Source organism: Solea senegalensis, linkage group LG7 (genome assembly GCF_019176455.1).
Source record: "Solea senegalensis isolate Sse05_10M linkage group LG7, IFAPA_SoseM_1, whole genome shotgun sequence".
Classification (NCBI taxonomy): Eukaryota; Metazoa; Chordata; class Actinopteri; order Pleuronectiformes; family Soleidae; genus Solea; species Solea senegalensis.
This window is the reverse complement of record NC_058027.1, coordinates 1-59691: the sequence shown is the minus strand read 5'-3', so window position 1 is coordinate 59691 and position 59691 is coordinate 1. Positions and strand designations below refer to the sequence as shown.

Sequence of the window (59691 nt, the reverse complement as noted above, 5' to 3'; positions counted from 1 at the left end):
AAATATATACATATATACATATAAATACACAAAAAAGATATGTATATATATACACATATATACATATGTGTGTATATATGTACACACATATATACATACATATACACACATATATACACAAATATATACATATGAATATATACATATAAATACACAAAAAAGATATGTATATATATACACACACATAAAAATATACACATATACACACATATATATAAATATATTATAGCAGTTAAAACTGTTGGTGATAAAAGTCATGCTGTAGCCTCTTCATTTGAAATGCTCCCATCTGTTTATCTGTTATTCAAATTATTAATCACTGTAGGGTTCAGTACCCAAAGATGGCAGTCGCACAGAATAAAATGATCTAAAACACAGCGTTAAAGGCCAAAGATTTGCAGGTCACAGACTGTTGCGGGGAGTGAATGGTGTGCAGAGCCCCCGATACTGAGAGGTACCAATGAGGAACAGGTGGAACTGATCAGGGAGCGTTTCTGCAATCACTGTGGAGGGAGTGGAGTTGGAGGGGAAACAAATGGAACACAGGTGATACTAGTTAGACAATTAGGAAACACCAGGAAAAACAAACACGAGCGTGAATACAAAATACACGGGGACGAGAATAAAGTAATACAATACTATAAATGCAGAAAACAGACTAGTCGAGGCTACATTGTGGCCATATAGGTTTGTGATTTATATATTTCATGGTTACATTGTTTAACAGAAGTTTTTTTTTGTGTGTGTGTGCACGCTTCCTTCTTTATCTTATCTTCAGTTTCTCACAAGCGCCCTGTTGAGTTGTCTGCCGTTCAACTTATTCAAATGGTTTCACTGATGATTGAGACACACACAGATGGGAAGTAATCATATATTTTACTTACCAAAATAAAGATCCGAGGAAACCAAAAGCTTAATATAGATTTGTGTTGCAGAGCATGTTTTCTGTCCCTTCCTGCCCCGCGAATAATTACAATAAGTCCCATCAAAGTGAAGGGGGTCCACTTATTCATCATCATTATTTCTCTCATCTACTCTACACTATATTTTTAGCTAAGACCAGCTACAATAGTAAAATGCTACTTACATGTTAAAGTAAATCAAGAGTAATTGTTACGGAAGCGCATTGCATTCATTTGATGAAAAAAAAAAAACTCCGGTTTTCTGGGTCATTAATTTTTTGGTTTGTTTTTTTCCTGTTTTTCTAACTAATTTTTTGGTTTGTTTTTTTTCCTGTTTTTCTGAGTAATTTTTGGTTTGTTTTTTTCCTGTTTTTCTGAGTAATTTTTTTCTGAGTAATTTTTCCCCCTCCTGTTTTTCTGAGTATTTTTTTTCTGTTTTTCTGAGTATTTTTTTTTCTCTTTTTCTGAGTCATTTTTTTTTCTGTTTTTCGTGCTAATTTTTTCCCCTTCTGTTTCTCAGAGTATTTTCTTCCCGAATTATGGAGAACTCTTGCGAGAAAACTCCAACCTTGCAAGTGACTCCCATATTCTCAGCAGTCTCCTGATCGTCTCTTCTCGTCCACATAGCCAGCCTGAATGCATTTCAAATGCATTGTAGGAGCCACATTGGCAGTATAGGGCTCTCTTTATAGTTACAGGTGTAGGCAATCACGGGTCACTGATCATGGAGAAACATGGCTATGTCTAACAGATTTGAATGGGCTTTCCTTCGGAACGAGTTCTCAGGTACCTGCTCAAAGTCGACAAACTAATGGTACTACCATCAAAATACCATCAGATCAAAGTAAAACTTGATTAAACTAAACAAGCCGTCCATGTTGTTATAAATCGAATGTTTATTGCGTTTATTGTTTCAAATGCGCTCTAAACTAGCACAAAAAAACGGAAAAAAAGTACTCCGAAAAACCAACCGTGAGAAAAAAAATTACTCCGAAAAAACATTCAGAATTTTTTTCAAGTGAATGCAATGCGCTTCCATAAATTGTAATTCCTTACTGTGTGTTGCTGATTAATTGCAAGAGAAGCACATTCTGCAGGAAATAACATGATGGATTCTTAAGAGCGCTGTTTTGCCTTCTATTTTAGGATTAATGCATTTGCAGTTTTAAAACTTTTAAAACAGCTTTCATATGCAATTATGAGGAGGTATTGGGCTTCCAGTTGGATCACTCAACGTCTGACTCTCCACCAAACTGTAAAGCAAAATGTCCCAAATAAACTGACCACAAGGTGGTGTATGTGACAGCCTACCTCAGCTATATACCATGACGTTTCTGAAAGCAGGCAAGAAAAAAAACCCACAGCATTTTATTCACTGTCTCAGTGTCATCTGCTTTTTACTGTGTTGATCATAAGTCAGCAGGTGAGGTAGACCTCCTCCTTCACCTGTACAACTCATCCACTTTGACTCTGAAAGTGAAGTTTGAAAGGGTTTTAAAAGAATGAAACATTGGTCTACATTTTAGAAAATGGCTCTACCACCATAATGATGCACAATGATAATAAAACAATCATGTCAAATGCACATCTTTGGAGTCAAACGGACTAACTATATGTGGAATAGAGATTGTTTTTTAACATTTAACATTTAAGTCCGACCAGTCGTTAAGTTCTCACATTCTTAAAAATAGACGGCCTTAACTCGGACAGGCTTTCTTTGCAGAGTGAGATGTGAAGATAACAAAAAAAACATGATTAATATCCGCACTGAGTCATCCTTGTCTGGCTTGAGCAACATATAAAAAAGAGGAACTATGGTTGTTTGGTGGGATCGAGGCTCACGGCCTTATAAGGTCGTCGATGTGTTATTGTTACACTTATGTGGCACCGAAACAGTGTCGACTTGCTGCTGCACAGCTTTACCTTTTACTAAAATGCCCCCTGGCCCCTGTGTTTTTGCCTTGTGATTCACCTTTGTCTAATAATACCCACAGCCCAGTCAGTATTGTTGAATCTTGTCCAGGAAAATGAGGAATCGGGAATAAGAAGTGAGAGGGCTGGATGTCCCCTCACACGCTTGTCAAGCGACCGTTCCATGTCATTGTGAAACACATGACGGCCACTGAAACCCCTGGTGACTGTCAGCCAGGAAACATGGACTGTCCACCAACAGAACTGAAATATTCTATGAAGGATTTTCTTTTACTTTTGCAGATTTCATATGAGTCACGAAATACAAAAAAAAAGAAAAAGTCATAGGATTAACCATAGTTTTGTCAGTCAATGACAAAGATTTACCTGTTGATGTCTTAGATTAGCCGCTCAAAAGTAACTTTCATTTCAATTTGCATTTAATGTATTGTTTGAATTTCTATTCTATACAGTGACTACGGCCGGCTTTATCTGTCACATGCACTGGGAGAAATATCACTGAGATGCAGAGAATTAAAAGTCCAGTTCAAAAGTCCGACACTTAAATCCAGAGGGCAGGCAGAGTCATACACAATAAGACCAGACCATAAAACCAGGCAAACAAATCAGTGAGCAAGTCCCAAAAAAAACAAAAAAGCAAACACAAGGATAGGGAAAAAGATTTTTTTACTTGTTATATGGCCTCACCCGGTCATCTTGACCCTAACCCTAACCTCACTTCTTCTCCATGCCTAACCCTAAACCCCTGGGTGCTCTTTACCCAGAAATGGAGTTGTTTCTTGTACGTGATATACTTAGACGCCATCTCTTCTTCCACTTTTCTGAGATTTCTCACAATTGTAGTGAACACATCGGGACTTCTAGCTTGGGGAATAGTCACAGCGCAGTGCAGTCCTCAGAATCAGAACACACCTTGTGTACCTAATAAAGTGGCTGGTGAGTGTATGGAGGTGTATAATAACTTGAGATAAAGAGGCAATATCTTGTTTTAATTTGTAAATAATGACTAGCAAGTACATGGTGCTATTTAACAGTAAAAAAACAAACAAGATATTTTGTATAAACATTGAACCTTTCTCACTCAGCAAACTGGTAAAACGATTGTGTGCTGAAACCTTGCAAATGACAGAAAAGGGAAAAAGACATTGAGGCAGATGTGACCTAATGAGCTGAGCTCATCAGCAGAAACACTTCATGTTGAATTTACAACATTAATAGTAGGAGGTTTGCCACCTTCTTGTTTTAATAAGGAAGAACAAGAAGGAGAAGAAGAAGAAGAAGAAGAAGAAGCCTTATGGTACCAACCTAAATTGGTAGAATTAAGGAAGTTTTTAGTTCCTCTGCTAATTCAGAGATATATAGAAAGCCTGCATTTTTCAACCACCTTTGGCAATTTGCTTCCAGCAGTTCAGCAACTCCCTCGTGGACACCTTTACAAGTCAACGCTGCGCGCTGTACTGTGGGCGACGGTAAGACTGGAGTAGATTTGTTCTCGGAGTGAAACTGTGGGCGTTTCCTGACTCTCCTTTCCTTACACGAGCAGCACGCTGATATGAGATGGAGTTAAGATAGACATTGTGTTTGTGTTTGTCTGTGTTTACTTTAATATTTCCAGAGCTGTGTTTTCAGATAGATAGATAGATTCATTCAGTTTTGTAACTCACATTTTTGAATTGTATATTTTTGACTAACAACCAGTTTGTTTTAACATAAAATACACAATGAGAAGAGAAGTTTAAGTTAATACAGGTGTTTATTCATTCACTAAACTTTTCTATAAAGTGCCTTTTTTATAAAAAATGTGTTTAGTTCATTGCCATACACATTTAAAGCAAGTTATATTTAGACTAATAGTCCACCTTGTTTCAAAAAATATAATTTTTTTTTTAAGCTTTTTTACTGAATTACTCAACTCCCTCAGAAGAAAATGGTGACAATTACGAAATTTGAATACTGCCACAGCAGGAGTTACAGAGTGTGGACATCAACCTGCAGTCATTCTGGCCAAACTGATGTTCTGCAGAGGAGGAGTGCAACACTTCCTGTTGCGACGTACCCTGTATCCTGTTTTCCACAGTCAGTGGTCATGCGTGTCATTCCCCTCTGCATGCTAGGCTGATGTGTGGGCACAATCTTGTGACCCTGCAAACGCAAAAAAAAACCCCTTAAACTTCATCAAGTTCTGTTGACAAAGGACGACATATTTAGTCTACTTTGCTTAAGTTGATGTGGACAAACGCCATAATTACAGCGTACACAGTTTTAGCACCTTAGCACAGCCGCTTAAAATAAGTGCATGCTACGATGGTGACGAGAACATTAACACCTCCAAACAGCAGGGCCAAAGTTCTCAGGGCCAAGCTCTGTGACTGTGGTGAGACCGTACATGAGCTTAAACCAGCAGAGATCCTGTGACTGTGTTCAGACGTGTTCAGTTACACCCTGTGGTGGGAGCAAACCATGCAGAGGAACTTTGCAGCGTGTCGTTTACACTCGAAAACAAATATATAGATGGTGTTTTAGAGAGTAAAAGTAGCTTGGTCTGTAAATACTGGATTCAAGTTCATGTAATGAGGGGAGAAAAAAATCCAGATCCTTTAAAGTAAGGGTCTTCAACATTTTTCAGGCTAATGCTAAGCTATTCAAACACTACACAGGTTCATATATTCATGTTTTTATGAGCAATATAATTTTAATTAAAACATTTTGTGACCCGCCCCCGCAGTACCTCTATGGACCCTAGCTTAGCTAGCAGTATTTAGCTTAGCTCAAATACTGTGGGCTCTGTCTTCCATGTCACACAGCGCAGTGCAATTGTCGCTAATGTCCAACCGGACAGAGGATCAGTAGAAGACCACGTACAGACCATGTGTGAGGCAGTATCTGGTGCTGTAGTTCGGTTTGTTCGGCCTTGTTCAGACTGCAGCACAAATCAGATTTTTAAGCAAATCCAGATTGTAGCTGAACAGCTAAAAAAACCCACATAAGACCCAATCTATCCAAAGCTGATTCAAACCACATACGGAGGTGGTTTTTGTAATAACTGTTTCACTGCTGATTTCAGCAGAAATTCGAAATAATCAGCAAAGTCAGTGCCAACTATAGATATATATGAATGTAGCATAGCATAGCAATGATTTGTATCTCAGCTGCAGATCACGTGCGACTGTTTGCTCCTGTCTGGTGCACTGGGCTTTTAAAGGGAATGACAAGTAAAGTTCTGATTGGTTTGATTGATGTTACCCCGGAAACACACCTATAAATACCAAAAACAACCCCTTTGAAGATGGAAACACCCTTAGACCTTATAGGGTGCTGGATCTTAAAGGTCAGTAAAACATTGCAACTCATTTGAATGTCTATTTCAAATGTGTGAGCTGTGGAAGTGGGTGAATATCTGACATTCAAGTTATATGATTAAGAGTTTAAAAGTCCCTTAAAAATCCGGAGTTGAAAAAATGGCCAACGACGCATCACATTTCAAAAGTGTTTGCCTTACTTGTCAGACAATCAGCAGTGTTGTAGGGTTACCGATTAGGTAAATGGAACTTATTTCTAAAAGTGATTGTTTAATGTGTACTTTAAAGAGTCATTAAATATTGCACTGTCATGGATAATAACCCTAATCCAAATTCTCTGGCGCTTACAAAACATACTAACCTCCATTGTTATCCTTTAAACCGTTACAGTAGTGCAGTTGGCAGTAATTCTTATTCTAAATTATAATGAAAAGTTCAAAGCCTGGTGTTTCCCTGATGGAAGAAACAAGGTATTTCCCAAAAAGTAATACAATTGCCCTGGAAATTATGCAAAAGCCCCCCAAATATATTACACAGAGATAAAAAACAAACAAAACAGTGTCACTGATGCTCTGACCAAAATGTCAAATGAATCCCATAATTAGCTGTGCTACACTGTGAAATAAATAAATAAATAACACACTGGACTATAAATAGGGATGGCACAATACCACACACTAGTACAGTCCGATACAGTCATTTTAAACCGTTTAAACTACGAAGAGTCATTTCAAGCTATTTCAAAAACATGACTTTGTGAACTGTGTGACAAATTTTTGAACAAATAAATAAACAACATGACTTGGCTAAAGCGCTGTTCCTGAATTTTATTTATATTTTTGCAGTCTTTGCATAGTGAAACATGCGACATACAGGACCTTTGGATTGTATCACATCCAATCCAGTGATTTTAAACAGTATCGGACTGCTACTAATTGTTTATTTGTTATGTTGTTATAGCTATCACTGTTTAGCAAAAGTAGCATAGGACTGCTTAAAGTAATTCTGTAAGTATTATTGGCTGAATGCACCTAAAACAATTTATAGGTGCTAAATAATATCTCAGTAACCTTCAATTGTAATTTGCCAATTGGGTAAATTTAACTGTGTGACAACTAGATAGATATTCCATTAAATACATAATGGAATTTTTGTTCCTTCAGTCAAATTCTGAGTTGTCTGCTGTTGTTTGCCACTGGACGCATGCATAAATGAGTCAGTACATCTCTGACTCGTACTTCACTAAAACTTGAGCGTGGTCAGCGTCACATGCTCTGCGTGGCAGTCGTGTTGGATTTCTCGTGCTATTGTTTCCACCGCTGTCATAAAAGTCAAATCCTTCATTATATGGTTAAAACACCATTAAAACCATTAAAACATTAAATGCAACCCTTAATCTGTTTCAGTGAAGATAGTGGTGTTTGGTGTTTAATATTAATTAATATTATATAATTATAATTATTATATAATATTAATATAATTAATTTAATATAATTAATAATTGTCAGATAGGGACTAAGGAAAATGGAGTTTTCCCCCCCTGTATTTTTTATTTACTTTAGAATGTGATCAGAGCGCCACAACACGTGGAAAAACACTGGAAAAAACAAGACACGGCACGTGATCTATCATGGGTAATGTTTTGGGTTTTTTGTAATGTTGCAATCAGTTACAGTCTGTTACACTTTTAGCCATCTCTTCTTAAAGCAACACAATGTGTAACATATTAAGTAAAGTCAAATTTTCTCATTCTTTGAGCGGTGTTATGGTGCTGACCCCAAATGCTCCATAGTGCCGGTGCAGGTGATGTAGACCTGCACAGGCTTTGCCACTCACCCTGATATTGGAGTTATTTGTTTATCTATTTATTTATTTATTTATGAACACTGTTCTTTGCTTAAAATGATACATTTATGCCTTGGTAATGTCTCATTTCTGTTGTTTTGTGCATTTTGATGCCAGATAAGATGTGATGTGACCAAAAAAAACCCAACAAAAACCTTCTGTGGACATTATTTTTGGTGCACAGACAGCAAAAGTCTTATCTGCATCTGCATCTCCATGTGCTAACTGTAGTTTCTAATGTCTTACACAACAGTAACCATTATTATATTTTGGTTGCACTTTCCCACACAGGATGATGCGTGTGCAGCTTCAACTGCATGTGCGCGTCGGCACCTGGAACCGGTGGATCCAGGAAATTTCAACAGGCCAGACTGCATCATGTAGGAAAGCAACAGTGGTTGCACAAAGATTTAAGGTTAAACAGTTACGGTGGAAATCAACCATTAGGCCATAACGTCTCACAAAAACAGTGCAAAAACAAGCAGCTCTTGTCAAGGCCTGGATTATCCTGACCATATGACACGAAATGGATTCATTTAAAGGCAACCTTCAAGGAACTGAATCTGAAAGACAAGTAACTAGTTCCTCATTTGACGATATGTCACTCTTTGGTGTGCATGATGCACGTACTTCATGCTTTAGGTCACAAGGAAGACGGAAATACGGAGACAAGGGTTCTGTGAATTATAAGCAGACTTTAGGTCACAAACAAAAGCAGAGAGACGTGGATCTGATAAGCAGTAGAAACCTGTATTTCTGGTGATTTAAGTGACAGCCGATGTGAACGCAGTTTGGTTTAAATGCACTTTTCAAATAAGGTTGGAATGCATCTTGTGGTGGTTTTACTGGATTTCCAAAAATAGTTGGCAGAAATAGGGACAGTACACACTAATGCACAAATGCGGCAATATATGTAAATATGTCAGATTATAGCTCAAGGCTAGTTTCTACCTGCAGTCTCTTGGCAGGTTGGTGGAACATTAAAAAAAAGACACTTAACACAGAGATAACAAACAAAGACAGAGCAACTGTAGAAAGATAAAAATCACATGGCCCTGCGATGGACTGGCAATCTGTCCAGGATGTGCCGACTATCGTCCTATGTCAGCACCCCCCAGCGACCCCGCCGTGGAGGATAAAGCGGTAGAAAATGGATGGGTGGATGGAGGTGGAGCCAGTCCATGCAGGATTTTATACATCAGGCAGGCAGTTTTATTTTAGGAGGTTATATCTATAAGTAGAATATTACAGAATATTGTGTAAAGGTTTTCTTTTTTATCTAATGTTTTCAGTGCTTTTTTAGAAAGTGATTTGATTGGTTTGAGGGTCGCCACTCCTGCCAATGACCAGCTTGTAAAACAATAGCTCAACAATAGCTTTCATTTAAGATTAAATGAATGGCTAACAACAGGCATTTCCTGTCCTTTGCAATGTATGTACTTGTCTGCAGCTTCATGGAGAGAACACCTCCAGTCTCACTTTCATCATGTTAGTAAAATAATATTCAAAATAATAATAAGACAAAATTACGAGTTAAATGATGTTAATTTGTGTAATTAATTAGGGTTATCATGGGATGAAAATAGCACAGAAAAGTTTGGGCGGTCTACTGCTTTTAGGCATTCTTTGCACTCATCTCTTCATGATTATTATTATTATCATTACCTCTGTATGAATGTTCTGTCTGTTTGTCGATGATCACCTGTATCAATAAAAATGTATACAATCACCAGTGTTGATGCGGTTGACCCGCATCATTTCAACTAATTTGAAAGGTTTGGTTTTCATTTAGTTCTCTCAGATAACACTTTTACACCACCTTTAAGGTTGGAACCGTGCTGTAGCGTTGCTGCTGTGAAAAGGGCCAACAAACCAGTTTGCAACCAAAGTAATGTGCAAAAACTTATATTATAATAATTATTCTCATTCAGTTCAACTCTATTTAAAGTCAACTGTATGGAATTGGATAAAATAACTAGTAGTTGTGCACATTTTATTAATTAATTTAAGTTACAACATAAACTTTGACCTGCATGCACTGTATTTCTATGTATTTCTATTAATATTCAACACAGCCACTGGTTATATGTAACCCACCACGGCAAAAGTAGCAACAAGTACTTCAAAATGTTTTCAAAATCATGCTCGTTGAAGTTTCGAAGAAGCCACTGCACTTTTGTTGTTTTTTCGGCCCATCAGCTGCTCTTCACAGGGGAAACACATGGCTAATTAATATGCAGCTGCTGCTGCCGGAGGCTCATCACTGCTACTGCTGCTGCTAATTACTGCTACTGCTGCTAATTACTGCTACTGCTGCTTCCAGAAGCTTCTGTGTGTGTTTTCACCTTTGAATGAAGATGGACAAGGAAACACACAGAAGAACTAGATCGTGGCTGTACTTCTTAACGACGACAGAGGCTTCTGGTCATGCCGACGCCGATCTCACTTCTGCTATGCCAGTGGACTTTATGCTAGCGCGTTAGCGTTTAAGCTAGCGGACGTTATGCTAACGCGTTAGCATAAACGCTAGCAGACTTCGTCGTTGCAAACTTTCTTCAGAGTATAACAAACGGATGGATTATTTACCTGCCGAAAGAGATGACGACATGAGGCCAACACCAAAAACCTCTTATTAACCTCCTATCTTCTTATGGGGTGAGTTTTCATTAAAGTCCTTTATCTACATCACGTTCATGTTCATTTGAAGTCGCACACAGGGAATTGCTAAGGATTTATTAAAATACGTCTAGTATGAAAAAAACAAAAAAAATTTAATGTTTTTTTTTCATACTAGACATATTTTAATAATCCATTGTGAGTTTCAGGACATTATGTGGCTACATTGTTATTGACTAGCTCCAGGGCCGGCCCAAGAATGTATTGGGCCCTAAGCTGAATTTGGAAAGGGGGCCCTTCCACCATCTGAAAAGTACCTCAATAAATTGCTATATTACAGCTGTGTTATTTACTCCAAACCAGTGTCACTTTTTTTGCAGTAAGGGGGAGTAAAATCACATGGCCTACTTTTAATTTGCACTTTCATATTCAAAGTGAAACACTGTGTGTGGTGCTACTGGACTTGAGTTAAAAAATATATATAAATAAATATTTTCATTTCTTTCAAATGATAAAATATTTGTCCTCCCACACTCGTATCACTAGGGGGGCCCCAAGCAGCCTTTTAACTTGCTCATGCCTCGGACCGGCTCTGGCATTATAAGCTGTACCAGGAGCATGTGAGCATCTGCTATTAATGTGAATAACAAACCAACCTGATGTGCTTGAATAATGTGTGAATGACACAGACATCCACACTACACCACAGAGCAACTTAAATGTATTTTATTTGATCCTTCCAACTCTTAAGTATATTACCTTTCTTGTTTTTCATTTTTAGGAAATTTATATTTATGTTTCATTTTATTTTTTTCTGGGAACTCTTTATAGAACCCCTGGGGTCCCTAGACCTGTTATTGATAATTGTGTTCAAACTACTACCATAGTTTATCAAGGCTCTCAAGTTTTGAAGTCAGTTCAGAGTGAGATTTTGTTGGGAAGGGCGGGGGTAGGTGAGGGCTTAGTTATTTCAACTAAAAGTAGCCGTTTGAGGAGTGCCTACATTCAAATGGCCTCATCTTCTTCAAATATTTTCAGATTTCCATTTGTTAGAGATTGATGGAAAGCTTAGAAATCATTTCAGAACAATCAAAATGTTTATACAAATTCAGTTCAACTGCATGGAATTGAATAAAGTAACTAGTAGTTGTGCATACTTTATTAATTAATCTAAGTTACAACATAAACTTTGAGGTGCATGCACTGAATGTGAGACTTTCTATTTTATTGCAGCACTGTATTTCTATTTATTTCTATTAATGTTGAACATAGCCACTGCTTATATACTTTTAATTATGATACTCGGGGTATATGAGTATAAATGTTATTAGTATTATTTCTTTGACGATTTGAGTGCTTTTGTTAAAGCTGCAGTGGTGATTGTTGATCGCCTCAGTTTGTTCTTTGCAACAGAAATGATGTAACATCATTTTATGCTCATCTGAAAACAGGCTTTGTCAAGAAATACTATCAGACCCGACGGAGGGAGTGTTTGTGTATTAAACGACGATTCTTCTGCAACTTTTCGTTGGTGCTTCTTTGAGTTTTCACACCAACCTGTTTGACCAGCACACTGTTTCTTTTGCCTCCGTCTGTCTTGACATTCACTTCCTGTGTGCAGCGTTGGAGCGTCGCCAAGGTGACACAACGCTATAAACACTGCGATACTGAGAAACACAGAGGGAGTCATAGGGAGCTGATCGGCTGAATCAGCAATCTGTGAACTCATCGGACAAACATTGTTAAACACTACAAAATTACAGTTTTAAAAGCTGAATTGATCATTTCAAGTGATATTACAATTACAAGTTGAGTTCTGCCCAGTAACACATGAACAGACTGTGAGATTTAATATAACATGCTTTACAGTAACATTGTCAGTCATAAAAATCACCAGAAGGGGGGAAAAAAAGTATCTTTTAGCTTCACTTTAAATAGTTGTGATGGAAATAGTGCATGGCTTGCTGCAGCTGCAAATTAATACTCTTGGAAAATGTTGCTGTGTATGCCGTCAGTTTTGTTCAACCAGCTGTGATTCAGACGTGGGACTGGCCACAGCCTGTGTGGTTTCAACAGCTCCCCGAACACAAGCCCTGATGATTGTTGACGGATGACTGACTGACTGATGTCAGTTGAAATCAAACTGACACGACGTTGGAGTGAATGAGACCGTCTAGTTTGGGGTTTAGTTATTAAATGATCACGTGGGTGAGAAGATACAGCATCATGGGAGCTCTTCTGTGAAGTCACTAAGCTCTCACCCGTAATAAAAAAGAACACTAAGTTGAAGTTATTTCAGTCGTACGCACACACACAGAGCGATATTCTCACCACCTTTCCTTATCACAACGCTGCAGTCTTGCCCCTAAAACAGCAGAGCTAACTATACACGCAGATTTGTGCAACACTGTAACTGTACCATTCAGCGCTTATCTCTCTCAGCATCTGGACAATTAGCCCTAACTTCGCGTGTTTAGGTACCAGCAACACTATATTTGTTTTATTTTTGCTTTATGTAAAAACAGAAGTGGACCAAATACTGCACAAAATATCTCTCTCTCTCTCTCTCTCTCTATATATATATATACTGTATGTATATGTATATATATATATATATATGTATATATACATATATATGTATATGTATATATATATATATATGTATATGTATGTAAGATTAGAATAGTGGCGAGTACAAAAGATGAAGAGAATAAGTACGAAAATACGAGAGTGTAAGAAATGCAGCATATGAACTCAATCAGTCATAAAATAATGTAAAATAAAAAGTGAGATATTTGAATAAAATGCAGCTTGAAAAGCGTTGCAGTGGCACAGCATTATTGCAGAGATAGAAACAAATGTATGATACAGATGTAGGATAATGATTAGTGGGATGTAAGGCATAGTGCAAACAGTGTTACTGTCAATTCAGTAACACTTAAAAAAAAAAACCCTCTCTGTTGGAGTTGGTCATTGTTGTTTTTCAGCAGAGAGGAATCACTTCCCCCAGGAACTGCTTTAACAGCGTCTCCTCTCTTTGTGATAATCATAATCTGCAAAGCTGCAGTGAAGTTAAACCACAGATACTGTCCATCTTATCTTCCAGATGTGTGTGTGTGTGTGTGTTGCCTCTTTTCTGGCATGGTCACTGCTCTTCTCAGAGGCAGTAGTCCTCATGGAGACCAAAACCTGGTCCTGACGAGACAGAACCTGATTTCATTGGAGGAATTGGTAAAGCTGTAACCCAGTCCCTCAGATTCAGGACTGCAGTGAGAAACCAGGACACAGACTTACATCTATGACTGTCTTCATTGGGCATGTGAGCTTGAATGTCCAGCTGATTAACGCTGTATGTTTAATGTAAATATTCATTTCATGCTTCCCAGTGTGTTTTTGGTACTGTGTGTGTGTGTGTGTGTGGGCACATTGACACTGCCAAGAGTAATGCCATTTATTTAAAAACTTTAATAACCGTAATAAAAGCAACATTTATTGCTTGTTTTTGTGTACTTGGGGATACGTTGGGGATCACAAACAATCAAATAAACATTCTTTAAGATAAAAGGTCACTTCACATTGTGTTTTTAATGTAAATGATGTCAGTAATTAAACCACAAAGATGTAAGATGTAAAAACAAACAAACAAATACATCTGTTATATAAACTGTCATGGTTCTTTTGTGTGCTTTAAAATATTATAAAAGCACAAGACTTGAATGAGATCAACCCGACTTAAAGCACAGCAGCCAAAGTTGAGGGTGGTGAGAAAAACTCTTCTTTGTCCTGATTGGCCGCTGAAGGAGGAGACAGTAGATAGAATGTGATAAAAATTTCATGGTCTCCTCTGTCAAATCATCAATGCCCAGGAAGCTTGAGCAGACACACTCTATTGCTCCCACCCACATGAATTTTACTGAAGTCAAAAGTTCCTTTTTCATTTCACAGTTAAACAGCAATTTCACCTGACGCGGCTGAAGGCCTCGCAGAAGGTCATAACTGCGTGTAATACAATAAGAGACCGAGAGAAAGAGACACCTTTTTCTTTTTTTTCTTTCCTTTTTTCGGTTTTCGTTGAGTGAGAGGAAATTTGGAAACGTTGTGCAATGGCGCCACAAAAGTTTTGAAAGGTTGTGAGTGTTTTGCCAACAAAGCATCTTGAGTCGGTCCGAGGAGAAGAGGTCTCCATGTTGCATCCATACAGAATGGAGAGCTACCTCATTCCACCTGTAAGTATCTCTCTCTTTTTTGTTTGTTTGTTTGTTTGTTTGTTTGTTTGTTTGTTTAGTTGTTTACAAACCCATTGAAGCTCTTGTTTAAGCTCACGGATTTAAGTGGTTTCTCGGTTTTAAACAACAACTGAACAGAGAGAACATCTAATGTGCATTATTTCTCATTATGAGTGAGTGTTATGTGAGTCTACTTCAATTTGAATAGAGTCTTTTATACTATGGCCAGCATGAAAATGAAACTCAGACGTTCTTGAGAGTTTCATAACCGTAGCATCAAGACCAGAAAAAAAAAAGTCATCATTAGAACAATTACTGCCTTTATTTATTTATTTATTTTTAAAAGAAACATGTAAACAAATGTGAAAATGTTCTAAAAGTGACATTGTAGATTTAATAAAAATATCATTGTCTCATGACTTTTTTTTGTGGCTAAATAACTGCTTTTATTTGCCCTCGCAGCACTCAGAAGAAATGTATGACCCAGAGATCTACAGACATCAAATTGCGGAATATTATAATCCTTATGTCCTTGATACGGATATCCAGGCAGGTGAGTTTTACCTCACTCTTTATCCTCCGCCTCATGTGAACGCAGTTTTCTTCCAAATGTGACATTTAATCAGAAACTATTGTGGGGGCGACTGTGTGGATCAAATCTGTATTTTAGTTTTGTCTCACATTCCACAGTCATCTCTCTTTTTTATTCTACACATGAACCACCAGAGCCTGATGTGGTGACACCGGGTTTTCTGTTATGTCGTATGTATAAAGCACACAGTGTGTGTGTGTGTGTGTGTGTGTGTGTGTGTGTGTGTGTGCGTGTGCAGCTGGACTCCACCACATCAGCGTGTATGGAACACAGGAAACAGATGCCTTTTCTTTTTCGGCTGCTACAACTATAGACACAGAACAACTTTCGCCCCATGGGGTTTTATTGATACATGAGCGGTGCTTTACTTTCTCTTGTAATCAACTGTTTTAAATATTGCACCAAAACAACCTCGACGGGAAGAACTCTGGAGGGAGCTATATATAAAATGTCCGACTGAGACAGAAAGTTATTGTGACAAAAATGTAAATCATGGGCCATTTCCTCCATCATATCTAAAATAAGTCCAATAATTTGTGGCTTTTGAAACTGGCTTGTTTAAATCTTTCCGGAGGAAAATTAGTTTTTCTCCTCGTTTCATTTTAAACCTCGAGCACAATGGGTAAGCAGCCACTTCTGACAACGCACATTTCCATGGACAGACATCTCCAAATACTCATCATGTGTTTTTCAACTCGAGTTCAGGACACTGTCACAGGTCTTGTGTGCACCTTGTATTTGAATAACAATTTGCAAACCCATGAGTCAAGAAACTGGTGATCAAAGCCTGTGGCAATTATGCCGTTTCTCACTTTCTCCGTTCAGACCACTGGGAGTACCACCCTCACCCTCACGTGCATCCTGTCGAATTTGAAAACCTCCAAGAAACAAACTTCACAGAGCTGCAGAGTGTGCAGGCACTGCACCCGCCGGGCCTCATACGGCACGACGCCATACGATACGACGCGGAAAACCTGCTCGACCCGACTCTTGGGGCGCATGCACATGTGCTACAGCAACCAGTAAGTCTGATGGGTAAAAATAAAGAGTTTAACACACCGAGGTTTCCCGACAGCAGAGGGCATGTAAAAATCCTGATTGGATGGACCTTCACTGCATGTCTCTTCCCCACTCTGCTTCCTGTTTGAATACAAAAATAAAGGCAAAAAAAAAAGAGGCACTATACTGAAAATAAAATGCTGCATCAAAATATCTCCCTGATTAAGCCTCATTGATATTTAAAAATCTCTGAAATGGCCACAAAGGAAGCAACTATCATGCACAGCAAATGAACTAAATACAGTATCTAACGGATAACTTGCAGAATCAAGGATTATGATAGAGGTACATCGTCTTCTGTAGTAACTACAGACAAAGACTGACACTATGACGGAGAATTTTAGAAGCAGTCACATCCTCCAAAGGAGTTTTCCTCTCAATCCCTCAAAAAGTACTTAAACTCTCCCACAGAGATCAGTTCAGTTGTATGTTATTTCATGTTTCCTCGTTGTAGGTAGACAGATCGGGAGGAACTAAACTAGGCCAGGAGTGGTTTTATATACAAACACATCCAATAATAAAACACAAAGCACAGTGGTGCACAGTGTCTAATTCCTTTAGATCCTATTCAGGGATTCATTCATGAACAACAAGTCACCATAATCCAGCAGAGGTGAAAAAACAACAACGAAACATTCCGAGGTCAGTTGTCGTTGAGGCGAAACTTGGACTTTTTAAGCTAATGTTAGCAAATACAATTTCCCCTCCCATCTGCATTGAAAACACTAACATTGTCTTTTAGTTTTAGTTTATTTCTTATTCACTTCCCAACACGGAGTGAGAGTGAAGTATTGTTTTTAATGGCTCTGTGTGTCTGTTTGTTTGTTGGTTTGCACTTCCACACTTGCACTTGCCAATATGACCAACAGAGGCCGCCAGAGGCTTGTTGCATGAACGGGGTGAAGTCTGCCATCGCTGCCTAGTTTTTTGTTCATCTTCTACACACTAGATACAGTAGAACACATATTTCTTATTTCCCTCTCGGTACCACCAGAGGAAGCTCACGTACCACATGTGGTACACATACCACAGTTTGAGAACCATGGGTGTAGACTATATTTTTATTTTATTTTTATTTTTTGAAATGTTCTCACTATTGCACTGTATTGTTCTTTTTTAATCTTATTTTATTATATTTTTTTTTTATTCTTATTCTTATTTTTATTTTATTCTCTTTTTTCACAACTGAGCTGTGGTGAATGTGTGTTTCCCCCCTGGGGGAGGAATAAAGACAATTCAATTCAATAGCCCCAGAAATGTAATATTTAGTTATAGAGTTCTCGACACTGAAATAACATTTTTTATGTTGAATAATTTGACAGAATTGGCATCAAATGATTGTAATTCATCATCACATAATACTAATTACACCAAGTTTAATGTGTTTCAGTCAATGTTCTCATCTCTCAGTGCTGTAGTAACAAAAGATGTAATTAAGCTTCAGTTCTTGGTTAATGGAAAATGTCACACAGAGGTTTAATGAGTGAACACACCCACACTGCACGTCTGCGGTGCCCGGTAACCAGCGCCATCACCAGCCATCACATGTCTCTACTGTACATTTCTGCAAACCACAAACTCGTAATTACGTTGACAGGCGCACATACTAACAAGACGCTTTCACCACGTGTGGTGCGCTTTGGTGAAAATGAGGAAGTCGGGACGCTGATAACCATTTCCTTGTGAGTGTGGTTCAGTTTAGGCACATTGACTAACACGTGGTCAGGTTTTGGCACAAAAAGCACCTCAAAAAAACCAAAAACTGTTCTCCAAATGTTTGGTTTGGTGGACATCTTAGGAACACCACAACGAAACATGTGATGTTTGGTGTCTAAAAGTAAAAGAACACCATTGTTCTGAAGACGAGGCTGCAATAATGGTAGTAACCTTCATACTCCACATTTATCACAGTCCAGTTTCAAGTGAGAACGTGCATTTTTTTTATTAGGGTCCTGTGACCTAAAATTAGGAAGTGAATCTGTGAGTTACAAGGAAAAACTTGTTTAAGTTTTCAGTTTAAAAAATACATTCTTCGGATTCGGTCTGGGTTTCGTCGCCCGTGTGACGACTGCATTTCATTTCTCCAGTTTTTAACCCGTTCATCAAAACAGTGACGTCTGCATTTGGAATCCGTTATAATAGAATTATGTGAAACAACAATAAACCAGTTTGTTTTCCATGTACCATTACAGGGTCATCTTATGACAAGTTTTATCTATAAATGGCATCACAGTTGCTTTACATGCGTTTAAAATGAGAATTTGTCTATAACACTGCAAAAAAATCCTATATTAAAAACAAGAAATATAACCACTATTAGGGGAGTGTTGTTTCAAGCTAAATTTTCTGCCAGTGCAGCAAGAAAATGGCACTAGGGTCATACCTGAGAAACAAGAAATCTCAAAATCTAATTTTAAGCAGGGAATACTTATATTTAGTGTCAGAAACCAACTGGCTCAAAACTAGTCAGCAAGAGGATGAAAACGACATGAATTTGCTTTGTATCAAATGCATTAAAAAACCTCATAATAAGTATTTCTTAGATTAGGAAGTCTTGTTTTAAGAAATGATCTACTATACGAATACATTTATAGATTTAATGCAACACTTTTATTTTCTTGGCAAAGCACAAACCACAATCTTTCTTGCTATAATCACAAAATACAACATGTTTTATGAGTGTTTATTATTGGTGTTTAATCGAGAATTATTAATTTATTCAACATTTGGGGTCACAAGATGGTTCCTTTAATGGCTACTTATTTACATTTTGAGAGTTCAAAAGCTCCATAACATGGTGTTTGAATATTTAAATGGAGCAGAATTTTAAAAAGAACATACAGAATTAAATAAAAAAGCAGAACAATTACATCAATCATACAAATGACCACATTTAATGTTTAACATGTTTTATTAAATGTCTTAAGCTATTACTAACACTTTATGTAGAATTCTTTTCACATTTTCAAATATTGAATATTGATCCCACTTCACCCTGTGTGTTGCAGGTTGCCTTCTTCCCTCGGACGGTGTACAACACGCCGCATGTGTCCCAGCGCAGCTCGGACGACGAAGACCACGGGGGACAACTGGAGGTGTCCGACGAAGAGTGTGTGAGAGATCGGACTTACGTCACACCCGGAGAGCTGGGTAAGAAACCGCGCGCCGCTCCGTTTCGCACCGTGCGCTCAGCTGTTAACACTGACGTTTATAGACACACACACACACACGGTCATGTGATGTCATGCAAGTCATAGTACATCTGAGTGTGGATGAACTCAGTCACTGCACACACTTTACATTTTTGAGTGTCCGGAATGTAAATAAGTCTGTTTCCTTTGGAGTGTCTGTGCTGTATATAGTGAAGTGCACGGGTCTTTAATTATCCGTTCATTGATACGCTGTGTGTATTAATTTATTAGTGATTAACACCCACCATTGTAGTTACTGAGAGTAGCCCTAGAGGCTCGTCGTGGGTTATAGGCCAGTGTTGTTTGGCACGGAGTTATTTCAGCGTTGTGTTCTGCTGACTGCGATAGATGAGCTATCTGTTGTGCAACTGCTTTTAGACTCGAGTGACTCACTTTCAAAAGCGCGAGGCTGAAAAACAGACCAGTTTTTTGGTTGTGGTGTCGGCTTTTGCTAATAGTGCAGCTCAAAAAGTCAGAGACAGTTTAAATGGAATTTGCTGGGAATATAAGTTATGACTCAAGACAAAAATGATTATATTTTTGGTAGCGTAAAGTTTTGACGGTGTGGAAACTGTGATAAACATAATATACCAAACGATGCTAGGCTAATACAATCAGTTATGTTTGTATTAAAAACTACACCGTTCAAATGGAGTTCTTGGAAAAGGTATTTCTTCCGATTACTGTGTTTTTGTCGTCTGTGTTCACACCGGAGGCAACGCAAATTTATTACGCGACAAGTTTACACAGAAACTCAACTGCTGCGAAAAATCATGCTGACGCAACGAGGCAATGGCCGGTCAGTGCTGAGATTCTGCGAATGACATCACGTACTTGCCAACGTCCAGACCCCGCTCTGGGCCTCATTATGTATTACTCTTGCGTGTGGACACTCGGCCGTCTTGTGTGGTTTCACAACATCGTACAGAGCCACTGCCCGGACACAACCTGGGCGAGTTAACCTGCTAAATTTGTGAGTTAACTGCTAAATTTGCGAGTTAACCTGCTAAATTTGTGAGTTAACCGCTAAATTTGTGAGTTAACCAGCTGAATTTGTGAGTTAACTGCTAAATTTGTGAGTTAAACACTAAATTTGTGAGTTAAACGCTAAATTTGCGAGCGAACCGCTAAATTTGGGAGTTAACCTGCTAAATTTGTGAGTTAACCGCTAAATTTGTGAGTTAACCGCTAAATTTGTGAGTTAACCAGCTGAATTTGTGAGTTAACCGCTAAATTCGTGAGTTAACCGCTAAATTTGTGAGTTAACCACTAAATTCGGGAGCTTGTCACGTTGTGTTCGGCTCTGTATTGTTGTTTTGAAACCACACAAGACAACAGTTTCTTCTCTGCAGACGTTTCCTCAACAGAGAGTGCAACAATACCGGTACTTCTGTTTAAAATATCAGGTATTCCTCTGCCTTCTGGGTATTTTTGATGAGTCATTTGTTGAGAGTGTCTCCAAGTGTTGCTGAATGAATATCACAGTCAGAACAGATACTATCATTTATTTTATGTACTGTCCTTCAAGATTACCATTACAAAATGATAAATCAAACTGAGCCTCTTTTTTTACGTACAATTTTGTGTCCTAAAGGAAATAAAAAGAAGATCCGTTTGTACCAGTTCCTTTTGGACCTTTTAAGGAATGGTGAGATGAAGGACAGTATCTGGTGGGTGGACAGAGACAAAGGGACATTCCAGTTTTCCTCCAAGCACAAAGAGGTGCTTGCACACCGCTGGGGAATCCAGAAGGGCAACCGCAAAAAAATGACCTACCAGAAGATGGCACGCGCGCTGCGCAACTACGGCAAGACCGGAGAGGTGAAGAAGATAAAGAAGAAGCTCACGTACCAGTTCAGTGACGAGGTTCTGGGGAAGACTCATCTGGAGAGGAAATCATACGTGTAAACGAAGCGGATTGGGAAGATTTGAACTGAGAGCTGTAGTTTCTGGCGTTCGATGCTTAATCGATGTGTTCTGGTGAATGTTGTAGCATTTGGTGACTAGCATCTATCTACCATGTACTGCTGTACTTTGAAAACACAAGGTAATGCTGCATAGAACTGGACACAGATAACCAAATATCTGACAAAGTAATTGTCACCAATAAGAAAAGAATCATACAAAATGTCAGTTTGGTTTGGTGTCAGAGAGAAACAGTGTGGAAATACAGTCAGTATTGATTATAAAGATACATAGACTGCTAAAAAAAAGCCCTGCTCTTTCTTTTCCTTTTTGTCTTCCTCAGTTTTTGAATTAGTATTTTAAAACCCACCCACTACCAGGTGGTAAAAAAGAACTGCTGAGCCTCATATACAGTGCAGTACACACAGAAACTCTGTTTATGTCTCACAAAACAGCAAGTTATCAGTTTGAAAACTAGGATATTTTAAGATTTTGTTGTGTTAGTGTGATAGTATAATACAATAATAAGAAAAAAAACAAAAACAGTTATGAAGTCCATGAAGACAGGATTTATTGCAGTCCTCTGAATGTATATCTGTATATTTAAAATGTCGCCGACTGCAGCTGACACGAACACATGAGCCTGTACAGGCTTGCAAACAGGAAGCATAAATAGTGGCTGTTTTATTTTAGTGTACAGTATGTGCTGGGTGAGCGACTTTCTTTGAAACGATAAGGCCGTACCTTGAAATGAACCTTATCCTGTGTTTAAGATTGAATTAAGATTTTTTTTTTGCTGAATAAAAAGCATAAAATCACACTTTCGTATTTCCAAACTGGGTTATCTTATTCTCCACTTTTCCTTTTGAGGATATTTTTGCTATGTGGAAGAGAATATGTGTCACATTTGTTTATTTTGCCTTGGCCATATTGAGACTGTTCTCATGGTTAATACAGAGATGTGGCCAGCAGGGGGTGGTCACTTCAGACAGGCTCACTGGACTCTCTTATCGACTTATCGTGTCTGTGTAAAGCTTAGTAATAAATTGATGATATCTCTGGACAGTGACATTTAGTGATTATTCCTTTACAGTCAGAAACATTTGACTGGTGCTGGTTATAGACAATGTATCAGTGATGTAACTATACTAGTTGTTGTTTTGGACATGCAAAAGTTCTCTTTTAATTGTAGGTCATGGTACTGATTGTATATATATTTACATTTACACTGTCATATTTAAAACAGCAGGGGAGACGCCAATGAGTCCTTACTGTAATCATGTTTATTCTATACCATTATATACCTTTACCACGGTTATTTACATTTGTATAAATACATGGAAAATCTGACTGTTGTAATTAAAAGATTGCTTGTAAAAATGAATTATGAGTGTGTGTGTAATTTGTGTTTAACACGACAGAACTCGTCGAGGTGTCACACTCTGACAGCAGTTTTCCCCTCGTCCGCGTGCGATGATGATATTTCACACCGGATGTAAAGCACGAGAAAAGGAGAAGATGACGATGAAGAAGTAAGCGTTGAATAATATGAGGTTTAGAGATATACAGATAAGTATGTATCGAGAGAGAGAGATAAGTGATGAAAGATGAGGAAGCAGGGTGAGTTAAGTGGTCTGTACAAACTACAGTGTAAAATTATTAAAAGCTCATTTACTGTTTCCCCTATCTGATAAAATAAAACAGTTGTATTTATAACACACAGAAATTACTTCATTTTTTTGGTCAAATGAAGAATAAACTTAAAGTATTTATGGCACTATTTCATTTATATTCTATTACAGAGTCCGGTTAACCCTTTAGAGTTAAGAGAGATTCTGTTTTTTCTTTTTTATCGTCAAGCCATTTTGTTTGTGTTAATAAATATTAGAAATAATGTTTAATATTTTTACTGCAGTTTTTGGGAAGGTGACATTTTCTGCCTCTAGGAGCAAATTAGTCGGATTATTAAAGGAAGTCTCAAGGGTTAAAGGGTTAGGTAAATTAAAGGTAAATGTGCTTTTATTTTCTTTGGAGGAAGCAATTTTGATGTTGAGTTTTTGTCAATTTTGTATTTTCTTCAATCCCAACTTCCTCTGTTGCTGTGGGAACAGGACGTGTATCCCACTGTTTGATGATCGAATAACACATTTATCTCTGGAAATGATTAAAAAACTGTACTATTTTTTGGATGAATTGGCCCTTTGACTTACTTAAATGAAATGCAAAACATATATTGAGCCACACTCGGTCTGTATGTCTCTCAAATCCACATTCTGTGTCTGCACTGCACTTATAATAACAATAATAATAATGTATAAACTCAATATTATATTACATGAGGCAGGTAATGAAAAAAAACTCAACTTTTTCAAATAATGGTTTGGATTTATCAAGTTTTAAAGCTGCTTTTTATATGTAAACTTAAATAAATAAATAAATAAATAAATAATATGTATATAATAACTTCACTATGAGCTGTAAAAGGATTTTCAAACCACTTTTTCAATAAAACATATAAATAAAAGCTCTAACTAAGAAATAATAATTGAAATTCTATTTTTTTTTATATTCAAATGAGTAAGAACTTGATCAAATGTCATGTGTAAATGTATAAATGTACAGCACCTGCTGTCCCAAGAGCCAACAGCTCCCCTCAATGGTCAGAGTGTAACTGATACAATACACAACAGCTGAGAAGATGAATAGAATAGAATAGAATAGACTTTAGAGGGTGTACAAGATTTACAAAGTGACACAACAAGAATAAACAAACTTAAGTTTTCCTTTTCTTTTTTTCTTAGGACTCACCGTTTCTAAATTTACCCACTGCCGTACATCCTTCCTCTGCCCTCTCAAGGCCTATCATTCAGCTGAGGTGTTGGAGGAAAGGATGGGTGAAATATAGCTCGAGGTCAGACGCTACTGGCGGCACGGTGGGTGGGTGGTTGGGTGTGCTGGGGGTGGGGGGACAAGCTTTGATGGGGAGTATTGGTGGGAAGGTTCGTGAAAAGGAGGGGAGGCCGGCAGCTCTATTAAAGGCAGCGAGCGGAGACAGACAGCTGTTTGTTTAGGGAAAAGTGACTCCTGCTGTGGAGGAGAGGCGATCACTCACGATGCCAGAGCCGGTCAAAAAAACAAGTAAGTGTATGGATTCTGTATGTGATGTAAACATGTTTTTCTTATCAACATGCAGAGGCAGGACATTTCTTTTCTTTTTCTTTTCATTTAACCGACACTTCCCCTTAAAGCAACTCTGTGACATTACAATATCATGTGTGAAAGGAGTGGACTGTGCTGAGTAACCTCTCTCTTGGGCAACTCCGACCGCAGCAGACCACCATCACATTTCTGTGCTTAGTGGTGTTTCGCCGTGTCACCGCGTGCCCGTCGCGTCAGAGCCATTTGTCGCCAGTTGTCGCCGTAAGCTCGAAACAGATGCTGCTATAAACTTAATTGGCCTTAAACGGGGAATGTGGAGTTACGACGACAGTAAGCCAGAGAGGATACACTGACAAGAAGCCCTTGGATTAAAATAAACTGATGTCATACGCACCAATATAATTATTAACTAGTGTCCGGCCTTGAATAAAGTACTTAAAAGTGAGTAAAAGTACATTAATCTTAACAGAAAATGACTTTGGTAGATATTGAAGGCAACTAAAAGTACATCGAAGTATTAAGGAGTATTGAGGAGTTAGAATTGAGATCAGTGGTGGAGCAAATTGTCTTTCAACTGGAAGGTTGTCGGTTCAGTTCCCAACTCCACTTGTCCTTGGGCAAAGACACTTAACCCCACGCTGCTCCTGACTGCTGTGCTGACTATAGTACTAGACTAATAGTATTTTGTTGAGGTAAAAGAACGCGATTTATTCAGGAAATTTAGCCGAGTAAAAGTAGAAGTTGCTCGAAATATAAAAAACAAAGTAAAGTACAGATATCTGAATTGTAACAAAGTATTACAACACTGCAAGTGTCATAGAAAGTGAGTATTAAGTAGAGAGATTAGCTCCAACCTCTACTTAAAGCATTTATAATTCACATCTATTCAATGGCAGTAAAGAGTAGTAACAAGTGGCTTTGCACCAATCATCACGTAGCCCAAGGCTGACGTTCAAACACGCGATCATTCAAAGTTCCCCAGGAACTCACGCACACATCGCAGCGTCCCTCAGTGGAAACATGGTTTGATGTGAAATCGACACTGTGCCGCGTCCGACGTCACCGGCATTCACAAAAGGCACCAGCGGTCCAGAAATGCTGGATTCCTGCCAGACTAAATGACTTTCCACTGTTTTTCTCCTCCTCCTCCTCCTCCCTCGCTTCAGTGGCGATGGACATAGTTTGAGGAGCGAGGATGTATCAGGTGTCAGATGTCACGGAGCGGCGCACATGCTAATACCTTCAGTGTCAAGGATTTGCCGAGGACAGTGACAGTTATGTTTGTCTCGAGCCTGCGGATTAAAGACCAATTATCATTAAGACAATGGCTTTTGTTTACCATCTCTCTTTGGCTACGCTCAAAAATAATTAAAGATTCTATCGATGGTGTGAAGAAAAATCTGTTTTTCCTTCGTAAGAGACATAAAAAATGACTAAAATGACTTCATTGCAATGATTTCAGACAGAAATTCAACTGTAATTACACCAAAAAGTTTATTTTAAAGTCATTAGGTATTAATAGATCTGGTTATCAGAGTGACTGACACACAGTATTTGTGTATCTGTAATCTTTTGACCTCCAGCTAAAAATACATTTTAATTTAAAATGTTGAAGTTCGGCCTTTACAATAACCTACATTAAACAAACCCTACAGCGCAATGGCGCGTGTACTCAAATTGTCCTGAACAAATCGGTTGAGCTCGATAATCGTAGACGCGGCGTGAAGGTGTGAAAGCGGAGGAAACATGAATTATTGATAACACGAGACGACGGCTGCGGACACGCTGGGGGCGCGTCGTTCTTTCTGTGTCTCCAGAGTCACAAAAATAGAGTCGGCTTAATCCCTGGTGGCCTGTGTGTCCCACACACATACATACATGTGTCACATTTTATGTCGTATTATCAATGATGCTTTTGACAAATCCAAACACGGCACCATGCAGTGTAAACAAATCCGCGCTCGGGCACTATTTAAAGGAGCATTTCCACTGAATAGTTCCAGGAACATTTCTCTTGGGACTAAGTGGTTCCGGGAGACCGTTTGTTGTGTGTGTTTCCATTGTGGTGAAAGATTCGAGGAAGGCTGATTTATGGCCTTTTTATAGAATGAGTCCCTTGGTTTCCAGGTGTTTGTCTGTCTGAACTTCGTTGAATGAAATGGTTGTTTGTCTCTTGTTTGTTTGACCTGCAATGGACTGGACCGGTCCAGGGTGAACCACCGCCTTTCCCCCCCACTGCGTGTCAGCTGACCCTCATGTGGAGGATAAAGCGGTCGTTCTGAAAGTGAAAGAGACTCTAATAACAAAGCAAAGTCAGTCTTTTAATGTCACGTCAGGAGATTGTTTTTTAAAAATTCAGGAGCGACACAAATGTAGCTCCGCCCCCTTCCTTTACCGCTCTTTACCAGCAATCCTGATTCCTGTGGTGGAAATGCACATCGTTTCTGGGAAAGTTCCTGGTGTCACTTCCTGCCATTTTAAATTTTTTTTTTTTTTTTTCTGATGTCAAGTATTCAAAAATAACACTGCTGTGAACATTTTATAAGAAAACAAACAGCTGATGTTTTATAAGTGTGTAAATGTACTGTTATTATTATTATCTCCTGCTGTTAGTATGTGCAAAGCATTTTTGGTTGGTTCCCAAACTAAGGCTCAGGGACCTCGGAGGTCAGACGACGCAGACAGGTGGATTTTCATTCATCAAACACAATCAATTTACACAACCACATGAAACGCTGACCCTGAATAATAGAGATCCCGAAATTCTGATGCTATTATTAAATTTTGAGTTTCACAATTCAGTATCTTCAGTATGTTTAAATAAGGATAAGGAATTCTGTATAGTGGGAAAAACTGAATTCACTGCTTTTCAGTTAGCCCCACCCAGTGTCCTGCCGACTGTACAACACCGTACAACCTGTACAACCATCTGTGGTTTCATTTCTGTTTCTCTGCAGTGTCACAATGTACATTGAGTTGTTTGGGCTTTTAGATTGGAAAACACAGACACTGACGTTGTGTGTTGAACGTGCCTTCCCTCTTCAGTTTCAGCATTTGCCAAGAAACCAAAGACTAAGGAGGCAGAGGAAGGTTCCTCTGTGCTCTTTGAAGCAGAGACTGAGAAACCAGACACTAAAGTGAAATGGCAGTGCAACTCAAAGGACATTTCCAGCGGCGACAAATGCATGATCACAGCCGACGGAAACAAGCACTCTCTCACTATAAAAGCAGTAGCCCGGGACGATGCCAATATCTATGCGGTGATTGCTGGGGGGTCAAAAGTCAAGTTTGAGCTGAAGGTCCTACCAAAGCCAGGTGGGAGAACTTTGATGCCGCAGCTGCATCTGCTCGCTCACCTGTGAGAGCCAAGTAATCAACGCAGAGCACAAAGCAGAGCAAGAGCACTCAGCAGTCACAAACGCACTGAGCCAATACATATTTGATGCACTGCATGAACCTGACGTGTCCGCACATGAACTCACACTCTGCACATGCTGATCTCTGAGAGATGTTTGGTTTATTTTTTTTAAGATACCTTTATTTGCTTTCTTGCCAGAATTGAAAGAAAGAACATTGGCACCCCAAGAGTGTATGACGCAACTGCTAGCTTAGCTTAGCTTAGCATAAAGGCTAGAAATCATAGACTTTATAAAAAGTTTCAGATTTGTGATTTGACCGTGTTAATGTTCATTTTTGACAACATGGACGTCCAACATGTGTCAATCATTCTGGTGTCCAATCACATTGTGATTGTCCATTTTCCTCTTCGTAGAAACATCATTTACTAAATTATTAATGCGATGTACTATTGAGGAAATCTGAAACAAACAGTTGAGACCATTAACTCTTCGGGAAAACGTTGAATATCAGTTGAAAAATAGGCTCCTTTTCCTCGAGACTTCCATTCAAACGGGAGTCTTGATGCAACCAGAGGAGTCGCCCCCTGGTGGCTAACTTCTGCTTGCATCATACTTTGTTGGTAACATGAAGTTTTGTTATTTAACAGAACCAAACCAACTGCTCCCCCTCCCCCCCCCGTTTCTTGTGTTTACGCTAAAGCTAAGCTAAACGGGGATCTGCAATACTGTTAACCAACTACTCTTAAGAAAGCAAATAAATATATTCCAAGGCTGTGAGCACGTCTCACACATCACTCGCTCAATCAGATCTATAGAGCGCTGTGTTACCTGCGGCAACCGTGTGCTACCAGCGTCACAGAAAGACATTTATGCCACTAATGTGTCAGTGTGACTCACTGAAGTCGCTGGTTTGGATTTGACAAGGTGGAAACAAATCTCAGAGAAAGGCAGCAGAAAGACTAATGGGCCCAGTGGACAACAAACAACCGCCCACAGCTGTCTGTGGCTCGTATCATAGCCACACATGCTCGGGCTCTGGGTGTATGTTGACCTTGACCCGCGCACCAGCACATTATTTCCTCATGAGTAATCACCACTTGACTGGCACTCAAGAAAAGGCATGAGAGGGAGCTGATAACGAATGGAAAATCTGTTGGCTGGTTCAAAGATGATAAGACGTACAGAATATTTGAGTGATAGATTCTTGCCAGATGCAAAACAGTGTTTTAAAAAAAGGTTTGAATGTCCTTTTACTCTATATGTGTCTTGATATGTAAAATATTAAAGACAGACAACCAAGGGGCACTGAATCTTCGAGGCCATGTATAAGCCCCTCACTTTGTCTTTTCATCTTTGTGCTGATGTGAACTCAGAAGCTCCAGTCAAGGCCCCTGCTGAGGCCCCTGCTGAGGCCCCTGCTGAGTCCCAAAAGGCAGAAGCAGCAGAACAAGCACCACCTGGAGCCGCACCTCCAGGGGAAGACGCTGTGGCACCAGCACACAATGGTGCTCCAGCTGAGGGTGAGCTATTCTGTCCCGTCTTAGTCACTCATTTACTCACTGTTCAGTTTCTTTATGCCACCAGCTCTGTTGTGATCTTATTCCCAAAATCTCCCCAAAAATCCTTGTCATTTGGACGTGTTAGATAAATATACATTAAATCACATTAACACTAAAGCCGTTAGCCTGATCTTCCATCTTTGAAAGCTATCTTAGGCCTGCATGACTCCACATATCTCTGCTATGCAGATGACACTCAAATGTACCTGTCTCTCCTCCAAAGATGGCTTCTCAGTTTCGACATAATCAAAAAAGGTCTATCACAAATCTCTTTGGAGGGGGGGTGATGCACATGTGCGCATCATTTTAAAGACCGATGGCTGGGCCTGCCACTCAGTGCTGGTGGTGGCTATTGGAAATTAGCAGAGCAGTGTCTGTCATTGCCAACCTTATAGCTTTTTTGGTGTAGTGGTTAGCACTCTTGCCTTTGCAGCAAGGACACCTGGGGTTTGCGAGCCGGATGGAACACGGGCCTTTCTGCATGGAGTTTACATGTTCTCCTTGTGTGTACATGGCTTTTCTCCGGGTTCTCTGGTTTCCTCCCACAGTTCAAAGACGGCCCATTTGGGGATTAGGTAAATTGGACGCTCTAAATTGACCGTAGGTGTGAGAGTGAATGGTTTTTTTGTCTCTTTGTGGCCCTGTGATGGACTGGCGACCTGTCCAGGGTGTACCCCGCCTATCGCCCGATGTCAGCTGAGATTGGCACAGCACCCCGTGACTCTCATGTTGAGGATAAAGTGGTAGAAAATGGATGGATGGATGGAAAGAGGAGACTGATTTTATGCTCTGTCATCTTAGAGAATTGAATAAAGTTCATTCCCTGTTTGATCGCTCGTCCATGACTCCATTGGATTTTCAGACCTTCCAGACACCAGACAGGACCTGACTGGACTCTTCACAGAGAAACCCCAGAGCGGAGAGGTCACACAAGGTATGTGGCTTCACTTAGAAAAATTTAACCCAATTCAAAATTGAAATAATAAAAACAGTGTGAGAACCATGTGTGCAGGTGGAAACATCACCTTTGTGGCAAAAGTGAACGTCGAGTCGTTGCTGAAGAAACCGACCGTCAAGTGGTTCAAAGGGAAGTGGATGGACCTCGCCAGCAAATCTGGGAAACACCTGCAGCTGAAGGAGTCATTCGACCGCAACACTAAGGTTTGGCACCCCAAAACATCGGTATTAGCAAACATTTTCTGACTATATTACACCGATTTGATGTAATTCTTCCCTTCAATGTGCAATAGAAGCACACATCTTAACTTTGAGGCAAATGGTTGAAGCTGGGATTGGCACCAGTGGCCCCACAGCCCTCATGTGGAGGATACAGTGAATGAATGCAGCATCCATGCTAACCTAATGACAGAAATACAACGCCCTTCCATATTTAATTTTCCGAAATTTGGACTAAATGTCATATTTTGGCGGTAATGCAAATAAATGGCTCAAAGTTGCGAATCATTTGTAAGTGAATTTCAACGCCCTCTAATTATGCACATCGAGCTTGATGCAATCAGGCGCGTTAACGACCGGGGGGAGCAAGATAATCACCTCACAGGAAGAAACTGGTGGAGTCAGCAGCTACAGAGGATCTGGGAGTGCTCTGTCATTTTAATGAATTAATTAAATTAATGAGAAAAATCAAAACCTGGGTACGGTCACTGAAGGTTTTGACGGCTTTTAGACAGTTTGAAGATTTTGTAAATGATGTGAAAGGGCAACGGTTTTGAAAAATAATAATGTAGCACGAGAAAAATAAATACATCTGCTGTGCAAAGTCCTTGTGGTATGAATGCAAAACCTCGGTGTCTCATGTTTCTCGTCAGGTCCACACGTTTGAGATGCAGATCATCGATGCCAAGCCCAACTTTGCAGGAGGCTACAGATGTGAGGTTTCCTCCAAAGACAAGTTTGACAGCTGTAATTTTGATCTGAGTGTCCATGGTATGTGCTTGATCACCCATTATAATAATATTTATTACCATTATTATTATTATTGATTGTGAAACACGGTTGTCTTGTGTTTCAGAGGCTCGTGCAACTGAGGGCTTTGACATTAGAGCAGCATTCAGGCGCACGTAAGTTTTTTGTGTTTCCTTCCTTTACAGGACTCATGCAAATCATTTAACGTGAACTCAGTGATGTACAGGATTCACCGTAAATACATACAAACAGTTTCAGCAGTCAATACGACAGATTGTGAGATTGATTTTTATCAGCGTGAACCTCTGACATCGACCGTTTACGATTTAAAAGCCAGACTTCAAACATAAATGATGAATATCACTCAGTTTTAAAGACAGGAATCATCTGAGAAGGAGGAATTAGACATTGAATATTTAGATGACTTTTTTTTTAACTATTTAAACCTCAGCCTACTTTTGAAGTGAAGTTCCTTTGACCCATCATGCAAAATAATGGCATCCAAATGAAACACGACACTATATTGAATCCATGTATGAATATGGTATAGTAGATTAGGTGTATTTAGAACATATAAAAACATTAGCGGCTCTTTGCATTCTGAAATCTATAAAAAATTAGTGCTGTTCAGTATCAGTTTAATGCGTTATTTTATCGCGAGATTAACGTTCTTTTTGGCCTAGCAAACTTTGTAGGTTTTTACACACAACTAGTAACGTTAGGAAACACCACACCGGATCTAGCTAGACCGGAAACAAAACAACATTTGCTGCACACGCTTGTTTGAGCTTTCGAGCCGGCTAAAGAGTAGTAGGCTAACGCTACGTTTTGAGTGGATGGCTAGCGCTGTGCGCTTCTCCGTCTCCAAGCGGGCTCTCCGTATCCAACAGAGTCTGGATCTCGACGCACTCTCCACATCCAAGTAATGGTGTATACAACTTACCAACCAAGCTAGCAGACCCCCAAACTGTAGTAAGGAGACCTCTGAAGACCGCTAGCTCCCTTAGCTCGGATTAGCTTACACATTAAACCACGGCACTTTATTCGCTGCACTGCAGGGTGATATACAGCCTCTCTTGTTATTGTGCGGCTCTCACAATAAGAGGAACAACTCAAAATATGCAGGGTGACAGAGATATTGTCTCAATAAAAAAAACATCAGCACAGAGAAAGCAGATCCACTTTTCTATGTTGGTAAGAGTATTAAAATGAGAAAAAAGAATGGGACAAAAAGAAATCAAGGGACATTTAGAATAGATAAAAATGTGCGATTAATTGCGAGCTAACTATGACATTAATGCGATTAAATATTTTAACCGTTTGACGGCACTAATAAAAATGTATGTCAGACTCCACCAAGAGAGGAGAAAACAAAGATAAATTGTTGAAAAAAAATAGCAAAATGATCCAGTTTTCTGCTTCAGCTCAGCTGCATAATTACCTAAAAAAGACACATAAATCACCTCAATTCTGAAGGTGAAAGGATTTGAGAGTAAACTGGGGGTGACACTTGAGGTACACAAGAAAAGCAATCAAATGCCTTGAATGTGTTGATCAGTGATTACCTAATATTGACTCCTGCTCTTTCTGCTTCTGCACAAAGACGGAACGCGGATGCTCATTTGAGCATGAATGGAACTTCAGAATAGGGAGCATGAGCGGAACGAGATGCACGACTCTCAGAACTGGGGTCACGGAAAGAGTGAGGAGTTTCAGTTCAGTTTTTTTTTTTCAGAATCAGTTAAACATGAACTAAAGATTAGTTTTTTAGTGGAAAAATGCAGCAGTTGTTTACAGTGGAGTGTAACCATGTTATGATGTAAAAGAATAACTGTGGAAATGCTGACCTATCAGGAATGAGGCTGGTGGTGTGAAGAGGAATGGACCATCCACAAGGTAGTAAAAAAAAAAAAAGGGGTTTGTTGCAACAATGGAGGCTCAAATTCAAACTCTGAGTGTCAAAGAACAGAACCAGTGTTTTGGATGGTGCCGCCTCCATTCTGCTGAGTTTGAAAGAATAACCGGACCAGGGAGACCACGAGAGAGCTAATGGGTAGAGCTGCTATTTAAACTAGCCGTCGGTGTGTATTTAACCACCGACCTTGAAATCCGGATGTTGGATTTATGAAAGTGTTGCACATCGGCTCTCTCTCTGATCTCCTCCTGCGTCTCAAGTCCCAAACAGCCGAGGCAGCTGCACGAACAGACGTCGCGGAGAGCGCGCCGTGACAGTGAGAGAGAGCGGGCTGTGCTCGTCCACAGGGTTTCCACACAGAGGAAGCACAGGCAGCACAAAGTGTGATGTAACCTCACCACATGAACCAGACACTCACCTTCTAATCCTCGTGTCGGCTCAGGGACAGGAAACAGACAGCCAAAGCTGTGCCCCCCCCCCGTCTCTTTGATGCCACTGATCAGTGTTGAGCAGACACGATTTACTGTCTGCTGCGCGTTCTTTAACCTCAAGTGTTTCTGCATCCTTTCTTGCTCGGACGACTGCTGCTGCTCACGCTTTAAAGGAGTCGTTTAGCATTTTTGGGAAATATGGTGTTTCTTCACACTGTTATGTAAAAAAAAGAAAGATGTATTACATAGCGTTGGGTAAGCTGGAGTTAGTAAGATCAGAGGCAGACATATTCAGTGTGGTTACAAGAATACAGGTGTAGTCCTTTGTTGTGTGGGTATTTATCAGGAAAGGTCCTCCAACGGCACAATTTCAAGGACATTGCATCATCAGACTCTGCCACAAGACGGTTCTTAATCTCCACAGAGATTTTTACTGTTTTCCAAAATTAGCATTTTGAGGATTTTAGGTCTCCCAAAATGTGGATGAAAAGCCAAAATGATACAAAACCTTTGCAGGTTCTCAATGCATGTGGAGAATTCGGATAAGATAATCCTTTATTCGTCCCACTTGGGGAAATTTTCAATTCTCATAGTGTAAAGATATTGTAAAGACTTTTTGCAGATATCCAATATTGCCAGTGCTTGGGCCGATAACCGATGCAGAAACCGATATATATATATATATAGACATTTTTCGTTGCACCATGCTACATTTAGAGGTCCTTTAGTCTCTTCTGCAGGGAATTGAACACAATATTTTGTATACTGGAGAGAGCGCAAGCATAGAAGTCGAGGTAGCAGCTTCTTGGCGGGTTGGCCAATACATCTATTGTCAAAAAGTCTATGAAGGATCCTCCCTTCTAAGAAAAGGTCTTTGAGAAACACACATGGTCACTAGCCATTAGTCACCATTTGTCATTTTCCTTGTCTCACTCACTAGTCTGCCTCTGTATACATATGTATATATATATATGTATATATATACATATACATATACATATATATATATATATATGTATATATATATATATATATATATATATATATATATATATATATATATATATATATATATATATATATATATATATATATATATATATATATATACACATATATATATACACATATGTATATATAGCCAGAGCTCCACCACTTTATCTTTACCCTGGTGGCCACTCACTGCATAGCAACACAAGTGACAGCCTCTCTATAGACCCCCACAGCCACAAAAAAAAGGTCAACCATTAATAAATGAAGAATTAAAGGGTTCCCCTTGCACAGTAAGTAGCCGTTTACGGTTATCCTTCCTATCCTTAGAGTGGTTAAAAACAGTGTTATTCCCAAAATGTGGAACTCCTCCTTTTTTACGCATGGCAACACCTGTCTCTCCAGCAAAGCATCTGCCTGTATTCACATGTTCGGTCTCCGTCGTGAACATTTCTGTTGTACCGTTTGATATCTTCTGATACATTTGAGTAAACAGAAAAAAACAAAAAAAACTAATGTAGCAAACACAAAAAAAAACCTTCGTATGGATTTGTTTTATTCAAAACAATCCATGTCTGAAAAGGTATTAACATGTGTTTTGTCTGTGGTGAGATGGAGCGAGTGACCGTGCTGTTGATGATGATGATGTTGTTGTTGCTGCTGGCTGATGTCGTTGCAGTAGCACCGAGGGGAACGACGACTCGGGAGAGCTGGATTTCAGCACCTTGTTGAAGAAGAGGTGAAGCAAGTACAAAATAGTGAAAGTACACATTTAAATGTTTGGGTTTTTTTCAACTCTAATGCTGACTCCATTTCATTCTGTTTGGTTTGGCGCCGGCATCTCCAGAGAGTAAGGAACTTCTGCATTTGCACGCCGTTGGAGTGATTACTGCATAACACGTCTGCATGGAAATAAGCCGCGACATTAACACACAGTCGGGTGATATGACGCGTTCTTGTGTTTTAAATTGCATCCCTTGTAGTTTGCTGATTTTCATTAGAAACATTTGGTTTCTGTGCCACGGAAAATACACCCAAATATGTATATATCCTCATCTATTACCCTTATATACGATTAATTGACATGCTAAACCTTGGTTTATTATTAATAATCAACATTTTCTTTACTCATAACTCCAACACAACAAACCTCACCTCTGATCACGCCCCCACTGCCAGATAATTAACGTCACCTCTCCGCAAGCAAACTGCCCTCGATCTCAACATATGATGACATTGTTTAGGTTTTGCTGTTCATAATGTCTCAGTTCTAATATGCTGTGTTGGCATCTGCTGTGTGTTAACTTTGTTTGGTTTGTTTTTCGCCTCTTTGGGTTCTCCCTCTGAATGAGCAGCAGTTTCTTAAAACACTCCAATCGGTAAGAGACTGCTGACACGCCGTGGAGCTGTCACAGGGAAACTTCTTCCTATGTTTCATGATCCTGTTCATTCATGTTGTCAACTTACCTGAAAACAATTCACTCTTTGTCAGTGGAAGGATTGATGATAAAAAACGGGCGACAAAGATCAAGTCCCCGTAACTTAAAATTGTTAAAAAGTCTCCAGGAAATGAATGAAAATCAATGTAATGTCCTCTGAAATGATGGAAAGAGAGAGAGAGAGTGAAAGAGTGCTTATAGAATCCTGACCTAAATCAGCAGATAAGCTAAACAGCTAACAAGACGAGATAACAGATAACTGCGAGAGAAAAAGAAAGTGTAATGATAAGCTAATGAGGTCATGGGAGGAAGCTGCAGACATCTAATCACAATCTGCACAATCAGATGGAAGCACACGGCGGCTTTAGGACGGGGAGACGTCCTTAGAACACAGAGCATTTCAGCTGCTTTTTTTACCCATTACTATGTATAAATATACAGTATATACAGATATAGAGTGGCTTATATGCTTTTTTCAGCACAGCACAGCCAATCTGATGTCATTCTCACCAAACTATATCAACACGCCTGAGCAGGAAGTGCTGAATTTGGGAAATTTGGAAATACGTCACAGTTCAAAGTTCACTTGGCTCGTTTTTATGAACAAAAATTTTGCAACTTCTGCACAATTATTGCTACTTTATGTCACGACTAAAAATGTGCTATAAATTGAATCAACACAGACAGAACGTATATATCATATATAAGCATACAGACATATAAAAATCTGCAAAATCACTTCTATAAGGCAATATAATGTATGCTTTAACATTACTTCATTTATTCTTTTATTAATCAGCAATTTAACCATGTTTTTGTTCAATACCGCTTGTTTGTTAAAGGTACAGTGCGTAAGAATTAGTGACATCGACTCCCTGCTTCACACTGGATGCGTCATTTTAGTTATGATTATTTAGTTTCTGATTAAGAGGGCAATATAGGTGTCGGTGTTGTGTAATCTTGCTGGTCGAATGTCATATTTCTGTAGGGACCGGCGGCGTCACGCACACGTGAAAAGCAGACGAGATGCGGAGACTCAAAAATAGATGCATGAGACGCGCCTGCCGAGGCGCGCGCGAACGCTCTAATCTGTCAACATGGACGCTGAAAATTAAAAACACGACGGACGCGACGTGTCCGGTGTGGCCTTCACACATCTTTGCATAGTAAGCCTCTGTTTTGAAATATGAAACACAGCAGGAACAAGGTGGCTTACCTAAAGTCCTGTACCTATACAAGACCGTATACGTATATCAGGGGCCTCAAACTCAACATGACCTGGGGGCCAGTGAACTTCTAGTCTGGTCAAAAGTCCGAAAAATTAACTATTTAAATTGAATATAGTAAATATTCAAAGTAAAAGTGTTGGTTTTAAATTATATGTAGTTCACAACAATAACAACAACTTATTTTTTATGCAAAATCGATCTATAAATCATAAAAATAGACAGACAAATAAAATATACTCAAAAATAACACATAGACAATTGAAATTAAAGCTTGTGTGCAATTAAACGTTGAATTTTTACCTAATGTATTATTTTAAATACATTCAATATTTTTAAGTAAGTCTAGGGCCACAGGGCATCGACTGGGGGGCCACTTATTTGAGTTTAAGACCCCTGATATATATATATATGTACATTTACATATACATATACATATATACATATATATGTATATATATATATATCTAGATATATATATATAAATATATATATATATATATATATATACAACCTTCGTGTAGTATTAATTTTTACCAATGAATTTCTTTGGCGTTATACACAGAATATGATTCAGTAGTGAATATATTCCGATATCCAGCTCCAGTAAATGTTGCACACTGTACCTTTAACATACTGTTCATGCATCTGTGCTATAATCCACTTCCAAAAGTCTCTGTTCACAGTAGCTCTGTAAACTCACTCTAACATCATTCGTCTGAACGGCAGTGCCGTGCACGTGAGCGCCGACCCCGACGTGGACGTGTGGGACATCCTGAGCCACGCCCCCGCTTCGGAATACGAGAAGATCGCGTTCCAGCACGGCATCACCGACCTGCGAGGCATGCTGAAGCGACTGAAGAAGATGAAGAAGGAGGAGAAGAAAAGCGCAGGTGGGCGCGGGGAGTCTGTTGTCGCCGTGCGTTCCCGAGACAATGCGAAATGAACCTTGACTCATCGTGTGATGTTGTGCTCTCTGGAAACACAGCGTTCATGAAGAAGCTGGACCCTGCTTACCAAGTGACCAAGGGCCATAAAATCAAACTAGCGGTTGAGGTCGCCAATGCAGATGTGGAGGTGAAATGGCGGAAGAACGGGCAGGATATCCACCCAACTGGAAGGTTTGAACTCACCTCATCACAGTAAAGCACACTGTATCTGTACACTGTCATATGGCGTGTTTCCATTGGCTTAATTGGACCCGTTTCCACTCGTTAGAGTACCTGGTACCTGGTACACAGGAATCAAGCCGAACAATGCCGAACTGTAGATCAGATAAAAAAACTTAACAATCCTAAAAACCTTGGGTTAATCTCCAACAATTACCAGGGAAATGTCTAAAATCTCAATATTTAACAGAGGAGTCTGGCGTATTTAGCGACAGCACTGCTGATCCTAACCCTCATTGCTCCGGTCATGGAGGAAGTACTGTTAATCTTTTTAATTGAACTGATTCTAATGATTCAGTTACACTGAAAACAACAAGTCACTAGTGATGACTCCGCCCACGTTGAGTAGGTATTATTTTGTAGTGGAAAACTAACCTAAATCATAAGTGGAAAAGGGGCTTTACATCTCGTAATAATGCCGTTATTATGTCTGTATACTCCATACTAATACCATGTTGTTATTATATGTTGAGTATATTGTTCTTGCATATAATGTTATTTTATATGGAAGCTTTTTTTTAATAGAGACTGCAACTTATTGATTTCAATACGTGATACATTTATTTCTCTCTCCCCGCTTTCTTGTCATTCCTGACCCTTGCTTCACGTCATCACCAGCAAGTGAGTGTCACAACAGAAACAAACACATTTGAATTAAGCCGTTGTTAAGAATCATATGTCGTGAATTATGTCACGAGGGCTGTTTCCAGTCGATTTAAAAACTGGCGGCACACTTTTTGTCCAGGTACATTTTTGAGAGCGTCGGCAACATGCGTTACCTCACCATCAACAACTGCTCGTTGGCGGATGACGCCGCGTATTGTTGTTTGGTGGGTGAGGAGAAGTGCACCACTGAGCTCTTTGTTAAAGGTAAAACAAGGTTTATTATTAATAATAACAGTAATGATGTGCAGGATTAAGATTTGTTTTTGGTATCGGATTGTCCACAGAGCCCCCTGTTGTGATTGTGAAGAACCTGGAGGATCAGATGGTCATGAATGGAGAGCGGGTGGAGCTGGAGTGTGAAGTCTCAGAGGAAGGAGCCAATGTTAAATGGTTAGACTCTCTCCCTTACACTCACATGTCATCTGTTTTTCTTTTTAATTGATGAATTTTATGCCATTGGAAAACAAAATCCAAAAATGAAGCACCAGTCAAAACCACACATTCCTATTAGGCCAACAAAAAACATTTTATTTATGAATTTACAGTCGTATGAGTTATCTATTGGTGTGATACAGTTTTTTCCCCCATCTTTTAGCCCTTAGTGCGCACAGGCACGTATCTGTGCTGCAGGTGCAGCCATGGGAACAATATAATATAATATAATATAATATAATATAATATGATATAATATAATATGATATAATATAATATAATATAATATAATATAATATAATATAATATAATTTAATAATACTGTGCTTATGTGTCACATATTCAGGTTTTAAATTTTTTTTTTTCATCTTCTTATGTGTTTTTGAGTCAAAGTTATGAGTAATTTTATATTGCATTTTTAGTAGTAATAATTGAACAGAAGTCACAAAATTGACCGAGTGAACTTGGAACTGTGAGGTATTTCCAAATTTCACAAATTCAACCCAATTTTAAACCCGACTTTAAACATTGTATAACTAGACATAGGAACAAATACATGTAAGTGATATTTATGTTTTTTTGGATTATATCTTATATATTCCAAAAATACCCAGTTCACTAATTGTGACCAGTATCAGACTGATTCAGATACTCAGTATTGTATGCTTCATACCTAAGTTCACACATATCCTAACGTTGTTGTTTCCTCAGTCGTCCTCACTGTGTTAGTTGCGCAGAAACCCAGCAGATGGCATTTGAGTTTTGTCGTGTCCTAAAAGCACGTCCTCCTTCTGACAGACTGAAGTCTCTGAAGTCTGCAAGCTGTAAATTATCACCTCGGTGAAAAGGTCATGTCAGCATTTTTAGCACGTTGTGTGTGACCTTTGTGGGAAGGAGAAAGTTGCTGCAAGTGTGTGTGGACTTTTATTAGCGTCCAAAATCTGTTCCTCTTTGTGTTTTTTTTGGTCGTATTGGAACAGAGCAATACGTGAAAGTGTAAAATTACAAATGAAGATTAGAGATTGATTTACATTAAAGAGGTGAGGGTCAAAAGAAACTACAGAAATCCATGCATGCTACCGGCGTAATCTGAGATCTAACCGTAATAAAACTATTTAGTCTACCACTTAAAGGATTGAGATTAATTAATAATTAGCTATTTTAGCCAATCTGGCAGTAGGCCTGTGTAGGAGTCTAAAATAACATGACACTGACTTTTTCACAGCTTTCAACAACCTGTCACCGTCTTTATCCAATAAATTGAGGTGACTCAGTTGTCGGTACGTGACCTAAATGTGAAGTTTCAGTCACAAGGCTTAGAATAAGTTTAGAATAAGTACTGCATATATTCTTTAGGCAAGGGCATTAATCTAAGGCGCAATACTATCAGACCTGACTGAGGGAGCGTTTGTGTGTATGCAGCAGCAGAGCTGGGGTGGGCGGAGACAAGGTTCATGTTCATTTTTGAGCCGTAGAACTCGCTTCCGAAACGCTTGGTGGAGGCCGTTACCGTTTATTTCGGACACAAGGGCGATACTTGAGTAAAAGTACAAGTATCTTACCAGAAAATGACTTTGGTAGAAGTTAAAGTCACCTTTTAGAATATTACTTGAGCAAACGTCTTAAAGTACCTGACATTTACTGTACTGAAGTGTCAAAAGTAATTTTCTGATATAAAATGAACTTAGAATTTTGTGTCATTTTGTGGAGTCTGTGGAGCTTCTAGACACACGGTGTTTTAATTCAACTAGGAGAAGAAATCTGCGGTTTATCTGCGTGAGCTTGCTAGCTCAACGGTTAGCTAACAGCTGAGAGCTGAAACCCGGAGTGTACAACACAAATGCGGAGACAGGAGACCAGAAACCCAGAGACCAGAGCCTCGGTGTCAGATACGGCAAACAATGAGCCACTTCTGCGGCTAACAGCTGAACGGCTAACTTCTGGTGCCGCTAAAAACAACTAGCGACAACAAACAGGCATTACGTCACCAACTGAACTTTTATTTTGTAGTAACGGGTAACGAAGATTCTTAAGGGAAATGTATCGGGAGTAAAAGTACACATTTTATTTTGGAAATTTAGTGGAGTAAAAGTAAAAGTTGTCAGAAATATAAATAACGAAAATAAAGTACAGATATGTGAAAATTCGACTTAAGTATTTGTACTTTGTTACATTACAACACTGGGTAAGGCGCCACCTTGTGCCTCCATGTTTCTACACTAGCTCGGAAGGACGAACCAGAGAAACAAACATTGTGCAGTTTAATTGTGCGTCATTTTGCGAATGTTTGTGCAGGGAGCGAGACGGCGTGGAGCTGACGAGAGACGAGTCCTTCAAGTACCGCTTCAAGAAAGACGGCTGCAAACATTATCTGATCATCAACGAGGCCACGAAGGACGACTGCGGCCACTACAAGGTCAAGACAAACGGCGGGGAGTCCATGGCGGAGGTCATGGTGCAGGGTGAGTGAGGCCTGTGAGTTCAGTGAGGAATACTGTGTGTGCACATTCTCATACCATGTAGCGGCGACAGTCACGTGGACGTGGCACTCATGACACGCCGTCTATTCTTAGGATATAGTGACTTGTCATTGTCGCTGTTATCCTGCCAAGGTTACTGCGGTAATTTCCACATACATGCCGGCTAAAGTTAGGAGACCTGGGCCATGTTTCACCTGAAGGTCACAGATCTGCTTGAGTGACCCTGATTCCCCTCTTTGGTTTTTGTTTGTCTTGATTTAAAGCTGCTGTCAGTGAAACACTTAAAATTAAATCAGTGCTGTCAATCACTTTAAGAAAAACCTAATTATCACACAGCTGGATGTGACTGATCATGAATAATTGCAGCTTAATTCTGGAGCGTAATGATAGGTTTTATAAAGCGTTTAAATTCAATAGCATCTTTACATTTAAAGAGATTCTCTCCTGTGAGCTATCAAGGCCATTAAAAGTACAGTAATAATAATAATTACCATGTCTGCTTCTTGGTGCCAATGTCGTCATGTCATTAATTTTTATTTACAAGTAATATTAAGATGAAATGAACCTTTAAATCTTAGATTAGAAGTAGTATTTTGGTGGATTATACCTGTAAATCTAGGGCCCTGACACTGTGACTGACAAACCAGCTGAGAGGCTCATTACTGCCACCTACCTGACTGGAGTGTAGGTGTAGACAGAGAGAGAGAGAGTGACTGACTCACAGCGAAAAAAAGAAAACATAATAACAATAAGTTGCGTTGTGTCGCTAAGCTGGCACGCTAAAAATACTTATGAAGAAGACAATTTAATGAGTCACAATAAGAGAAAGCGAGAACACAAACAAACTAGAATAGATAGCACATTATTAAAATAATAAATTATTGTGTGTACTATTATAATTACGGTGCCACTCCTATGTTTTAAGTTTGCACTAATGACTGCAGTTTCCAGTTTGCTGTGACGCCAAAGTCACTCGTGTCACTCACAGAAATACAGCAACGACCACTGCTTGTTCAACAGCAAATGTGTATTTGTAAAGTGTATTTGCTATTTCTTTTAGTCCCGCCTCTTCTTCACTCCTCATGGGCTCTCCTTTGTTCAGCAGCCATTTTGAAGTACTGTATTTTCTGAGGAAAAACACAGGCGCCGCTGATTATGTACACGTAACGATGGCTCTGTTCAGTTTGTGGAAGTCAGAACTAAACGTAAACTCATCACCTGTCAAAATGGCTGCTGTGTGAAGCGCGGGCCGTTCTGTGGCATGTTGTCCGCTCTACAGTTAGCTAACGACGGAGTTAGCTTTTCGCTAAACATGTTACATCATTCAGCCACTTATGTGTTCACGCCGCATGAGATTTTGTCGCGTTTTGTCTGACTTTGTATGTAAAGCTGTTTGCGACACAAGTTTGAGTTGCGTCTGGTGTGAACACAGCATAAAGCCTTGTTTAGACTGGAGCCCAAATCTGATTTTTAAGCATATCCAGATTGTATCTAGCTTGATTTTTGAAGAAAAAAGTTAGCAAATACAGCCGAAATCACTGACAGCCGCTTTAACCCTTTAACACCGGACGCATCGCAGATGACAAAGCTTGCGCGAGCATAATTTTGAAGCCGACGAATCAGCATCTTTGTCACCAAAGAGCAGATATTTGGAAAAACGCCTGTACATAGTTTACATTTTTGGGGCCTGTTTTTGTACATTGAGACAAAAACAAATGTTATTTTAAGAATTTGTCTTATACTGTTCAAATCTGGTGTTCATGTAACTACAGTGTTTGTTTGTTTTTCATTTTAATGTATTAAAACACTTTTTCAACATGCAGTAAATTGCAAATAACTGCCTGGTATTGGAAAAACGAGCAAAAGCACTTACACACTGCACATTCTCTGGCCCTTTTATGCTTAAAATAAACAAAAAAGACATTTTGAGGCCTAGGTGTCAAAGGGTTAATGGGTTGTTTTGTCATATCGTCTGTAATGTTACGATTATAGCATCATATACAGGATTTGGAGCTGAATACATTTTCTTAGATTGTTTGAAAAAAAAAGAATCTAACTCATCAATTTAAAGCAAAAAATGACCATGAAATCATTAGCCCGCAGAGCAGGATTCACGATGCAACAAAAACATCAACACCTATTGTAATTTAGCCCTGGATATGTATTACATATAAACGTGTGTGTGTGCGATGTACATTTCACCCCCTGGATCTCCGTCCCTGCTCTCAGTCCTGTTGAACTTGTCTGGCCTGTTAATCGAACGCTGAGCCTGCCAAGAATTACCAGCTGCCACCGAGCAGCGGGGATCGACACCTCCATCCAACACCTCCCATTATAATGCCATTCCTACCTTATTTGCCCTCCCTGGCAACAAGCCGATGTCACGCTCATGTAACCTTTACAAGGAACTCGGTGTGAATTCTCTCACTCAGAAAACAATTTCTTTGGGGTAACTTTAATAACTCCGCTGTACATTTCTTCTCCTCATATAAGGTGGCTCCTGCATCTGGTCTTCATTTCCTCCCACTTTATTTTCCACCATAAATTCAATCAGCTATTCCCCTTGTGTCTGTTGCTATGATACAACACACAATGGCTGCAAAAGATAATGAACACCTCACATTTGGGCATATTATTACCATATTATCCTCATATACAATATCTGCATCTATCCTTTATCGCATTATCCTCACACGTCACCGCATTAGCGCGTCTTTTATTTCTCCGCCCCCCCCACCTCGGAATCCTCGATTGTTCCCGGTGACGCTCCATGTTTTCTTTTCTTTTTTCTGACTGTGCAGAGAAAGAGCTGGAGGTCTACCAGAGCATCGCAGACCTCACAGTGAAGGCCAAGGATCAGGCCGTGTTCAAGTGCGAGGTGTCGGATGAGAAAGTAAGAGGGACCTGGTTCAAGAATGGCGTGGAAGTCAAGCCTGACGCCAGAGTAAATATCACACACATTGGCAGGTGAGAGAATCCTCTTGAGTGTGCATTAAATATAGTATGTTGTTTATGTTCCATGACACGCACGGTGAAGTACAGATTCCAAAACTCTTTTTTAGAATCCACAAACTGACCATTGATGATGTGAAACCAGAGGATGAGGCCGACTACACTTTCGTGCCAGACGGCCACGCTTTCAACCTCTCTGCCAAACTCAATTTCTTGGGTAACATGTGTCCTTTTTTTGTACTTGAAGGTCCAGTGTGTAGGAATTAGTGACATCTAGTGGTGAGACTCTGTCTACATAGTAAGCTCCTGCTCCTTCCTGTACGTACACAAGGCTACAAAAACAAAAAGTATATATATTTTCAAGCGACTTAAAGCTGCGGTGCGTAACTTTTAACTAATAATTGTTATAATTAATAATTATAATAAATAATGAAATATTTGTGCTCATATAAACCGCTGTGGCTTTAACAACATAATTACATCCTTAAACAGTATCTGTTTCAGTTTGTCTGTTCACACACATCTATTGTCATAGAACTATTACTATCATTTCTAAGTATCCTGATTCTGATTTTGAAGCTCATGTCACCCACTTGCGAACAGGTTGGAGTTTGACTGAAAACACAAAGAAGCATAAGTTAGTTCTACTGCTAAAAACAAACGCTCTCTCAGGCAGGTCTGATAGTATTGCTTGACAGAGCTTGTTTTCAGATCGTTTCTGTTCAAAAAGACCAAACGGAGGCAAAATAACAAAAAAATATCACCAAAAGTTATGCACCGCACATTCAATGTCCTAAATATTATACACTGGGCCTTGAAAAGCACAAACTTCAGCATTCATAGAATCCCAAGCTAACGTCGACCTTTTTTCTCGTCTTCCCAGAGGTGAAGATCGATTACGTGCCACGCCAAGGTATCCCGCGCAAATTGGGTGTTTTTATCGCGCGCAAGCACCTGATCCGGTTCCTCATTTCACCGTTTCTGTCACCATCTCATCAGATCCTCCCAAGATCCACCTGGACTGCGTGGGTCGCACTGCGGACTCAACCATCGTGGTGGTGGCGGGTAACAAACTGCGTCTGGACGTCCCAATCACCGGGGATCCGGCTCCCACTGTGGTCTGGACCAAAGGGGAGAAGGTACAACAACAACAAACGCAGTCTTACCAACGCTTAACTGTATAATTAGCAAATTTAGACAGTGTATAATACAAGCTGATTTTATCAACTAACTATTGTGAGCCATAAAACAACTTTCCTTTCATCTCCACTAACACATTATGGCTGAGACATTTAAAACTTTCTCCATGAAGCTGAATAAACTCCATTGCTTCTAACGCCTCATGTCAGCGGTGCCTCCCGGCTTTGCTGATCATCGAGTTGAGGAGAAAGAGAGGTTTTTCCGACCCTCTCGCGTCTCTTTCGGCTCTCACCGCTTTGCTCTGCTCAAACGTAGGCTAGTTCTCTAAAACCCGGCGGAGGGGAGAACGGAAAGACGGCAACCTCTTGGACCGTGAAGGACGGGAAAGTAAGTGTGCCTGTCTCACAGGAGAACGAGACATTCTGCCTTTGCTGGCGTTGCAAGCGTGTGTTTCAGAGTGTGTCCTTTCACAATAATGAAAACGAAGTAATCACAGAATTTGTAGGTTTGTCTTCTGGATGGGATGTACAAAAGTAGGCAGTGGAGGAGTCACAACCTGGAACCTTGTTAATGAAACGCCCAACCGTGTTTCTACTTGAAAAATAATGCAATCGCTTTCAACAAAATACACAGGAAGTGATTTAACAACAGCTTGACTGAAGGTTGGGAGTTGTTGCAACAACGGGCTGTAAAGGTCATGACATGACTCCAGTGGCTACTGTTGTACATGGATGATATTACTGTATGTGCTCTCTAAGGTTGCATCTGTGACACTGTGATCCATGTCAATGAGGTAAGAGCATGTTCTGGATCCTGGAGGAAACCGGGCAGTAAGTAGATGTTTAAACGCCTGTAGAGATATATAAATACACACTTCCTCTGTATATATACTTTATATCAAATTACAAAGCATATTCAAAGGTTTGGATGATTATATGATGAGATATAGATAGGCATGGCACTGTTGTCAGCCCAGTGTCTGATCATCTGCTGATTTACAGGATGATTTTAGTCTAATTATGAGTTCCTAAGTTTTTTAAGAGTTTTTCCTTTGGTGTTAATAAAAAAATGGGTTCAAAATGTCATTAATGAAGCACAGCATCAAAACATAGAACAAGTGGATGGCTGAATACTGTTTGAATGACATCAGAATCAGCAGTGATGAGAACATGGAAACAGCTGGAGCCTGCAGTGGCTTTTTATCTCCCACTCTCTGTTAACTCTACCTTCCATCTGTGGTTTGATTTAAGTGGGGGAAACAATGAAAAGCCCACAGGTTAAGAAACAGATCAGTAAGTGAGTTAAGTCTGTATATTTGTCCCTGTCAGTCTGTCTGCGAGTCTTTTCTCTCTTTAGTCCTCATGGAGGCTCAAACTGAAGACCCCAAAAAAGCACAACTGAGCAGGTTAAACCCCGTAAATCCCCCGCGTGGTGCCGCGCCCTGGTCGACCACAACAATATACAACACAGAACTAGTCCTAAGCACTTAAGCTGCAATAAAGAGAACTGAAATTCGCATTCTCGTTTTCCTGTAACTGCCCTTTGCCTTTGAAGCTACTTGGAAAAACGTAACCTCTGGGGGCAGAGGACACTCAGTGTGAATATTCTGTCCGACTGACTCCATGATGTGGAGACCAGAACCACATGCCTGGTCCTGCTTCTGCATGGTGGCATCTGGAGTTGTGTGTCCAAGTGTGGCATGATATTCGTGTACCTCATCTGGGGTCATATCAACACTCAGTGACAGGAGAGTTACCAACGCAGGGACCCAGTAACTCTCCTTGGCTCCGCGTAGGTGATCACAGAAGGAGACGGGAGGGTCCACGTTGAAACCACCAAGGGCCACTGTATCTTCACCATCGAGGGGACCGAGAGGCAGGACGAGGGAGGCTACTCCGTCGTGGTGCGAAACCCCGCGGGCGAGGACACCGCAGACATCCACGTGAAAGTTGTCGGTAAGACAGTATGTCAAACTCAAATGACCTGGGGGGCCAATGAGCATCTAGTCTGGTCAAGAGGGGGCCGGTCTAGAGGAAAAAAAGAGCTATTCAGTAGTGGGTGGGGAAATATACAATATTCATTATAATATTAGACAGAATTGCAAAGTAAAAGTGCTTGTTTTGTTCTAAAATGATGTATACTTGACAACAAAAACACATTTATGATGCACAAAAACGGAGAAATAAATATAAAATAATAAATATATATGTAATTTAATGTTGAGTGTAATACATTTAATCAAGCAATGATTACAACCAAATGTCTTATAACTATCATAATAATAATATTGCTAGCAAATACATATAGTCTTATATTCTGTCTATATTCAATTGGAGGGCCGCCAGTTTGACACCCCTGATCCATGCCAGGCGTGGTCAGGTTTAACTTTATATAGTCAGGAAGTTAAACAATGAATGTTTTTTTTTTTAACTTTCCAGATGTTCCAGATCCTCCCCAAGCTCCCAGAATCCTCAGTGGCAGAGGACTCCTGTGTCGTCCAATGGGATCCTCCTCTGTTTGACGGTGGACAGCCAGTCATTGGTAAAGACGAGGGCCGGGGATGTGATTGTGTCATAATTCAGTTATATCTCAATTAGGGCTGCAACTAACGATTATTTTGATAATCGATTAATCTGTCGATCATTTTTCGATAAAATGAACTTACTACAAACCTTTTTTTGTGATCAAATTTTTACTTAGAAAAAAGCCAGTACATTTTAATAAAAAAAATACAGCTTTTGAGCTTTTAAATGAATCAGCATCAAATGAAACTGTAAAAAAATGCCTTGAAAATCCAAAATCCGTCACCAAGCTGGAAAAAATATCAAGTTTTCCTTCCCCCACGTCTAATAAAACCACTTTTTTAAAAATCCTTTACTAACTGTGACAAGGTGAAGTTGATGATCTGTTTCCATGTGAACTCTTTCCAGGCTACGTGCTGGAACGGAAGAAGACAAAGAGCTACAGGTGGATGAGGCTGAACTTTGACCCGTACCCAGACACCACCTATGAAGCCAAGAGGATGATTGAAGGCATTCCGTATGAGATGCGAGTCTATGCCGTCAACAGCATCGGCATGTCCCGGAACAGTCCCGCCTCACAGCCGTTTGTGCCAATGGGTGAGTCTTTACCTGCTCTCGTCCACATGTAAAAATACACACAGTTTCCCCAGACCTGGTGATGATGTCTGGCATGTCCATGTCTGACGTGTGGTTGGGTCTAAAATTTCCCGTGGCTCACACAGGGCCCCGGTTGACTTGAGGTCGTGACTCGACCGGGTCATGTTTGCTGTAATCCAAGCTGTCTGTGGATTGTTTTAATGTCACACGTGTGTCGGTTGCACGTACAGAACATGATCCATGGGACACACAGTACAGTACAGACAGACAGACAGACAGACAAAGCAGATCTATGCAGCGCTAGCCGCCTCGCCAAATTAACGTTCCGTAGGACTGGAAGTTTAACAATCCGGACGAATGAATAAGCGCTAGTGATGGAGAGGTCTTTTTTGGCGCGGTTCAGCTTCTACAAAAGTGGTGTTACTATGACATTTAGAAATGGTAAATAAAGGAATACTTTAAGCATTTAGCTTTGTATTACTAGAATAGGGGGAAGTATTTTTGAAAAAGTGTGCTCTCCAACCTCAGTGTCCACATTCTGTTCTTTGTTCTGTTAGCGTAACTGTTAGCAAAGATGGCGGACACTGTTTACATTCTGGGAATGAGGTCCCGCCCCCCCCTAAAAGTGCGGAATTAGCGTTGCAGTTTCAAGCCGCGGACCACTGGTGAGCATGTAACATAAAAGAGAATGAAGATATTTCTCGACTCAGGGGAAACTGAGATTGGGAAGCACACTTTTTCAAAAATACTACCCCTATTCTGTTAATACAGAGCTAAATGCTAATCAGTGAAGTATTCCTTTAACCGTTCTGAACACAGAGCATTTCGACTGCTTTTTTCCATTACTATGTATAATCATACAGTATATACAGAGGCTATAAGAATATGCAACATATAGAGTGTCTTATATCCTGTTTTTCAGCACATCCTGTTTAAAGGCAATCTGATGAAAAAAAAAAAGACATAAACACGCCTGAGCAAAAAGTACTAAAAATGTAGAGCTGCAACTAACGATTATTTTCATAATCGATTATTTTCTCGATGAATCGCTTGGTCCATAAAATATCAGAAAACCTTAAAAAATGTTGAACGATGTTCGTCAAACCTGGAAATGATGATGTTCTCAAATGTCTTGTTTTGTCCACAAACCAAAATGATTCACTTTTAATGATTTCTTTGTTGTCCAGAGGGAAGAAATGCAGAAAATATTCACATTTAAGAAGATTAAACAGTCGTAAATTTTGTAATCATGAAAAAAGCTTCAAACTGATGAATTGAGTATCAAAATAGTTGTCGATTCATTTAGTAATAATCGATGAATTGTTTCAGCTCTATAAAAATGTTTAAAATCGGATTGAATTTGAATTATTTAAAGCCTGAATGTGTCTTTAATTGCGTTACCGTGGACCTGCCCTTTGATACCCACCTCCCACTAGATTGTCACTGTCATTTTCAAATGATCTACTCTGATGCTGTTTAAATCATCCTCGTCACATTCATATTGCACAAAGAAAAACGATCCTCGTGGACCTAAAAGGTTATAACGGGGGCGTCAGCGGTGGGTGGGGACAGTTGCGGTGTTCTTAACAGGTGTCATAATGTAATGGACGTCACTTTTTGATATGTGTGCTAATGTAATGTAAATGGATACAGTGGAAAACTAATAGAGAGAAGCAGTGAGGCTGAGGTGGAGCACGCTTTCATCCTTTGCACCTCCGTTCTCCATGTCAAGGTCCCGGTGGCTGAGAAAGTGCCCCACCTACTGGATTATTGTTGTCTTCATTCCATGCATTCTTTGCTGTGATACAGTAAATACACTTGACCCGACATATTAGAACCGACCATAGAAACGTGAGGATGTCCGTTTTCCACAATAACTTATTTTCATCATCGATGCGTCCGTCAAATTATTGTTGTGGATCCTGAAAATGTGGAAAATTGTTGATGTGTGTTGTTCTCCCCAAACCTCATCATGATGATGTTCTTGAACGCCTCGTTTTAAATGATTTCTTTGTCTTACGGAGCAAAGAAAACATAAATGATTCACTTTTAAGAAGCAGAAAAATCAGAAAACATTATTATTATTATTATTACAATAAAAAAACCTAAAACCGATTAATCAATGATCAGAATAACTGATGATTAATTTAGTAATTGATTCATTAATAATCAATTAAACAAATAAGAGTTGCATTTTCTACTTTCTCAAATTCTCAAAATTTGGCTTGTTTTTCTACATAATTATTTCTGATTTATGCTCGATTTAATGGTAACAACATGGATGCTTGTATACTGGGAGATTGTCCTGTCTTTCGACTTTACGACTTCACGCAGGCACCTGAGGACTTTGCGGTTGTTCTCGCGAGAGTTCGAAGTATCTCGATAATTCAGAAATAAATTTACTCGGAAAAACGGGAACAAAAATTACTCCGAAAAACTGGAAAAAAAAAGTTTTAAATGAATGTGCTTCCGTAGATAATAAATTCACTGAGGCCCTTCAAACCTAGGATAGAAAATTAAATAAAGGAAACTTTGAATAAATTAAATGTATAGGGTGCTAGCCAACTGTCAGCCATTGTCTTTTTGCAGTGTACATTATATAGGACACTAATTACAAAAAAAGAATGTTCTATATATAGTTTAGTGAGACGGCGTTGTAACAGTGTCTGACATGACAGTGGCTTCCAGTCCATCACAAGCACTTTTACAACCATCTGATCCTCGCATTGTTGATTTAAGAAGGAACATCATTGCGTCCAGATGGCCACTCGCGAACAAAACAACAGATTAGAGGGAAGCTATCCATGGCATCCCTCTCTATAAATAATGACTTGGAAGTGCTGGGATCTGCTGGGATCAACTGCTTAACACGGCAGAGTTCACGCTTCTGCCGGGAGCTGCTGCTGCCGCCCAAGAATTGTTACGACGACAACAAAGACTGTTGGAAGAGGACGATAGAGAGCGTGAGAGAGAATCACAGCGAAGGTTAGAGGAAGGCATTTGGCAGCAGACGTGGACTCAGACACACAGCCAGCTTGAATCAGCAGCAAAATAAGGAAGAATGACAAAGCCTAAGCTTCCAAAGACGGCTCAGAAGAAACCAGTGGAAGCAGCAGGAGAGAGACCAGCTGCTCCAGAGGAGGCGCCAGCGGAGGGGAAAGCTGCAGAGCCGGAGACGGAGGCGCCTCCGGCTGAAGCAGCAGCAGACGAGCCTGCAGACGAGCCTGCAGACGAGCCTGCAGACGCGGCTCCTGCAGCTCCAGCTGAGCACGAGACGCCACCAGCAGAAGTTTGTGAAAATGCAGTGGAGGGCGAGAAACCGCTGTGTGAGTCTGCTCCTGCTGCTGGACCAGAACCAGAACCAGAGCCACAACCATTCCACAGTGGGTATTATTTTGAGGTGTCGGACCATCATGTAGGCTTAAGAAATAGAATTGGTTGAATTCAATGTTTTTATGCCATTGTGCCGCAATAATTATTGATATCAAATGATTTTTGGACACTTCATTCAACTAAATTTGGGTGTTTGAAAACACATCTGAATAAGATCTACAGCTTGAATCCAGACTAACTGTATAAATAATCCCCTGCTGCATTGATTTTCTACACCTGTGGAATATGACCTCTTGACCTTGACCTCTGTCACAATCATATTCCTCTCCACTATACTTGTGTTGTCCTTGTCCTGTCAACGAGTCAAAAACCTAAATATATGGTGGTCTAAATGTTACCTGTGCCCTTCAGAGGATTCTTCCCTTTTCTTCTTGTAACGCAGTAAAATCTGAAGTATTCTGTGCTGCACAGTGAAAATTGGATCAGTATTTGTACTGATTTAATAAGATTTTATTTGGGGAATTGTTTTAATTTTATACATTTGATCAGTCTATGGTCCATTCCTAAACATTTAGTGTATTTTTGCATTAAAAAACCTGAATTCAGACCCAGCACATCTGAAATATTGTACTGTACATACGTTTTTAAAAGGGGGAAAAGTTTATTTACGGATTAAAAGTAAATGGAAGGCAACGGATAAACAGATAAAAAAGGATAAAGCAAATAAAGGCTGATGTTTAACGATGTTGTTACTGAAGCATCACTCCAGTGCAGGAGAGGAAATCACGAAGTACATGAAAAAGCAAATTTTACGACAATAGATGGATACAGTAACTTTTTATGAATACAATACAGTAGACGAGTTTCCTGGAAGATTTAACGGCGTTAAAGGGTTAAAAAAGCATTTCTGTAATTTTTCAGCTTCTTAAATGTAAATATTTTCAAATTTCTTTCATTTTTCAGCTTCTTAAATGTGAATATTTTCTACTTTGTAATTTCTCAGCTTCTAAAATTGAAAATGTTCAATTTTCTGTCATTTTTCAGCTCCTTAAATGTGAATATTTTCAAATTTCTGTCATTTTTCAGCTTCTAAAATGCAAATATTTTCACATTTCTGTGAATATTTTACGAGCAAAAATATGCGACGGTTTGTGCTATCGGAAAAATTCCAAAGCCAACGTGGTTGTGTCTTTTTTTGGACATTGAGAAAAAACTTAAATATGTTTATACTGTTCAAATTTCAAATATAATGCGCAAAATCTGGTGTTCATGTACAACTGCAGTGTTTTTCTTCATTTTAAACCGTCAATTCACTACTTTAACATACAGTAAATTGTAAATAACTGCCAGATATTGAGTCCAGACATGACATTTTGAGGCTAACGTGTTTAAGTGTTAAACAGCACACCTGTTGCATGATGGGATTGTGTGATGTCAGATACCAGAACTGTATAGAAACAGATATAAATATGCAGTTTGTCGGTTTCGTCGATTACAATTTGTGATACATTTTAATGGAAAGCAGGCTCCACGCTGCTCAGACTTCATTCCATATCCATTATCTTACTGACAAATAGCTAATTCTCCTGGCCTCTGCCTTTATTTCCAGCCCCGACAAGTGAGCCGCTCGGACTGTGCGTGGACGACATCAACGACACTTCCATCTCGCTGAAGTGGCGGCGGCCTGAGCGGATCGGCTCCTGTGAGCTCCAGGGATATGGGGTGGAGTACTGCAAGGAGGGAAGTAAGTGCTGGAGCCCGGCCTCTGCTTTGCTTTTGATAAGAAAGTACTTTCGTGTCATGTTTTTTATAGTCTTATATAAGATTTTTATATGGAAAAGCGCCATAATTCTCACATGCTGCTTTGTAATTGCTGTATAAGTTAGTGTAGAGCATGTGGTATTGATCTGATCAACATCTAATCAAATGAATACCAAAACAGATCAGATCAGATGAACTTTTAACACAGCGTGTTGTGGTCACAGCGGATGAGTGGATCCCAGCCATTCAGGGTCTGACTGAGAGGACGTCGCTGGTCGTCAGGGGCCTCAACACCGGGGACAAGTTGCACTTCCGCGTGCGGGCCTACAACATGGCGGGACCCAGTCCCCCCTCCACTCTGGATCAAGCCGTCACCATCAGAGAGATCATGCGTGAGTAGATGTGGACAAATGCCCTTTGACAACATCTGGTTCAAGGCTTCAAAATCAATCTTTCCAGCCCAAGACATTGGAATTTGATTCTTTTTTTTTCCCCCTCAGAACGTCCAAAGATTTTCATCCCCAGAAATCTCCGCCAGACTCTCATCAAGAAAGTTGGCGACACTGTCAACATCATGATTCCCTTCCAGGTGCTGTATCATGGGCTTCTCCAGTCCTGGTCCTGGGGACACACCTGGAGTGCTGAAGTAACACCGTTCTCTTGTCTTCTCCGGTCACGCAGGGAAAGCCCAGGCCACAGGTCACGTGGAGCAAAGACGGCGAGCCTCTAAACCCTTCCTACGCCAGCGTGAGAAACAGCGACGTAGACACCATCCTCTTCATTCGCAGGACGGACAGACAGCACTCAGGGAAGTACGATCTAAAGGTCCAGATTGAGAACGTGGAGGACACGGCGTGTGTCAACCTGCAGATTGTCGGTAAGCGGGACTGAATGTAGCTGGATTCGCGTCAGTTACGTCATCATAGCGTAACAGAAATCATGTCTCCTGTGCAGATCTGCCAGGACCTCCTCTGAATCTGAAGATCATGGATATCTGGGGCTTCAACGTGGCCCTTGAGTGGAAGCCACCAACGGATGATGGTAACTGTGAAATCACTGGTTACACCGTTCAGAAAGCTGACAAGAAAACCATGGTGAGATACCCTCTAATTAAGTTAGATTCTAATGTTGGTATACAAGTATAAACTCCTAAACCACTTTCGAAAAGTGTTGAATTTACAAAATCAAACAAATAACAGCGCCAGCATTCTAACTTTGTTCATCTATGCTTGTGTCACTGGTACACGCTTTAGTCACCTTCTTGTCCAACCAGCACGCGGCTTTTTGTCCCAGACTCCTCCCTCTTTTATAGAGGGGTGTGTTTCCATGTCCCCTTTCACGTTCCACAGCTGCAAATCGGTGTCAAATTCACTACCAGACCACACCCTCCTGCACTGCTCCCCACTTCCCCACCCTCTTCCTCTCACTCACTCAGCTCTCGACCCACTTCTTGGTATTTTTTCAAATTCAGGCATTGGAAGACGGGGTTTAGTTACCCTTGAATGAAATACATTTTTAATTGTATTCAATTTACTACTGTAAATTTTACTGTATTCATGAAGTATTTTTTTTATGCAACCATTGTTTCTCCGTTTTAAAATACATATACCTTCCTCTGTGGGTGTTTTTTATATATACTACTACTACAAAACAATCCTGACCTCCAATTACCTTGAGTGTTCGCAATGAGATCAGGGTCTCAGACAGGCCGTGAATCCTTCACAACTGGCAGCTCAATTAGGTAAATTAGCCATGAGTTGCAAAATAGTGATTGGATTATTGTTATTGGGTGAACCAGGCTTAAGAAGGGAAAGCAACAATGTAATTGGCTGATTCATCTCATGGTGAAATCGGAAAAATTGAAGCCAGAGTGGGAGAAGGAGAGAGGAAATCTTGGAAACTGAACTTCTCCACGTCACAATTACGATGCATTTCATCAACTGCTTGTAAGTCCATTCTTGTGCCTTTCAGTGTTAGACATATTGACACAGGGATGATTTTGTGGCCTAAAGCTGGTCTCAAGTCAGGTCAAGGTTACAGGGAACCAAGTGGAAAAAACCTGTGACATCCAGAGGTGAGGTCCCCGCAGAGGAAGCTAATGGTCACTGTGTCATTGTAGCGTTTCTTGCTACTTGAAACAGATCCATCGCCGGTCTTTAGTGTTCCTTGTGACAGCCACCATCTGAACCTCCCCTCTCTGTTAACACAAGTGTGTGAGTCTGTACGTGTGGGAGGATGAATGCTGCATGGACACACAGGGATATTTTCGCCTCCCCGGTGACACGTATACTGTAATCAGCCAATGCTGAGCACACATTCTCTTATGTGGGGCAGGAGTGATACATTATGAGCTTGTTGGCAAGAGCTCCAGCTGTCACCGTCCTCCGCCGTGAGCTGCCAGGAACAAAGTCGAACAGGAATGTCCTAATCTTATCCTTTGTAGCCTTGACCTGGTCTGGATCGTCTGCGCAGTGACGCGTGGGCCCTTGTTCTCCTGCCCAGCTCGGCTGACGGTTCGAGTTTCACCGTGGGCATTATTAGATCAAATTAATTTCATTTGCATCTCTTTATAGCAAGCTTAGGGCCGTTTGTTATCATGTTACCAGTGACAATGCACTGTGTACCTGTTAAGATGTTACCAATAACAATGCCGAGCGCACATGCACTTTAAATTCCACACATATTCAGTTTCATACTCGTGCATAGACACTAAATAAAACATGAATAGTTGCACAAGTCTGTCTGCTTCAGGAGGATTATAATGGTATTTTTGGAATTAAATGGTCAGGTCATCCTCACAGGATGTCATTTGTCATATTTTAATCAGCAAATATAATTCAGTTAAGATCGTGTTCATATTTATTGCATCACATTGCTTAACGCACCTTGTCCATCATTTCATCCATTAGCAATGTCTCTCGTCCCACGCTGGGAAGATAGTCTGCAAATGACAGGGCTGACATCTTGACAAACGTATTAACAGAAATTTAGAGTTACTAATTAATCTAACCTGCATGTGTTTGGACTCTAGGGGGCGTTGGAGTACCTGGGGTAAATTTCTGACTGTCTGACAAGGACACAACTTTACAGAACTGTTGGGAAAGTTCTCTAAACCTGGAAAAACTGTAGTTCCACAAACTTCACCACATGGTGTTTTGAAGGCGGGAACTTTCTCCGCTCAATGAGATCCACAAACCTGAAACTCATAAGCCCATGTAGAACCAGTTAATCTGTGGATCTGATCCTCAGGGTTCCCACGGGTCCTTGAAATCCATCAAAGTTCATGAATTTTGTCGTTGAAAGTGCAAATTCCAACATCTCTGGTTCACCAAAGAAAATGAAAACGACTGACATGAACCAAGAAGGACAATCACTAAAATTAATAAAAGTGAACACCATGGGCAAAGTTGCCCTCCCATCTTAAGCTGTGTCTGCACATTTAGTCCTTGAATTTGAGTTAATTGGTCCTGAAAAGTCTTTGAATTTGGTGTCATCCAAGGTATGGGAACCCTCCTGTTCCGTTCATGTATCACACAGTCGTTAAAGGTCTGGTCAGTTATTTATATTTATAGAGTGCCTTTCTACTTTTGATTACCACTACAGTTTTCACCCATTCACTCTTTCACCACCTTTTCTATCTTACATCCATCATACCACATTCACACGCCGGGGTCAAATGTCATACCAAGTAAACTAGCGGAGCCTGGGATCAAACCCTGTCCCCCTTGGAAGATGATGACCCTTCGCTACCATTGATCCAAGGCCATCCCAGGATGTTTTAAACAGTATAACTGACTGTTACTGTCACTTGATTGTTCCTACTGGCTTCACGACTGGAATTGCAAACGCGAACATAAACAAATGGCACCAAAGTTCCTTGGAGGAGGATAATGTTACGGTTAATGCTAACAGCTATGCTAACAGTTCACCAGGTCTTACATTCCCTCTGATGCCAACTGGAACAGGAGTAAATGCCAATTAAACTATTCCCACTGATAGAAAAGCCTGTTTAACTCAAATTCTACATACATTCTTTTGTGATTCATATGAAGGAGTGGTTCACAGTCTGCGATCAGTACAGGCGAACCAACTGCATTGCCTCTGACCTCATCATGGGGAATGAGTATGTCTTCCGGGTCTTTGCCATGAACCTGGTGGGTCTCAGCCCTGAGGCGTGCAACACCAAGGACAGTGCTTACATCCAGAAAACAGGTGAGCTCTGACCGCAAGCTATTACTGTACACGTGACATGTAAGCGCAGCTGCTGTATGGAAAATTGTGAGAGTGCATCCTAATTGCTCTCTGTCTCCTCAGGGATGGCGTACAAGCCGCCGTCCTATAAGGACCACGACTTTGCAGAGGCTCCCAAGTTCACGCATCCTTTAGTGAGCCGTTCTGTCATAGCAGGATACAATGCCACCCTCAGCTGCTCGGTCAGAGGCATACCAAAGGTCAGTACGTTCATGACACAAAAGTTCTCTTCACCATCTCTTGCTGATCCTTGCCGGGCTTTTGCGCTCATGTGGACAGAATAAAGTTCATTTGCGCCTGTATCAGATTATATTATCACTCCACTGTATGCAGGATTTTATTTTGGCCTTTCAAAATGGCCACTGACATTAAATCATCCACCTGCTTTTGGAAGTAAAGTCTTTGGTTATTTTCAAGAAGTTACGCAGTTTTGACCATATTTTTGTGTGTATTTCTAGATGTTTTACATTAGCAAGAAAGGGAAAAAGGAGAAAAACGACCTCAAGTGGACATTTTCAAAATGTCATGGGCAAAATTTGTTTTTATTTCTAAAATGAACATAGTTATAAGCAAAACATTTTGGACGACATACTATACTATGACTTTTTTCACTGATTTTGGACGACATACCATACTATGACTTTTTCGACCGATTGCGGATGACATACTATACTATGACTTTTTTGACGGATTTTCCGGGAAATATCATACTATACATGACTTTTGATTGATTGACTTACATACTATACTATGACTTTTTCAACCCATTTGACCTATTACACTATACTATGACTTTTGACTGATTTTGGATCTACAT

At 39.9% G+C, this 59691-nt stretch overlaps 2 protein-coding genes and 1 long non-coding RNA gene across 3 annotated transcripts; all 3 read left to right on the top strand.

Annotated features, from left to right (window-relative positions):
- The first annotated feature begins 4003 nt into the window (after positions 1 to 4003).
- On the top strand, positions 4004 to 9752 carry LOC122772336. The gene is made up of 2 exons (XR_006360764.1): positions 4004 to 6162; positions 7696 to 9752. It is a non-coding gene; the product is annotated as an uncharacterized LOC122772336 (long non-coding RNA).
- A 4622-nt stretch (positions 9753 to 14374) lies between these two features.
- spi1b (Spi-1 proto-oncogene b) lies at positions 14375 to 22951 on the top strand. The gene is made up of 5 exons (XM_044030301.1): positions 14375 to 14820; positions 15283 to 15373; positions 16238 to 16434; positions 19480 to 19621; positions 21257 to 22951. Exons 1-5 carry the CDS (start codon positions 14779 to 14781, stop codon positions 21568 to 21570), a joined length of 786 nt encoding a protein of 261 aa, XP_043886236.1. The 5' UTR covers positions 14375 to 14778; the 3' UTR covers positions 21571 to 22951.
- A 1670-nt stretch (positions 22952 to 24621) lies between these two features.
- mybpc3 (myosin binding protein C3) lies at positions 24622 to 59158 on the top strand. Its single transcript, XM_044030775.1, is given in 33 exon segments — positions 24622 to 24705; positions 27772 to 28041; positions 29459 to 29605; positions 30507 to 30578; positions 30657 to 30805; positions 31474 to 31591; positions 31677 to 31725; positions 33425 to 33466; positions 35586 to 35645; positions 35754 to 35756; positions 36262 to 36285; positions 38301 to 38464; positions 38560 to 38692; positions 39359 to 39361; positions 39486 to 39610; positions 39691 to 39796; positions 42134 to 42300; positions 45120 to 45285; positions 45381 to 45487; positions 46154 to 46183; positions 46270 to 46409; positions 46726 to 46797; positions 48206 to 48365; positions 48849 to 48864; positions 48866 to 48951; positions 49341 to 49529; positions 54472 to 54606; positions 54848 to 55015; positions 55124 to 55212; positions 55305 to 55500; positions 55578 to 55717; positions 58676 to 58835; positions 58938 to 59158. Coding segments are annotated over 33 exon segments (3732 nt in total). The 5' UTR covers positions 24622 to 24680.
- The last annotated feature ends 533 nt before the right edge of the window (positions 59159 to 59691 follow it).

Coding starts and splice junctions, on each gene's coding strand:
- spi1b (XM_044030301.1), top strand. CDS start 14,779: ATGTTGCATCCATACAGAATGGAGAGCTACCTCATTCCACCT. Junction 14,821..15,282: donor AGAGCTACCTCATTCCACCT/GTAAGTATCTCT, acceptor TTGCCCTCGCAG/CACTCAGAAGAAATGTATGA. Junction 19,622..21,256: donor CGTCACACCCGGAGAGCTGG/GTAAGAAACCGC, acceptor TGTGTCCTAAAG/GAAATAAAAAGAAGATCCGT.